This window comes from Babylonia areolata, chromosome 34 (genome assembly GCF_041734735.1).
Source record: "Babylonia areolata isolate BAREFJ2019XMU chromosome 34, ASM4173473v1, whole genome shotgun sequence".
NCBI lineage: Eukaryota > Metazoa > Mollusca > Gastropoda > Neogastropoda > Buccinidae > Babylonia > Babylonia areolata.
In genome coordinates, this window is record NC_134909.1 from 16,638,790 (window position 1) to 16,710,878 (window position 72,089).

General features: G+C 43.3%; 2 protein-coding genes and 2 non-coding genes across 4 annotated transcripts; 3 read left to right on the forward strand and 1 right to left on the reverse strand.

The window, feature by feature from the left end:
- The first annotated feature begins 11,476 nt into the window (after positions 1–11,476).
- On the forward strand, positions 11,477–44,321 carry LOC143277416 (uncharacterized). The gene is made up of 10 exons (XM_076582216.1): positions 11,477–11,584; positions 19,147–20,699; positions 22,412–24,731; positions 27,306–27,581; positions 30,510–30,701; positions 31,076–31,300; positions 33,568–33,784; positions 35,254–35,450; positions 37,437–37,574; positions 40,488–44,321. Exons 2-10 carry the CDS (start codon positions 19,225–19,227, stop codon positions 40,734–40,736), a joined length of 5,289 nt encoding a protein of 1,762 aa, XP_076438331.1. The 5' UTR covers positions 11,477–11,584; positions 19,147–19,224; the 3' UTR covers positions 40,737–44,321.
- Positions 44,322–44,800: 479 nt separating this feature from the next.
- LOC143277544 (large ribosomal subunit protein mL41-like) lies at positions 44,801–49,951 on the reverse strand. Its single transcript, XM_076582426.1, has 3 exons — positions 49,658–49,951; positions 47,739–47,839; positions 44,801–45,249 (listed from the first exon to the last, which is right to left on the reverse strand). Exons 1-3 carry the CDS (start codon positions 49,827–49,829, stop codon positions 45,073–45,075), a joined length of 450 nt encoding a protein of 149 aa, XP_076438541.1. The 5' UTR covers positions 49,830–49,951; the 3' UTR covers positions 44,801–45,072.
- Positions 49,952–57,878: 7,927 nt separating this feature from the next.
- LOC143277704 (5S ribosomal RNA) lies at positions 57,879–57,997 on the forward strand. Its single transcript, XR_013053773.1, has one exon. It is a non-coding gene; the product is annotated as a 5S ribosomal RNA (ribosomal RNA).
- An 11-nt stretch (positions 57,998–58,008) lies between these two features.
- On the forward strand, positions 58,009–58,081 carry Trnar-ucu (transfer RNA arginine (anticodon UCU)). Its single transcript has one exon. It is a non-coding gene; the product is annotated as a tRNA-Arg (tRNA).
- The last annotated feature ends 14,008 nt before the right edge of the window (positions 58,082–72,089 follow it).

Below are 72,089 nucleotides of genomic sequence, written 5' to 3' on the forward strand. Positions count from 1 at the left end.
GAGGGGTGCGTGTGTGTGGGTATTGGAGGGGTAGGCGATAGGTCGGGTGATGGGGTATAGTGGAAGGAGTTGGATATTTGATGATAAATGATAATTGTACAAAAAAAAAAAAAAGGAAACAAAAAAGACTGATTTTAAAACACACACATAATTTTTCTTCTTTTTTTTTTTTTTTTAATATGTTTTTTGGGTTGTTTTTTACAATCTCCTGCACACGTGTGTAATTACTAATGAATTTTTTGGTAGGATTATTGCATTGATTGGGCCTAGCGGAGAGGAGCTGGTATGTAGTGTGCATCCATGCATGTGTCGGCAGACACGCATGCGCTTATACGTGCGTGCAGACACATACGTTTGCACATGCTCAAATGCTACGGGCAGGCTAGTACCATGATGTTTGCATGTGTGTGTGTATGTGAGAGGAATTTTTTCAACGGTTTGTTCTAAAATTTTCTCCAATATCTTTCTTATGCTTTCGCTGTCACCATTCGTCTGTATCTGTGTACCTCCCTATACCAGCCCGCCCCCCCCACCCGCTCCCCCCCTGCTCCTGCCACCATCTTTTTACTTTTTGATATATGTGTGTGTGACTGAGTTGTGGGTGGGGTGGGAGGGGGTGTTGATCACAGATCTCTATGATGAGTTTTGAACCTTTTGATTCTTCATGTGGTGTATACATGTGCGTTAACACAGCTTGTTACGAGGTTTGAGAGAAAATGAGCACCATCATTGTGTTTTTAAAAAATTGTGGGCGTGCACGTGTGTTAGAATGAAAGAGAGAGAGTGTGGTTTTGTGTTTGTCTGACAGAGTGTGTGTGAGAGTGAGGTTTTCCTTCCTTTTTAATTCAACGTCTTTTCACTTTGAGTGATAGTAGTCATATAATGGGAGTGTGTGAGTGAGTGAAGCGGGAGAGGGAGGGAAAGGGTATAAGCATATCTGAAAGAAATGCGTTTCTACGATGCTTTCAGAAAGGCTTGAGCCGAGATGCTGATCAGTGTGTGTGGGCTGACCGTATGGGATGAGACTGTCAGTGTCATGGATGAATCAGGTGATAGGTGCGTGAGAGAAAGACAGTGAGAGAGAGAACAGCGTCATCAGCGCATCGGTTAGTGTGGTGTTTGGGCTGGAGCAGCCCATGCTGGCTCGGTGTATCTCTGTAGATCTGTCCTTTTCATTGCTGTTACAGTAATTACTACTCTTAGTTCTGTCTCCCCTCGTCATCACCTGTCTCTCTCTGTACCCTCCCTTCAGTCTGCCCCACCAGATCGTTTTTGTTGTCATCGTTAAAAAAAGAAAGAAAAAAAGTGAAGAACTGTGGCATTATTTTCATGCATTAGTTTTGTCGGGGGGGAATCTGCATCGTACTGCATTATACATGTCCAGCATTTATGGGTTGTTTTTTTGGGTTTTTTTTTGTTTTTTAAAGTGTTAGGTCCACAGTTCTTTAAGATATGTTTTCGGTATTTACTTCTTTTTTTTTTGATGACTGTATTACTAGCGTTTGGTTTTTGAACAACACGGTGACAACACTTGATTGATAGTTATTTGTGCTGCACTCACACTCCCCACTTTGTGTGGATCTGTGTATTCTGCTCTGCCTGAAAGGTGGAGTTTTTTTTGGTTGTTTTTTTATTCTCTCTCTTGTTTTTATTCCTTTTTTTTGGAACAATTGAGGTCAGAGGTGTGAATCCAAAACGTGTGGCGTAAAACTGTACAAAGTGGACGGAACTTGTTAAGCTGATGGTATGATGATCATTCCCCCAACTTCCCGATTTCAAATGTCCGCCATTAGGAAAAAGGGACAAGGCAGTCAGCACCGGTTAGTTGGAAGCTGGTGGTTATGGTGTGACATCATTGGACGATCGAAGCTGGCAGTAGGTGAAGGGTCACATGTGGAGGAAAGGCAACAACAACAAAAAACACACAAAAATAAGGACATTGACTTTGAACAACAAGGAGAGAGGTGGCCATAACGGCCCGATCGGTTAGACCAAGGGTTAGGAGTGGCAAGGGACTGAGTGGGTGTTGAACCGTGGTGGACTGGTCCATCTGTCAGTCTGTCTGTCTGTCCATGGGCTGTCTGGGCCAGTGTGTGTGCAGTCAGGCCTGCTTGGGGTGTCACACAAGATGTTCTTTGTGGTCAGTTTTATTGGCGTTTCTTAAAAAGATAGCTTTGGTGGTCATGCGTGTATGTATATTCCGTGCTTCAGTGCGTTTTGCATCAGCTGTCCCGTCTTGAATGGATGCTTTTAGTTGGTGACTTAGGTTTGATTTGTGTGTGTGCGCATTTTGCTTGCATGTGTACGTGTGTTTGCATGTGTGAAAATTAATATGGCAACAGTTATTTTGGCCAATCCAACAGCATGATGAGGGCTGACATGCATATAAATTTTATTGATGGGGGTGGGTGGGAAGGGGGTTAAAAGCAGTGTTGGACTCTTTTTAGACTTCCGAGTACAGGACAGCGTTGACCCAGGTTTTATTGCGAAGGAGAAAAGACCCTGGTCGTGTGCGGGCTTTGTTAGCACTCCACATAGTAAATGAGATACATTCATGTAGCACTCATCGTTGGCTGGTGCCTGTAGTGTTCTCATCACAGTTTCTGAACCTGTTGCTGTTGTGTTGTCAGTCGCCAGACAGCAGTACCTGGGTGATCAAAAAGGATGAAGTGATCAGGGGCATGGGATGAATCTTGGAGAAGGCGGTGGTGGTGGTACTGTTTTCTGGAAAATGATGCTTGCTTTTCATCACTGACTGGAGATTCCTGGGGTAGAGACTGTTACTGTTGTGGCAGTTTTTTTTGGATTGGATCAGTTTGTTGTTCAGTCAGTGGGGAGGGGGATTGGGCCTTTGGCATTTCTCAGGATGAGTGGTGTGTAGAGTAGTAGCAAAGTGATGAGAGTGTTAAACAAAGTTGTTCCACCCAACTGTGTGTGTTCTTGCCTTTTTATTTATTTATTTATTTTAAATGATGACATTCAGATATGAAAATTAATGCTTGAACTGGATATCCGTCTGCCATCACCCTGTGTGATGATGGGGCATTTAGTCAAAATTCCTTCTCCGCCGCAAGCCGCTAGTTTTTCCCTGCAGATTTGGCATTGGAGGGATGATCAAGCTTGCAGACTTTTCACTTCCACCCTAGCCTGCAGGAGTGAGTGTGTGTAAAAGAGAGGGAGAGAGATGACACACAGGTAAACCACACAGATCTGTGAACAAATCTGTCTGAAGTGTGCTGTCCGCTCTTGTCAGGGGAATGAGAGTTACTGTTGTGAATTGTACTGTACAAATTTCTCGGGAGTGACGACGGAGAATTTGTGTCTGAAAGTGTGTGGAACTAGGGTATGTATATACGTCTGGCTGTAAGAGGTTGAAAGTAAGAGTAGGACATGTGTCTGTGTCTTGTGTGTGTTGTACGACAACTCCAAGGATTGGCTCAGGCCTCTTCGTGTCTAGAGAGCTGGGCTAAGACTTGGCTTGATGTTTGCACTGCGCTTTTGTCATGAATGCGAGCTGCGCGTCCGTCAGCTTTGTGGGAATGGCCGGTGCGGCTCGACTGTTGAACGTTGTCTCTGCCTCGGCCTGTTCACTCCGTACTGTACCTCAGTAGAAATCACACAGTTTGGCTCTTGCTTCTCATCTCCTTCTCCTACTTCCTCTCCTCCCTCCTCCTCCTCCTCCTTCCCCCAGCACCACCCCCTTCCCACGGCCCCCATGTACAGTCACTCTGTCCCTCTCTCCGCTGGGGATGTGTGTAGACTAGTTCGTAGTGTTATTTATTTGTGGCTGGAAATGTGTACAGCTTGGACAGGTGGGGATGATTTTTTTTGTGTGTGTGATTTAAAAAAAATATATATTATTTCTCTCACTCTCTCTCTCTCTCACTCTCATAATGAGAGACGTAATGTGTCCACCATTTGAAAAAAAAAGAGTGTGTTTTGTGCATGTGTGTGTGCGTGAAAGAAACGAGTTGAACACATGGGCCAGAATCAGAGCACAAGAAGCATGACTTGTAGCATTTTTTTCCTTCTTCTTTCATTTTTTGTTGTTGTGTTTTTTTAAACATACTTCAGTTGGAATTTTAAAAGATTTTATGTGTTTTTAGATTTTAAGCCGATGACATGATGAGTGAGGATGCCTGTCTTTATTTGGGGGGGGAGGGGTCTTTTTTTCCTTCTTCTTGTTGTTGTATGGAATGAAGTTTATCCCCGCTCCATGCAGGTTTCTGACTGGCCACTAAATTGACGTTGTGGTAATGTGAATCTGTGGACTTTTATGTGTGGACTGTTGTGTACATATCTGTACTTAAATTGGTTTTGTATGCAGTATGTGTTTGTGTATCTTGAGAGAGACAGAGAGAGAAAGAAAGCATGTGTTTGTGTGTGTGTGCTGTTTTGAGCGAGTGAACTTGTATAAAAACACAAAGCTTACAGTTCTATGAATCAACTTTGAATCGTAACCCAGACACTGATGACTGTCTTGAGTTTCCCTGAGGACAAATTTGAGCTGTCTTGAGGACAAATGTACTTTTTGTTATTGCTCATAATCTACTATTCCACCTCTTCAGGTTACTGTTTAAAAAAAAAAAAAATGGAAAAGCAACCAACTATAAAACAGCAGGCAAACTAGATACTAGTTATTTTTGGTGTTTTTTAATTTTATTTGATTGAGGTGAACATTGAGTTCTACCAGTGCTGCTCTGCTGTGAAGAGAAACCGGCAGTGTGCTGTCAATCATTCATCATGAACTGGACACAGAAGAGAGGGTCCTCAGTCTGGTTGAGCCTGTGAAGTCCAGTTGTATGGATCTATTCTGTGGAGTTTTGGCCAGAGTTGAAAGATCAGCATCCTTAAATTAATTTGTGAATTCATTGATTAACAGGCACAGTAGCGAGCCTCAGCAGCAGTATGTGTTTTCAGCAGAGGGGGTGGTCGGTGTGTGTGTGCAAGACTGGGTGTTGGCAGTTTGATGGAAGGAATGGGGTTGGTTTTGTTTTTGTTTTATTTTGTTTGTATTTTATATTATTTTTTCCTCGGTGATGGTTTATGAAGAAAAAAAAAAGTTGTTTTGCCAGTTTTCTGGGGATACAGAGCAGGAGCAGGGGTGGGATGTCGGGTGTAAAAAATAATGAGTCTTGTTAAAATAAAAATAAATGAAGAAATGAAAACTTTTTTTTTTTTTTAAGTTCTTGTCAATTTTGTTTCCAGTTTGATAAGGGATGGTAATGAGAAGAACGTTGATGATAGGGTGAGAGAAAGAGGGACGTATGCAGACAGGTATGGGTCAAAAGGGTATGCCAGTGGTGGTGGTAGTGTGGAGTGACAGAGTGGAACATCTGTACCAACCTCCTCTATTCAGAAGGGGGTAAGTATGAACTTGAGGTCACAATCACTGGGAGGGAGGGGTGGGGGGGGGGTGTAAGTAAGGGGATGAAAGGGCATGACTGCCTGGACTTGATTTTGAAAAAAAAAAAAAAAGAAGTGAATTTGCATGTATTGCTGATTATGTTTGGTGTGGACCTGAAGATATAAAGTGTCCAGTGGTGGTGAGGGCGATGGGTGTGAGTGTAGCCATGCTTTTCTTTATTGTGTATCATGTGTTCTTTTTGTCTCTTGCGATTTTAATACTTTTTTAACTGGTAGATATGTGGTAGGTGTGAGTGTGTTTGAGAGAGAGTGAAACACTGGGGCAAAAAAAAAAAATTGTCTTGTGTTTGTGTGTGTGCAGCATTTTGAATTAACGTCACTTTTTTTTCTTTTTTTTTTCTTCTTTTTTCCAAGCAGATTTTTTTGTTGTTATATCATCTGTGTGCTCTGTTCTCCTGCCTGTTTCAAGATCATTGTAGTTTATTCTCTGTGTGTGTCTGTGGTGAAAGGGGGTGGGGGAGTTTGCTTTTGCACACGAGTAGCTGATTCTTTTGGTTTCATATGTTTTATTTGTGGGTTTGGAGGTCTGCATGATAACATGTTGGGCCTGTCCTCCACCCACCCTCTCCCTCTCTCTTTCTCACCCACTGTCTTACCAAGTCATGTTTTAAAATTTTATCCTCTGAACTTGATACATACAGAGAATGTGTTACTGTTAACTCTGTGGGAGAAAGAGAGAGAGAAAGATATACTGTGTGAGGATCAGCTTGTTGGTTGTCCAAGTGTTGTGTTGTGCAAGATTGAGCGGAAGACTGCACGCGTGTCCTGCATGAGCTGTTCTTGAGGGAGAAAGACAGCATACAGTGTAAATATATTCACATTCTTAAAAGAAAAAATGGTCAGGTGTAAGGTGGGGTGGGGGGGGCGGGAGGAGAGGAACGTTTTGGACTGTATTTGATGCCAACATTTCCAGCCTTGCCCCCGTCACTCCCTGGCCCCCCAAGCCCCCACCCCCTTTCCCCTCCTGACAAGGGCTGTCTGTCATGTTAAGCGTCAGGGACTCGGTCGGACCTCAGCTTCCCAGGACAGGTTGTTGTTTTTTTTGGTGTTTTTTTTTTTTTTTTTTTTTTTTTTTTTTTTTTTACAGGACAGTTGAAGGGCGACGGATGTCCGTGTGATCATTTTGCATATCCTGTCGTAAATGTCGAATGATCTTAGTGTTAATGAACAGTTTATTACGAGTTTTCCTAGCATGAGTGCAGTGTGCAGCGATTAGATAAAGGTTTTGACAAGTGTAAATGCAGCTGCTGTAACAGGGTATATTCTCCACTGTGCTATGGTCAGTTGACTCAAGAGTGTTTATTTTTTTTGCCAGTAGCTGTTGCCATCGAAAGCACAGCCATTGTGGGATGAGGTGTTGGACGTTGGTAGACAATGATCTGAAATAACAAGCATTGGTGGTTGTGGTGTGATGTGATCTATGTGCTGTCATCCAAACTTCTCTCCAAGCAACACAATTTTGTATGATGTCTGAGATGTGAAAGAAAAGTCAGCAGGGACGCTAGTAATTCATTCTGCATAACTGGTGTCATACAAACCGAGGGTTGCAGGTAACAGTTTTGATTTTTTTTTTTTTTTTTTTTTTTTTTTAAGGCATTATTTTCTCCCAGTTATTTCTGAAAAGCTGTTCTCTCTTCATAATTGTGTCAGTTCCTCTTGCTGGGAATGGAAAGTTCCCATCAGTGCTCACTGATTTTAAAAGATGTTAAAGTTGATGTGAGATTCTGGTAGGGAGAGTGGTGCGGTGCCACAATCAGGTACTTACCTACCAGGGCCTGTTTTATGAAGACAAGCGACCACAACTCCCCACCCCCCCACCCCCCACCCTTCCATTAAATCTTCTTTTTGTGCATTGTTTCTAGTAAGTTTATCATGATAGTGCCAGCGGAGCTGTCTTGTAGACTGAGCCCAGGCTTGGATCTCGCCATCTTTTCTCCGTTCCACTAGCGTGGACTGAAACTTCCAGCCGCTGGCAAGTTGTCCTGGTGATGGTTGAGGTTCTGACCGCTGCGAAAAGTCCGGGGGTGGGTGGGTGGGGGGTGACGGGTCAGGGTTGTCTGTTTTGTCTTATCGCCCCCTCCCCCTCCCCCCAGAGATAACATTGACAGAATGAAAACAAACGAAGTCATCCATTTCTCTCTTGGACGTGTGTCCGCTGTAGATGACATGTAGGTGTACTTGTGTTCTGTGTATGTAACAGTGTACATTACAAAACAGTCAATAAACACTAAGTTCACAGTGACTTGTGTGGGTTGTTTGGTTACTGTCCTGTGTGAGAGAGAGAGAGATGCTCTCTTTTCATACATTTCTACTCGCATTCCCTATCTTTCTGTCACAGATAGATAGAGGTGCTCATTTTTAATACCTTTCAGCTCGCATTTCTTATCTTTCTTTCACTTCTCAGACGATGTGGAATTAAGCTCAAAGAAATTGAAACGTGTGTAAACACACGGAGTCGTTCTCGGATTCCGCAGGTAGTAGTGGAACCTTTTTTTTTCTTTTAGATATATATATATATATATATATATATATATATTGTTTGTGGCTTTAAATAAAACATTTTCGTGCTTTAGGGATGACGTGAAATGCATGGTACGAGGCGTCTTTTTTCTTTCTTTTTTTTTTATCACGTGTAAATTATGTGGACCTGCAATGTATTCTAGTATTCCATTTTGACAACAGCGGACCCAACGCACGGATTTCACTTTTTGGCAATACAAAACCATGTTTATTTCTTTTCTTTTCCCCCCAAAAAACACACACAAAATAATATAATGATAATAACTCTTGGGCCTCAGCGAATCCCAAATGAATGATAATATTAAGCATGTAGAGATTCCCTTTTGATCCCCAATCTATGTTTCATAACCGAATCAAGATTGTATTAACAATATGAAAATGTGTCACCAACCGACAAAACATTACAAGCGATTTGTTACATCATCATCATCACGGGGGAAAACAACAACAAAACCCCCCAGATTTTTCAGGGTTTTTCAAAAATTATTATTAAATGGAAAAAAAACGAAGAAGACAAATGGACGCTGACCGAACAGCCAATCCCCTCCCCTTCAAAAAGAATAAAAGGGACCCGGGGTGCAACTGGACAGACCGACTAGAAGGCCTTCCTGTCCAAAAACCCATCTGCCAGGGCAGACTAAGAGTTCTAGAAAAGCTCGAACCCGAACCCTGAATGCTTCTCTCGGAAGCATTGTAACCGCACGAGCGGCACAGACCATACTGCCACGCGGCCACAACAGCCTACACACACACACACACACATCCAGACGCGTGCTCGCGCTTGCACACTCTCTGAATGGTCACCAGTGTACCGTTTTCCTTTCGCCAGAAAAGATGGATCCATGCAGTCTTCCTCGGTAACAACGAAAAAAAGGAAAAGACTGACTCGACCGTGACAAGGTTAAGCTGGGTCTTGTAATGTCCGTGAGCGGCCAGAGCAGACTCAAAAGTTTTTTCATGACAGTTGTCTTCGTAACTAAGTATTATTCTTCGTATCAGCCTCCCTTGAATACAAGCAAGAATTCCCAGAGCTGTTTACAGACCTATGGAGAATGAAGAATGTCAAAACAATTAGACTGCAAGAAAAAAATGCTCAACTATTTGCAATCTCAACACCCCGCAGACTACCCCTTCCCATGAAAGAAAAAGTTCAAGAAGAACTGAAGAAATTGGAGGAACAGGATATCATCCGCCCAGTGGAGCCACCCACGGACAAGTGCGCACCAATCGTAGCAGTACCAAAACCAAATGGGAAAGTGCGACTGTGCATCGACTTCACAAAGCTCAATGAGAGTGTAAGTCGAGAGAACTTTCCACTACCCACAACGGATGAACTGTTAGCCCAACAGGATGGTGCCACAGTGTTCACTAAACTGGACTGCAACAGTGGATTTCACCACATACCACTTCACCCAGACAGTCAGGAGCTAACTAACTACCTTCATTACACCGTTCGGGCGATAACGTTACAAACGTCTGCCGTTTGCTATCAGCTCAGGACCAGAGGTTTTTTGACAGAGAGATGGATGACACGCATCCTCGAAGGAATACCTGGAGTCATCTGCGACATCGACGATGCACACACACACACACACACACACACACTTTCACTTACTCGACTCACATGCGTACACAGTAACTCCCCCTCCTCCCACTCGATTTTTGTCCTACCCTCGTCTAATACCACTTACAGTGAAAAGACGTTAAACTAAAGAACGAACAACACACACACACACACACACACACACACACACACACACACACACACATTCTGGGGAGTATCGGGCCGGGGGAGTATCAGTCGTCCCGGGGGAGTATTGACACGCTCCCGAGGGAGTCGATTGGGGGGGGGGCGGCGGGGGGCGGAGCCGGGGAAAGTGATGGGGGATTTCTAAAACCGGGATGGCAGCGGGATATGTGGAAGGTGGCAAAATGGTTAAAACGCTCAGCTGCCAATACACAGAGTCCGCGAGGGTGTGGGTTCGAACTGAATCCCGCCGCTCTCCGTCGCCCTTTCTGCCAAGTTTGACTGGAAAATCAAACTGAGCTGTCTAGTCTTTCAGATGAGACGATAAACCGAGGTCCCGTGTGTAGCACGCACTTGGCGCACTGCGGAAAGAGAACCCATGGCAACGAGAGTGTCGTCATCTGGCAAAATATCACCTTCACCTATCCCGTAGTCTTGGGGCGCCACAGGTGATCTGGCAACCAGCATCCTCCAATCCTCTCGGTTTTCTTACCTCCTGATTGTATCGCTCAAAGTGGGAAAGGATGCTTGCAAGGACTGGAAAGAAAAATGCGGGCGCCACTGCAATAAAGAGTCCAACGAAAGAGGACTGAGGCTCCTGGAGTTCGCCAGTTACAACGACCTCAAACTGATGAACACGTTTGGTCCACACAAGGCATCCAGGAGATGGACATGGCACAGCCCAGGAGGTGAACACCACAACCAGATAGACTATATCATGGTTAAACGACGCTTCCAGTCAAGTGTGAACATCTCCAAAACACCGGGGCCGATATTGGGAGCGACCAAGACCTTGTGATGATGGCCCTCAGGCTACATCTGAAGAAGATCAGAAAGCAAGGCCACACAAGGCAAAATATATTATGTATTAAAAAAAACACAAAACAACCAAACAAGAAAAAACAACAACCTTGATCCACTCTGATAGGTACACAAATTTTAATATATAAACATGCACTAAAGGTCTGACAAGCGCGTTGGGTTATGCCGTGTTGTCAGGTATCTGCCCAGCAGATGTGGCGTAGCGTATATGGGTTTGTGCGAACGCAGTGACGCCTCCTTGAGAACTGAAACTGAAACTGGTCAGTTGAGTACAGCCAGCCGGGAGGATTTCGGTTGCTGGGAGGTGCCGGCCGGGGAGTCGGGTAAGTATAGGGGATGGGGTTGTGTATAATAATTTGTTGTTCCGCCGGGATTAATTCGGAAGACCGTTTACGGCTTATATCCTTCGCGTTAATTAAGAAGGTGAAATCAATTCAGTAAGCGCCCTGGACGAAATACATAAAAATCAATAATAAATCTATTCAGGACATATAACCCGGCAGATATGTTCAGAAAATATAGTTCTATGTGTTGTGTAAAGTGATTTATGATACAATTTGTGATGGATGGTTTGATTCAGACAGTTGGCTTTGTCGTTAAACTCAATCCGTTCTGGTCGTTCTGGCCACCTCGGAAAACCCATCATGTGGCAAGGCGGATAACTGCCTTATAATTATCAGCTACTGTTATGAGTGGTTGTCTTTCTTGGCCTTTTTTTGCTAGGCGTTATCGTAAACAAAATACTTTGTGTGTGAAGATGGATGTACAAAAAGGGCTGAAAACAAACTCCGCGAACATGTATACTTTCGATATGCTGTAGTAATCTAAGTTTAGTAATTTTCAAATTCAATCGTGCAGATCTTGAATGATATAATGTTTTCGATGACTACCCTTCTACCCTTCAATGTTCTGCGACCATAGCAACTACCAAAATAGCGAACTGAATTGTGGGAAGTACTTCCGCTGAAAGGAATTTTGACAGTGCAAGGCTTCGATGGAAAGATCGTTGTGTTGTGATACAGTGCTGGTCAACTGAAAGTCGCTCTTCCTCCCAGATTTTCCATGAGGGTAAGCATATCTTGGATTCTCGCTTCAGTAGTTTTAGGGATGGTAAACTCCACTCTTTCCTATATTTATTTAACGCACTGCACACGAATGCCAAAGAACTCCAGATCTCCTTAAAACTAATCAAGGACCTGTGTTCGATCTGTCGCTGCAGATACTTATGCCGGCACCAGCTATGAAAGTTCAACGAAGGTGTTTCTAAAATCATCGGCAAATTAGGCGTAGAACCTTGATCAAATTATACCAAGCTGTTTTTACGAAATATATAATAATGATAATAATAAAAGGACTTTGTGATGTAAAACTGAAAGCTTCTGCTTCCTTTTGTTTGTCTTCTTCAAGCTCAGTTGCCACAATAAACACGCTGATTTGTTCCCAACTTTTACTTGGAGAGATGTTGTATTTCCCACTGGTGATGGCTTGAAAAAGAATGAACCAGCCTAAATGCTTCATTTTTGTTATAGCTTGTTTTGTCCATACTCAAGTACTACTACAACTATTACTACTGTTATCGACTGAACGGTAAATAGGGTCCAGACCTGCTTATTATGGCCTGGTTTGGTCCATGTCACCAAGAGAGAGAGAGAGAGAGAGAGAGTACCAATGACAACGACAGTGATAAGTTTGAGTATTTTTTAGGATAATAGGTAAGCATGGTGAATATTGTTGTTGTTTTGTTGGTTCTTCTTCTCTTCTTCTTCTGCATTCACTCCTATGCACACGAGTGGGCTTTTACGTGTATGACCGTTTTTACCCCGCCATGTAGGCAGCCATACTCCGTTTTCGGGGGTGTGCATGCTGGGTATGTTCTTGTTTCCATAACCCACCGAACGCTGACATGGATTACAGGATCTTTAACGTGCATATTTGATCTTCTGCTTGCATATACACACGAAGGGGGTTCAGGCACTAGCAGGTCTGCACATATGTTGACCTGGGAGATCGTAAAAATCTCCACCCTTTACCCAACAGGCGCCGTCACCGTGATTCGAACCCGGGACCCTCAGATTGACAGTCCAACGCTTTAACCACTCGGCTATTGCGCCCGTCGTTTTGTCGGTTCTACCCAGGTAGGCAGCCTGTTGTACAAATGACTCTGTATTTGTAAAGCTCTTAAAGTTAAGACTCTGACTGAAGATAGGCATGATTAAAGTATCAATATCATCATCATCATTAGCTTTAGTACAGAAGAGAGACATACAGACAAGCAGTGAAGGCAATCCTAGACTCAAATTGATGGACACACAGTCAGAGAGAAACCTGAGTAAATGTTTTCAAGGTAAATAGATTAAAAACGAATTGCCCTAGAGGATATCAAGAGATATAAAGTAGCGATGGATGTGTGAAATTAGAATTAAAAGAAAAAAAAAAGACAGCAACAAAACAACAATGCAAGAAATAGAGAGGGAAAACTGAAAAGGTAGCAAACACATCAGCACTGTCCAGACTGACAGCTATGGGAAGAACAGCAACATCTTTATGAAATGCATAATCAGACTACTGTGTGGGCAGTGGTAGATTTTCCATCATCCTGTAAGCATGCATGGATCCTGATCCACTAGATTTGGGAAAAAAAATAAAAAAAAAATAATTCAGTCCTTGGGGATGAGTTGTTATGGCAAGATATTCAACATATGAATAAAATGAAACAAAATTCATTTTCACCACAGTAATGAGATAAGCAAAAATGCTTCTTTCTTCCACCCATATGGGGTTTAAGAGAGAGAGACTGAGATGAGACTGAGATGATTTATTTATTTAAGGCCACAGCCCCATATGAACAAGGGGTGATAACAAGATTTGTAAATGTCATCATAACTGTCAGTATTTATACAACTGATTTCACAGCTTCATAAAGAAAATAAACTAAGACAATTCTTATACTCTCTCTCTGAGTTTAACTCTCTCCATACGAACGGCGAAAGAGACGACGTTAACAATGTTTCACCCCAATTACCATCATCAAAATATTGCAAGCGGAAGGCTCTTATACTGAAGAGGTGAATGTTGACAAAGAATACCACAATTCTGACGACGGAAGCTAAAGGTTGGGTCATTGAGACACCCACTGGACATCGAGGGGTCTGTGTAGAGGAGAAGAGAGGACTGGCCGTACTGAGTGAGTTAAAAGCTCTATGCAGATACCATCCCAGGTTTGGAATAGTACTATCATCAATAGATGCCATCAATAAACGTATTCTAAACAAACATGGATATTCATAATGCTTCTTTGGGATATGTTTCAAATGGAGGTCATTCAGGGCAGGACACTTCAACACAAAATGAACTTTGTCTTCAGTTGTTTCCCTGCACAAAGGACACAGTATTACTGAATTACATACATTTTTTATAACAATACTGATGTGTATTGATTAAGGAGACAGACAGAGAGACAGATAGATAGAGAGAGAGAGATTCTTATTTTCCAAGGTTTAAGAGATAAGTACTGGTGTGCTTTTTCTCTGTCCATTCCTCACCCAGAGTATTTGTATTTGTATTTCTTTTTATCACAACAGATTTCTGTGTGTGAAATTCGGGCTGCTCTCCCCAGGGAGAGCGTGTCGCTACACTACAGCACCACTCTTTTTTTTTTTTGTATTTTTTCCTGCGTGCAGTTTTATTTGTTTTTCTTATCGAAGTGGATTTTTCTACAGAATTTTGCCAGGAACAACCCTTTTGTTGCCGTGGGTTCTTTTACGTGCGCTAAGTGCATGCTGCACACGGGACCTCGGTTTATCGTCTCATCCGAATGACTAGTGTCCAGACCACCACTCAAGGCCTAGTGGAGGGGGAGAAAATATCGGCGGCTGAGCTGTGATTTGAACCAGCGTGTTCAGATTTTCTCGCTTCCTAGGCGGATGCATTACCTCCAGGCCATCACTCACTAGAGTAGGCCCCCACACAAAATGTTAAAGGCATAAATTTATAAATGGACAGAGACGAAAAAGAAAAAAAAGAAAAAAAGAAAAAAACCCAAACATGAATGAGAGAGAGATGAGTCACATTCTTTATTATCCCAATGTTAAAAGATAAGAGCTTGTGTGTGTGTGTGTGTGTGTGTGTGTGTGTTTTCTTTCTTTCTTTCTTACGTTCTTCACTTTAAGTGATATTAGATGGGGGTGGGTTGGGGGGTTTGTGGGCAATGTAGTATGTGTATGCGTGTGCGTTGGGGGTTGGGGGGTGATGAAAAGTGATGATGGGATGACTGAGACAGGGAAGGAGACATAAAAAGCGTCAGATGTTAAAAGGAAGAGCTGCGAAAGATTGAACTGACTGAGAGTAAAGTAGAACAATTGTGTGTGTGTGTGTGTGTGTGTGTGTGTGTGTGTGTCTCTGTGCCTCTGTGTGTGTGTTTGTATGTTTGTTTATGTGTGTGTGTGTGTGTGTGCTTGTGCCTCTGTGTGTGTTCTGTGTGTGTTTGTGTGTGTGTGGGAGCGCGCGCGCGTGTGTGTTGCTTTAACATCCAGTCCCTGTGCTGAACCATAGAAGAATTACAGTGGCAAGAAGGAATTTCGTTAATGTTTTTTAGCCTCAATCTCGGACTCTCAGTCAATTGAATTATAAAATGCCTCTACCTCTTTGGTGTTCAAGTCTGGTTTGGGGTCTGAAGGCTTATGTTACCAGTTTGTGGGACTGTCACACTTGGCCACACACACTCTCTCTCTCTCTCTCTCTCTTTCTCTCTCTCTGTCTCTGTCTGTGTGTCTGTCTTTCCATCTCTCAATCAGTCTGTCATCTAGGCATCATCTCTTCCCTCTCTCTCTTTTGTATACTGCCAGGTCTTTTTTTTTTCCCCCCTTGTCTTTTTTGATTGTTGTTAGTTTTTACACTGATTGATATTTCTGTATTTGTATCCATATCTATATTTTATATATATATATATATATATATATATATATATATATATATATATATATATATATATCTGTTTACACCTGCCTCTCTCTCTCCCTTTCCTCCCTCCCTCCCACATTCCTACCCTTTTCCTTCCTCCCTATTTCTCTCACTCTCATTTGCCCCCCAACCCCACCCCCCCACTCACTTTCTCCCTCCTTCCTCCCAATCCCCCCACCACCACCCCTCCACCTTTCCCTGACTTCCCCCCAACCGAGGGTCACTGGGTACTGGGTTTTTGGTTATTTCCTCAGTTTAATCTTTTCACCAGTTACTCAGCTTTCTTTTTTCTTTCTTTCTTTCTGGTTCACTGGTGGGGGGCGGGGGGGCTAGGGTAGGCTAGGTGACATTCAATGAGCTTGCACTGTCAGTGCAGACTACTACTACCCAGTCAGGTCTTGGAGTGGTTCCAGGTGAGGTGGTGGTGGTGGTGGTGGTGGTTTCCAGTAATGCTGGGGGATTAATTGTGGCGGCTGGCTTGCTGGGCTGGGAGCTGTGGTCGGTAGTGTGATAGTGATAGGGTGGTGTAAACAAGGTTTGGTGATTTGCCGGACACTGTGGTGTTTGTGTTAAGGGACTGTTCATGAAAGCGGTGTGATAGGGTGATAAATAAACTTAAGTTGGTGATTTGCAGGATGCTGTGGTGTTTGTGTTAAGGGACTGTTCATGAAAGCGGTGTGATAGGATGATAAATAAACTTATGTTGGTGATTTGCAGGATACTGTGGTGTTTGTGTTAAGGGACTGTTCATGAAAGTGTGGGATAGGGTGATAAATAAACTTAAGTTGGTGATTCGCAGGATACTGTGGTGTTTGTGTTAAGGGACTGTTCATGAAAGCGGTGTGATAGGGTGATAAATAAACTTAAGTTGGTGATTTGCCAGGATACTGTTGTGTGTGTGTCTGTTAAGTCTAGAGGGTGTTCAACAAAGAGTGTGGTGGTGGTGGTGATGAGAGTTTTTTTAGCCAAGGTTTTGTTTCTGAGGTATGTATGTATGTATGTATATTACTATATATATACACACACACACACACACACACACACACACACACACACACACACACACACACACACACACACACACACACACACACACACCCACCACCACCACCACCACCCTCACACATACACACACTCTGTCTCTCTCTCACACACACACACTCGCACATACACACACAAACCTAAACAACCACAATAGTGATGGAGTCAACATCATTATCGTTGCTTGTAGTCCAGTAGACCGCACAGGGCACACAACGCAACACAGCACAGCACAGCACAGCACAGCACAGCACAGCACAGCACAGCACGGCGCAACATAACACACAACACAACACAACAATATAACAACAACACAACACAGCAACAACAACACACCGCCATAAGACACCAGGGCGCACAACACAACACAACACAACACAACACACCACAACAACAACACACAACACAACACAACACACAACACAACACAACACAACACAACACAACACAGCACAGCACAGCACAGCACAGCACAGCACACCACAACACAACACACCACAACAACACAACACACCATAACACAACACAACAACAACACAACACAGCACACCACAGCACAACACACCACAACAACAACACAACACACCACAACACAACACAACAACAACAACAACACCAACACCACACCACACCACACCACACCACACCACCATAAGACAGCAGCTCGGCTCCAGCTTATTGGACAGCTTCCAGAAATAACAGACCTTCCCACCTTCAATACAATATTGACCAGCGTCAGGGAGGTAGGGGGTAGGGGGTGTAACTGTAAGTGTCAACAGCAGAGTTTGCCTTGTCAGGGCACCTGTCATTAATTCATCATCACCCATACACATGCACCATGTCAGCGGCTTCTGAATGGCGTCTGTGGCCGCGGCAGTGAATGGCGTCTGTGGCCACGGTGTAGCCATGTTTTTTGTGTGCCGTCAGAAAAGAAGAATGTGCAAATGGATTATTGAAGACAGCCTCTGAAAGCGTTTTGTGTGTGTGTGTGTGTTGTTGTTGTTGTTGTTGTTTTGTTATGTTTTTGTGTTTATGTAAGCTTGAGACTTTATGAAAAGGGGAGGGAAACATGGTTAATCTTTTAGTTTTATAGTAGAGGTACTTTTTTTTTCATATATATATATTACTGATACCACCAAGAGGAAGGGCCCACTTCTGTAAAAGAGTGCGTCAAAAAAAGCGTGCGTCAAGCATGCTGGAATTATGTGTTGGAAACGTATGAACAGTCATGAAAGCACGCATAGAGACACACAGACACAGATACACATACATGTGCAAATGGATTATTGAAGACAGCCCCTGAAAGCGTTTTTGTGTGTGTGTGTGTGTGTGTGTGTGTGTGTGTGTGTTGTTTTTGTTGTTTTGTTATGTTTTTTGTGTTTATGTAAGCTTGAGACTTTATGACAAGGGGAGGGAAACATGGTTAATCTTTTAGTTTTATAGTAGAGGTACGGGTTTTTAAAAAATTTTATATTACTGATGCCGTCAAGGGGAAGGGCCCACTTCTGTAAAAGTGTGCGTCAAAAAGTGTGTGTCAAGCATGCTGGAATTATGTGTTGGAAACGTATGAACAGTCATGAAAGCACGCATAGAGACACACAGACACAGATACACATACATGTACAAATGGATTATTGAAGACAGCCCGGCCTGAAAGCATTTTTGTGTGTGTGTGTGTTGTTGTTGTTTTGTTATGTTTTTGTGTTTATGTAAGCTTGAGACTTTATGAAAAGGAGAGGGAAACATGGTTAATCTTTTAGTTTTATAGTAGACGTACGGGTTTTTAAAAAAATTTTTTATATTATTGATACTGCCAAGGGGAAGGGCCCACCTCTGTAAAAGTGTGCGTCAAAAAGCGTGCGTCAAGCATGCTGGAATTATGTGTTGGAAACGTATGAACAGTCATGAACGCATGCAGAGAGACACACAGACACAGATACACATACATGCAGTGGAGTGATGGCCTAGAGGTAACGCGTCCGCCTTGGAAGCGAGAGAATCTGAGCGCGCTGGTTCGAATCACGGCTCAGCCGCCGATATTTTCTCCCCCTCCACTAGACCTTCAGTGGTAGTCTGGACGCTAGTCATTCGGCTGAGACATTAAACCGAGGTCCCATGTGCAGCATACACTTAGCGCACGTAAAAGAACCCACAGCAACAAAAGGGTTGTTCCTGGCAAAATTCTGTGGAAAAATCCACTTCGGTAGGAAAAACAAATAAAACTGCACACAGGAAAAAATACAAAAAAAAAAAAAAATGGGTGGCGCTGTAGTGTAGCGACGCTCTCTCCCTGTGGAGAGCAGCCCAAATTTCACACAGAGAAATCTGTTGTGACAAAAAGAGAAATACAATACAATACAATACAATACAATACACACACACGCACACGCACACGCACACACGCACACACACACCATCAAAATCAACATGGTTATGCTCATAATCAACATGATCATAACCTGATGATTATTTATGCCCATGAACTGTCAACCATCATTGTGGTTATTATCAGGCTAATTTTCGAGGGATGTATTGTAACCAAATTATGCATCCCAATTATCAATACTAACAACAGTGTTAATCATCAAGCAGCAGATCAATCATGAAACGAATGTTTCTGCGGTGAACAGGTTGGACCATGAGGCCTGACATGGTGGACTCGTCAGCCAAGCTTGACCTTCACCCTGCATGACCTTGACCTGCATACCATGAGCGGCCGTGAGGCACCGGAAGCAGATCGTTCCAAATCCGGCGGCACTGTGCACACCACCAACCCTGCCTTACTGGCACTGCTGCGAGAAAACTCAGCAGCCAGTCAGAAGTCGCCATCACCTGGCCCCCTCGCTTCACCCCTCCCTGCAGAGCAGCAGTTTCGGAACCCTGGGGCTGACCCTGAGGAGGACGCAGGACTAAAAACCGTTTCTGAAGCCAGCAGCCAACCCCAACCTGCTCCTGTCGCCAGGTCTGTCTCCCAAACCATCATCAGGGGAGAGCACCCCTCTGAGATCGACAACAGACCAGGGGAGACACCTGTCAGTCACTTTTTCCCCCCCAGCGAAACCGACTCCGCCAGCTCGGAGCTCGCCCGCTTGGTGGGAAGCCCGTCTCGGAAGTCCTTCCTCCTCTCGGCGCCCATTTCAGAGGCCGGGACGAATGAGGAGAGAGAGGACATCAACGAGGGAGACGACGATGACGATGAGGATGGAGACGACGGTGACACACCAGCTGCTGCCAGCCCTGACCTGACCGACGAGCAGAGCAGAGTTTCCAAAGCCGACCGCCCCCCTCCTCTACCTCCTCCTCCTCCAGCTGTCGCCGCCACCGCCACCGCTTCTGCCGGTGGGACAGCGAGTGGCACCACCCCTCTGACCTCCGACCCTCTTCGTCAGGGTCCCACTGCCCCGTCCCCGGACCTGGGCCACCCAGAGCACCGACGCTTCGTCACGCCCTACACCTCCCGCCGCCTGAAGGACCGCCCCGTCAGCCGCAGTTCTGCCCTCAGCACCGCGCTCCGTGAGGAGGACAGTCATCATCCCGGCACCACCAGGGCGGCGCTGAACGTGCCCAAGGACCAGGCGTGGAGCGCCAAGCAGGCCGCCAGACTGAGAGCCGCTAGAGAAGACCCGGGAGGGCCTGCTGTCTCTCAGGACATCAGGAAAGCGGAGGCGGACTCCAAGGAGGAATCGGACCCACCCCCTGTGGATTCGTTGGACTTTGCCGCCGCGGCGAACAGGACCGTCGCCCCTAACGCCCGGCACTCACCGTCACCTGAGCAAGACTCTGAGGAAGAAGAAGAAGACGACGACGACGACAGACAGTCGGCCCTCCCAGTTCCTGTCGACGAAGGAACCAGCGATTTACCGACACCCAGACCGCTGTCTTCGGCAGCGAACCAGCCCTCGCTTCGCGGCGCTCAGACCCCTCAGCGGCCCGGGTCGGCCCAGACCGTCACCGTGGTGACCCGCGGAGGTCCGGGGACAGAGGCGCTGCCTCTGTCAGTGGGGAGTGGTGGTGGTGGTGGTGGGCCCTCTGTCGGCGCCTCCCCCCAGGCTGCCAGCAGCGGCGCTGCCTCCATTCTGAAGAAGGGCAGGGACGGGAGGGCGCCTTCCGGGGAGGCGGCGGCCGTTCACCGGGTGTACGTGGACTCGCCCACCTTCACGCGGGAGGAGGAGGAGGAATACAGGTAAGAGAGAGAGAGAGGAGGAGGAAGAGACATAAAAAAAAAACCCAACATTTTTCCTGATTTTAGGGGTCGGGGGGTGGGGGGGTGGGAGGGTGCGGGGGAGTTTTTGTTGTTGATCGTTAGTGCTCTGGGCCCTTGTGTTTCTGCAGTAGGGTAGTACAGTATATGTATATGGATTATCGTTATTGATATGTTTGTTTTCTTGCTGATTTGGTGGAAATTTTGTTTGATTATTTGTTTGTTTGTGTTTTTGTGTTTTCTTTGTGTGGTGCTGATCCTTGGTACTACTGTCTTCAGATTCCTGTTGTTGTTGTTTTACATTTTATTTTACTTATTGGCATGTTTGTGTCTTTCTACCTGTGGATCTATATATATCTGCTTATCCATCTCTGTCTCTGTGTTCCCCTCTCTCTCTCTCTCTCTATCTCTCTTTCTCACCGATTCAGTTGTCAATGTCATTGTAATGTATATGCATGTGAGTGTGTCAGTGGTAAACTTTAACAAATTAGTTTTCTCATTGTCAGCACCCAATATCTGAATATGGACTAGATATAGAAGAAAACAGTGATTTTTTTTTTTTTTTAATGTATATTATGCTCCAAAATGCATTTGATGATTTTGTCATCATTCATCTTCTTCTTCTGCGTTCACTCGTATGTACACGAGTGGGCTTTTACGTGTATGACCGTTTTTACCCCGCCATGTAGGCAGCCATACTCCGTTTTCGGGGGTGTGCATGCTGGGTATGTTCTTGTTTCCATAACCCACCAAACGCTGACATGGATTACAGGATCTTTAACGTGCGTATTTGATCTTCTGCTTGCATATACACACGAAGGGGGTTCAGGCACTAAGCAGGTCTGCACATAATTATGTTGACCTGGGAGATGGTAAAAATCTCCACCCTTTACCCACCAGGCGCCGTCATCGTGATTCGAACCCGGGACTCTCAGATTGACAGTCCAACGCTTTAACCACTCGGCTATTGTGCCCGTCATCATCATTCATCAAATCTGGAAACTCCACAAGAAGTATATAGAAAGTTTGAGACTTTGATTGATCATGGAATGATCTTCGTTCATGGGCTGCAACTCCCATATTCACTCGTATGTACATGAGTGGGCTGTTACGTGTATGACCGTTTTTACCCCGCCATGTAGGCAGCCGTACTCCATTTTCGGGGGTATGTTATGATGAGAAGTAGTTTTTAAATCAGCAGAAATCAAATGTCAGCAATGAAGGCTTCACCTCTTGTTTAAAGGTTGCTCATAATAGAGTTATAAAACTATATAACTGTATAATATAAACAAAAAGAAACTTTGAATTTGTTGTTGTTTTTTGGATATGTGAAATCATTATTTCTATGGCAATAGCAGTATTGTGGATAAAAAAAACAACAACAACAAACAAACATGAGCTGTATTTATGATGAACGTTACCAAATGTCAAAGTGTCAGCATCAGACTTGTTTGTGTTTTTTTAATTGTTGATAAGTCACTGTGTGTGTGAGGGTGAGTGTGCACGTGCGTGCGTGTGTGTGTGTCTGTTTGTGTGTGCGTGTGTTTGTGTTTTACTGTGTGTGCGTGCGTGCGTGTTTGCGCGTGCATGAGTGTGCGTGTGTGCATGCGTGTGCTTGTGTGTTCATTTTCAATTTTCAGTTTTCACTTTTCCTCTCACGTTTCTCTCCCCTTCCTCCTCCTCCTCCCCCACAGGTTTGTCAGTTCACGCGTCGACAACCATGACGAGGATGACCCCCCTCCGGGACACCCAACCTACCGCGGTCTGGACCAGCAGGCTTTGAGCCGAGCGGAAAACACCGCTGCTGCAGGCTCACGATCAAACAGCCGCCCCTTCAAGCAGGTACGCTACCACCACCACGACAACAACGACAGCAGTCGTTACGAAGACAGGGACAAGATCCAGGACGCAGAGGAGGAGGCGGAGGAGGAGGAACCTGCTGCCAAGCCGAAGCAGTTCGTGCTGAAGAAATCCAGAAGCGGGTCCTCCAATGAGGATCATCGAGGTTCAGCACCACCACCACCTGTGAGGAGCTTGGCGCTGCCCTCGGGGCTGCCCTTGGACCCCACGGAGGAGGAGGAGCTGGAAAAGGAGCGCAGCTACCAGCAGGAGCTGAGGGGCCGGGTGGAGTCGCTGCAGCGCACGGCCGAGGACACAGTCATCCCCCGCCTGACCCTGGGGCCCCTGGAGAGCGAGGACTTCCGTGACTCCCTCGACTTCCCCGAGGACGTGGAGCTGGACAGTGAGCGTGAGCTGCCCCGGGACTCCCTCGACTACCTCCACCAGCAGCAGCAGCAGCAGCAGCATCATCATAATCAGCAGCAGCAACAGCGTCTGCAGCACGCCATGCGGGACACACGCTGGGAGGACCCCCCCACACCTCCCCCTCAGCCTCCTCTTCCTGTGGCCCACCAGGGGAGGCGTTTCCAGCAGGACTATGCCGACCCCCGAGGCAGCGGCGGGGGTTATGGAGGAGGAGGTCCTTCGCAGGGCTATGCAGGGGACCCCAGTCGACAGGGGTACCCGTCGGAAGGATACGGTGCGGCCGCCGATGATGATGATGGTGATGATCCAAGGTGGCGGCAGCCGCCGCAGCAGCAGCAGAGGTACACCGGTGAGCCGAGGCAAGGGATGAGACAGGGGTATGGGGCTCCTCAGAGACAGGGGTATGCTGGCCCACAAGGACAGGGGTATGGAGATCCACAGAGACAGGGATATGGAGATCCACAGAGACAGGGATATGGAGATCCACAGAGACAGGGATATGGAGATGGGGATCCACAGAGACAGGGATACAGGGATCCTCAGAGACAGGGATATGGAGATGGGGATCCTCAGAGACAGGGATACAGGGATCCTCAGAGACAGGGATATGGAGATGGGGATCCTCAGAGACAGGGATACGGGGATCCACAGAGACAGGGATATGGAGATGGGGATCCTCAGAGACAGGGATATGGAGATCCTCAGAGACAGGGATACGGTGATCCTCAGAGACAGGGATACGGGGATCCTCCTCCAATGCAGGGATACGGGCCTCCTCAGAGGCAGGGTTACAGACCACCCCCTGAAGAAGACCAAGGGTACGGAGGCCCCCCCCAACGACAGGACTACCCACAGGGATACAACGCCCGTCCTCCTCACCCACAGGGACACGCCACCAAAGCAGAGCGAGGGAACCGCCCCAGGCCCCACGGCGACGGTTATGATGCGGCCGACCCAGCGATGGAGGCCTACAGTCAGAATCCGAGGGAAGGCCGGCCGGCGTACCGAGGTGGCCCGCAGATGCTGGGCTACGGGGACTTCCAGAGCGATGAGGGTTTCCCGGACGCCCGGAGGAACAACGCTTACGCAGCCGCCCCCAGCCATGCTGGTGGGTACTACTACGATGACGATGACGTCAACGTCGCCAACGCCAACGGCCGGCACCCACAGTACAGGGGAGGGTCTCCTCGCAGGCAGAACGGCAACAACGCCTACCATCACCATCACCAGCAGCCAGAAAACGCTCGCCGTCACAACCCCCCACCCCCGCACTCCTTGCAGCAGGGAGGGTACTACGCTCAGGAAACTGAGCCCCCTCCTCAGGGGGACGGCAGGGGCAGGCACCAACCGCCACCGCCCCCACCACGTCAGCCGTTCGGTCAGGAAACAAAGCCGCAAGGTTTCCCCCAGGGGTACTACCGTGAAGAGAGCAACAACCCCCCACGTCCGCAGCAAGGCTACGCCAACGCCTCGCCACAGGACGGCTTCTATTTGACGGAGCCTCGAAGCTACCCTCAAGAAGCTGCTGCTGCTGCTGCCCCTGCCCCTCCGCCACCCAGACAGGCCTACGACAGTTCAGACTTTGGCCACCAGAGTGTGCACGCTTCCGACATGGGCAGGAAGGACGGTGGTGACGACAGTGATCGCTACCGGATCGAAGATGCTGCTGCCACATCATCACAGAACTCAACGGCACGAGAGATCCGACTGCCGACCAAGCCGGAGCGGGATTACGTGGCTCAGAACAAGGTAAGCAACTCTGCAGGACGAGTGGAGAGTTGTGTGTGGCCTAGTGGTCTGCCTGGGAGACGAGAGAATCTAAGCGCGCTGCTGGTTCCAACCCCACACTCGCACAGTATTTTCTCTCCCCCTCTACTAGACCTTCAGTGGTGGTGGTTCAAGATGACAGTCATGTGGATGAGGATGAAAATCTGAGCTATCGTGTGCAGTTGCAGTTAGCGCATGTAAAAGAGCCCACGGTAACAAAAGGGTAGTCCCTGACAAAATTCTGTAGAAAAGTCTTACTTGTTAGGGGAAGAAGTTCACTTTGAAGCAGAAAAATTAGGGTGGCGCTCTAAGAGTAGTGTTGCACTCTCCCTGGTGAGACCAGCCCACATTTCATACAGAAAGATCCATGGTGACAAAAGAGTGATACAATACAATACAATACAATACAGTACAATACCATAGAATGCAATGCAATGCTTAATGCAATGCAACACAGCACAACACAACACAGTACAGAATGGATGATACAGCCTCATTACTAGAAACTTTTTTTGTTTTTTTGCATCAAATAAAGATGTGGTACAACTTTAAAAAAAAGTTAAAAGAACATCTGTTTTGCCTAGATAATGTGTCTTCTGTCAAATTTGTCATCTGTCATGCCTCATTCAGGGTCAAATTGTTTTATGACATGCCATTGGTTGATAACCAAAGATTACTTCTTCTTCTTCTTCTTCTTCTTCTTCGTTTGCGGGCTACAACTCCCACGTTCACTCGCATATACACGAGTGGGCTTTTACGTGTATGACCGTTTTTACCCTGCCATGTAGGCAGCCATACTCCGCTTTCGGGGGTATGCATGCTGGGTATGTTCTTGTTTCCATAACCCACCGAACACTGACATGGATTACAGGATCTTTAACGTGCGTATTTGATCTTCTGCTTGCGTATACACACGAAGGGGGTTCAGGCACTAGCAAGTCTGCACATATGTTGACCTGGGAGATCGGAAAAATCTCCACCCTTTACCCACCAGGCGCCGTCACCGTGATTCGAACCCAGGACCCTCAGATTGACAGTCCAACGCTTTAACCAGTTGGCTATTGCGCCCGTCTACCAAAGATTACAACTCCAGACTCTTTCAGTTGTGTACTTGCTTATCGTTTATTTGTCGAATCCAAAAGAGATTTTGAGATCAGAACACAGTGTGAATAGATCATGCTATTAACGATACAAGAATATTATACTGATTGTATGGCATTGTTTATTCATGAACATTCATGTAAATGCAGATCTTCCTTCTCCAGAATCTGGAAATGAATGCTGATGCTTTTTGATTTTATTTGTGCGTGCATGTGTGTGTGTGTGTGTGTGTGTGTGTGTATCTGTTTGTTTCCTTTTTAGTGAATATGTATTTAAGGCCTTGTTACGTGTGTGTGTGTGTGTGTGTGTGTGTGTGTGTGTGTGCGTGCATGCGCATGCACACGCTTACAGATATGCATTATAGATATATGTGCAGGGCCATATTTTTGTGTAAATCTATGGAGAAAAACGTTCTTGATATGTTTTGTCTGCCTTTTTTTTTTTTTTTTTTTTTTTTTACCTTTGGAAAAGTCAGCCTCATTGTTGTTTCATTATGAGTCCAAAAAACCATCAAGGCAACCATGTGTTTGTTCTGTATTTGTCTGTGTATTCTGTGTAGCATATTCAGGATTAAAAAGCCATGCCAGTCTTGAATAAAAGCTAATTTGTGTTTGCACATTTCTTCTGCCATTGCTGCTGTGTGCATATACACACAGTGGAGTGATGGCCCAGAGGTAACATGTCCGCCTAGGAAGCAAGAGAATCTGAGTGGTGAGCGCGCTGGTTTGAATCACGGCTCAGTCGCCAATATTTTCTCCCCCTCCACTAGACCTTGAGAGGTGGTCTGGATGCTAGTCATTTGGATGAGATGATAAACCAAGGTCCCGTGTGCAGCATGCACTTAGCGCACGTAAAACAACCCACAGCAGTAAAAGGGTTGTCTCTGGCAAAATTCAGCAGAAAAATCCACTTTGATAGAAAAAAACAAATAAAACTGCATGCAGGAAAATTTTTTTTAAAAGGGTGGTGCTCTCAGTGTAGCGACGCGCTCTCCCTGGGGAGAGCAGCCCAGATTTCACACAGACAAATCTGTTGTGACAAAAAAAGAGAAATACAAATACAGATACAAATATACATGTGAAATGATCGATATAAGGACTAGCACGGAACTCCCTTTTCAAGGAAGTGTTTTGGATTTGTTCCAGTGTACCTTTTATTTATCTGTGCGCTAGCTGAATCGGTAGCACAAGCAGCATTGGCTTGAAGTTGTGAACCTTGTGCATGAAGAGAAGTTATCACTCTTTATTGTTTGTATAATTCATTGGCTCTCCAAGCCCCATTGTTCTTTCATTTTGAATATAAATGTTCGTTAAAAAAAGTTTCAAAAGATACAGGTCAGCTATGTATGAAGAAAAGTTACCACTCCTTGTTGTTTGCAAACCATTGACTCTCCCAGCCCCATTGTTCCTTCATTCTGAATTTAAAAAAAAAAAAAAAAAAAAATTCAAAATACAGGTCAGCTATGGGCGCCCGCAGAGGCACTCCTACCGGAAGCTGCACACGCTGAAGAAGGAGGAGGAGGAGAGGCTCAACCACGTCTTCATTCAGCCCAAGGCCAAGGGAGGCCACAACAACAGCAGCAGCCTGAAGGGAAGCCGCAACAGCTCCCCGTCACGCTTACACCCTGCCATCGCCGAGAACCCCCGGGAGGGGGAGGAGCTTGAGGGGGAGGAGGACCAGGGCGCTGAGGAGCTGTGGGCCCAGCGGTCTGCCACATTGGCGCGCGCCAAGGTATGTCCGTCCACCCCCCCCCCGGCTGGGTGTGTGTCGTGCGTGAGCAAGTGAGTCGAATGAGTGAATAATGCACGTTAAAAGATCCTGTAACCCATGTCGGCGTTCGGTGGGTTATGGAAATAAGAACATACCCAGCATGCACACCCCCCGAAAACATGCCGAGCATGGCGGGGTAAAAACGGTCATACACTTAAAAGCCCACTCGTGTACATACGAGTAGAAATTGGGAGTTGCAGCCCATGAACGAAGAAGAAGAAGAATGAATGAATGAATGAATGATATGGATACTTATACAACACCCATCCTCAGTCAGAGACCAAGCTGTAGTCTGAGCGCTTTACAAACACAGAGTCATTGATATGGATACTTTTTTTTTTTTTTTTTCTTGCTGCCCCATCATCTGCACCGTTTCAGTGGCATTACTCCCACGCCGCTCATTTAGATTCCCCCATACACGGCCACACACGGGTTCGTCCGTCGCAGTTCCAGCGTCAGCAGTCCACAGGGAACCATCGATGTTAGGTCACCAGGAGGCCACACACCAGAGGAGACCCTGCACTGCTGCTGAGTCACTTCGGTGGTGTTCAGTGGTGCCTGTTCTGTTTTAACGTACTTAGGACACCACCTACTAAGCCCCCTACTAACGACAATAATGGCTTAGTCGCGGAGCCAGACTGAGTGAGCGTCCCTCCCAGAGTGGAGACCACCACCACGTCCCTCAAACAACAGCCCCCCCTTGATATGGATACTTAATACAGCAATTATCCTCGGTCAGAGACCAATATCGAAGCACTTTACAAACACAGAGTCATTGATTGATATTGATATAGATGCTTATTAGACAGTGCCTAACCTCGGTCTGAGACCAAGCTCTAAGCGCTTTACAAACAAGGAGTCATTGATATGGATACTTATTTAGCGCCTATCCTCGTTCAGAGACCAAGCTCTAAGCGCTTTTAGAAACAGGGAGTCATTTTGCACAGCAGGCTGCCTGCCTTGGGGTAGAGCAGACTGATGGCTGCCATCATTCATTATCTGTGTCATTCACACTATACACACTCTCACACAGGCATGTAACATTTTATGTGTATGACCGTTTTGTTTATTTACCCTGCCCATGTAGGCAGCTGTGCTCTGTTTTCAGGAGGGGGTCAGGGCAGGAGGGTGCGGGGGGGAGGGAGGGGTTGGGGGGGGGAGCGTGGGAGGAGGGGTTGTATGCTGGGTATGTTCTTGTTTCCGTGACCCACCGAACACTGACATGGATTACAGGATCTTTCATTTGCGTTATTTGATCTTCTGTGTGCCGTATACACATGGAGGGGGTTCCGGCACTAAGCAGGTCTGCACAAGTGTTGACCTTGAAGATTGGAAGAATCTCCCACCATTTACCCACCACGCGCTTTTTTTTAAATTTTTTACCAAGATTCAAACTTGGGACCCTCAGATTGAAAGTCCAACACTTTAACCACTCGGCTATTGCGCCCAATCAGTTTTCAGTTTCTTTTTAACTCTCTCCATACGAACGGCGAAAGAGACGACGTTAACAGCGTTTCACCCTAATTACCATCATCAAAATATTGCAAGTGGAAGGCTCTTATACTGAAGAGGTGAATGTTGACAAAGAATACCACAATTCTGACGACGGAAGCTAAAGGTTGGGTCATTGAGACACCCACTGGACATCCGAGGGGTGTGTGTAGAGGAGAAGAGAGGACTGGCCGTACTGAGTGAGTTAAGGAGGTGTCACTGCGTTCGGAAAAATCCATATATATATATATATATATATATATATATGTATACATACTCTACCACCACACCTATTGTTATATTTGTGTACCTGTAAGAGTGGATTTCTTCTACAGAATTTTGCCAGAGGACGACACTCTTGTTGCCATGGGTTCTTTTGTCAGTGTGCCAAGTGCTTGCAGCACACAGAACCTTGGTTTATCTCTTTTTTTCTTTAAAAAAAAAAATATTATTTATTTATTTATTTATTTATGTATGCTTATAGTTGACTTCATCAAGTTTTTGCGCATTATACATATTATTATTAGTAGTAGTAGTTGGGGGTTTTTTGTGTGTATTTATCTATTATTATTCGCCTTTTTTTTCTTTCTTCTTTTTTTTTTTTTTTTCTCAAGGCCTGACTAAGCGTGCGTTGGGTTACCGCTGCTGGTCAGGCATCTGCTTGGGCAGATGTGGTGTAGCGTATAATTATGGATTTGTCCGAATGCAGTGAGCTACTGAAACAGAAACTGAAAACTGAAACTTCCGAATGACTAGACGCTCAGTTTTTGATTTTCCAGCAGTCAAACTTGGGAGAGAGGGTAAGAGTGGGATTCAAACCCACACCCCTCACGGCCTCTGTATTGGCTAGATGAGCATCTTGACCACTTTGGCCACCTTCCTCCTGAGCGAGTGAGTTTCAGTTTCAGTTTCAGTAGCTCTAGGAGGCGTCACTGCGTTCCGGACAAATCCATATACGCTACACCACATCTGCCCAAGCGGATGGATGCCTGACCAGCAGCGTAACCCAACGCACTTTAGTCAGGCCTTGAGAAAGGAAAAAAAAAAAAAAGAAGAGAAAATGGGTGAATAAATAATAGATAAATACATAAAAAAGAGAACTACTACTAATAATAATAATATGTATGAGGCGCAAAAACTTGATGAAGTCAACTATAAGCATACATAAATAAAAAAATTAATTAAAATTTTTAAAAAATAAAATAAAATAAAATAAAATGAGCGAGTGAAACACGTGCAAGTGCACACGTTGTGCTTGTGTGTGTGCATGTGCGTGCGTAAATGTTTTTAAAGAAAGTTTGTTTTTTTCTCTTCTTCTTCTTCTTCTTTTTCTTCTTTTTCTTATCATCATGATCATCGTCATCGTCGTCATCATGGTCATCATTCAACCGTGCGCAGAAGGGGAAGAAGAAGGCGGGCTCGAACCACCCCCCCGCGCTGAGTCGGACCAACACCAGCAGCCGAGTCCCCGGCACCAAGGGCGTCAGCAGTGCACCCCCATCCACCCAGCCCCCCCACTCCTACAACACCCACACCATGCTGCAAGTCGCTCAGCACCCCACCCCCATGGGACCAATGGCTGCTCAGCAGGTTGGTTCTGTTTTACAGCTGTTGTTTTGTTTACCGTAAATTTCGGTCTATTGAGCGCACTGGTATATATATAAGATGCACCCACTAAATTTTGGAAAAAATTGAACTTTATACATACATAAGCCGCACTGGCTTATAAGCCGCACTTATTTCCAGTACCGGAACACATACTGATATTACAGAAAAGCTGAGCTCTGACCCGTTTATTTTTATTGACCAAGACTTTTTCTGCCTGCAGCAATATGTAGAGGTGGATTGAGGTGGGGACTTGAGTGCCAATGATTTTCCATTCATCTACTTACAACAACAACAACAGCAACAACAAAGATAACATTTTTTCCTTTTATTTTTCCTTTTTTTATTTTTTATTACAGGGATCACCAATGGAGTTATCCCCCACGCAGCACCAGGTGGCGCTGCCGCCTGTGGTCCAGCAGCTGGTGACGGAGGACGGGCAGAGGATCAGCGTGGACGTCAACCTCAGGCTCATCTCCCCTCCTGTGGGGTCAGAGGTGGAAGGGGGCGTGGCCGCCACTCAGCAGCCAATGGGGAAGCAGCGTATGACAGGTCTGCAGTATCCATCGGGCGCTGGTCGGCAGGTTTGTGTGGCCACTGTTTCTTTCTTTTAAAAAAAAAAAAAAAAAGAGAGAAAAATTTTTTTTTGGTCATTCTCTTTTTTTTTGGTCATTCTCACAAAAAGCATTAACTCATTCTGCTCCAGGTACAAGTTAACTTGTACCATGATTACTTCCCCCTGTGGACCAGGTACGAGTATTCTCGTTACCAACACACTATTCTAATTTGGTTTATTCTTGCTTGGTACAGTTGGCATTCTAAACTGAACCGTTTACAGATACCAGAAGCATGAAAACAAAGTTTTGTTTGACCGATTGAATCAACAATTCTCCATCTCAAACTAGGAGGCAAAATTGCACTGGTTCTTAGTGCTGTAGCCTTGTGGGCTAGTTGGCCTTTTGGGAACCATCCCAACGCCGACTGTCCTAAAACCCTCTTGGCCGAGAGAGTGGGGGATGTAACTTGGGCAAGACACTCTCCACTATAATCCAATTCTAGCCCAATTCCAGCAGTTGCCTCCTCTGCTGTTCTGATGGTCATAGTCGGACACGACTGACTATCATATATATATAGCCATTTCAATTTCTTGTATAAGAGCTGGTCTGCAATATCCATTGGACATGACAGGGGCTGGTTTGATTATGTTTGTGGCTGCTTTTCCTTTCTTTAAAAAAACAAATAAATAAAAATCTCACAAAAAGCGTTTGCATATTACGTATAGCCGTTTCAGTTTTATAAGACATGATCAACGAAAAAGAAAGAAAAAGAAAAAAAGATGTGAACACACTGACATACACAGAGAGGAGGGAGAAGGAAAGAGCAATAACAATGTTTTGGATGAATACAAACATACATCCATGCATACATACAATGATAAAGGATTTAGTAGCAGAATTAAATAGGTTGTTGGTTGTTTTTTTTTTTTTTTTTTAGATTGAAACAGTTATCGTACACAATATAAACAGACCATGCGATGATTTAAAAAAAAAAAAAATGTATACCGCACTATACTGGGTTGTATTTTGACTTAAGATCATAGGTGCATGCATAGGTGTGTCAGTATCTGTTGTTTTTTTTTTGTATTGTTTCTTTTTGTGTGTGTGTGGGGTAGGGGGGTGTGGGGGTGGATATTTGGATGTGGGTATGTGTATAGATGTGCATGTACACAGCCGTAGTATATGTCAAGATATGTAAAAGTGTTCATGATATGTTTGACTGCTTTTTTGTTGTTGTATTTTGTGTCTTTGTTGTTGTTGTTGTTGTTGTTGTCATTATCTTTGTAAAATTTTGAATAAAAAGTAAAATAAAATGATTTTTAAAAATCATAAAGGATAGGTAGAGGACATGCATGTGTCAACTGAGCTAAACAAGTAAACAAATGGAAAGTAACAAACAAAAGGAAAAAAAAAACCTGACACATTTCAGACAGGCAGACTGACAGGTAAAAAAAAAAGATGATTTCACTGAAAAGAGCAACAACAACAAAAAAGTTCTTCAGTAAAAACAAAACAAAAAACAACCCCCCCCCCCTTGCCCCAACCCCTCCCCCCCCCTCACTCCCCCCCTCCCCACCCTCCTCCAAAAAAAAAAAAAAAATCCCCAACAACCATATATTTCTAAATGCATGATTATGTCAGCCAGTATTTTATCAGGTTTGGTTTGCCATGACCACTGTGTGCATTTTTGTTATACACACACACACACACACACACATATATATATATATATGATAGTCATGTCCGACTATGACCATCAGAACAGCAGAGGAGGCAACTGCTGTTCCGACTATTTGGGCTAGAATTTGATTATAGTGGAGAGTGTCTTGCCCAAGTTACATCCCCACTCTCTCGGCCAAGAGGGTTTTAGGACAGTCGGCGTTGGGATGGTTCCCAAAGGCCAGCTAGCCCACAAGGCTGCAGCACTAAGAGCCAGTGCAGTTTTGCCTCCTAGTTTGAGAGTCATAGTCCTTCACAAAAGACTAAGCTGTAAATGGTATCCCATTGACTGGAGAAGCCATTGATAATACAGCTCTCACTTTGCTGTTGGCCCAAATGTAAATTTACGTCAATCTGTGATATAAGCCGATATATATATATATATATATATATATATATATATATATATATATATATATATATATATATATATATATATCTTGTATGCCAAATTTTACTGTCACACTTGCAGTCTGTACGATATCACTACAGACCTCACCTACACTTAAATTTCTCTTGCTGAGAGAACAAACAACAAAGTTATTCTTGATTCCGATTCTGATTGCTGTCCTCAGCAGTCGTACGATCCTCCCCAGGACGAATTGGACTACCGACACGGCGGCCGGTACTCCGCTGACGACGTGCTGAGCACCAAAAACCTGGACGGTAGGTTGGTGGCGGCAGGGGGTCGAGCGGAGAGCGACGCCAGGGAGGGCAGCGTGCACAACGGAGCTGGCGGGTACACCACCAACCCTTACAAGAAAATTCCTCCCATCCCTACCAGTTCTGAAGGTGAGAGTGTGTGCTGGGGGTCGGGTGGGGGGTTGGTGGGGGCGGGGGGGTTGGAAGAGGAGGAGGTTCTTTCTTCTAACGCATTCTTCTTCTTCTTTGTTCATGGGCTGAGACGGGCGCAATAGCCAAGTGGTTGAAGCGTTGGACTGTCGGTCTGAGGGTCCCGGGTTCGAATCACGGTGACGGCGCCTGGTGGGTAAAGGGTGGAGATTTTTACGATCTCCCAGGTCAACATATGTGCAGACCTGCTTAGTGCCTGAACCCCCTTCGTGTGTATATGCAAGCAGAAGATCAAATGCGCACGTTAAAGATCCTGTAATCCATGTCAGCGTTCGGTGGGTTATGGAAACAAGAACATACCCAGCATGCACATCCCCGAAAACAGAGTATGGCTGCCTACATGGCGGGGTAAAAACAGTCATACACGTATAAGCCCACTCGTGTGAATACGAGTGAATGCAGAAGAAGAAGAAGTTCATGGGCTGCAACTTTCACGTTCGCTTGTATGTACACGAGTGGGCTTTTTTACATGTATGTGACCGTTTTTAACCCTGCCTTGTAGGAAGCCATACTCCGTTTTCCCTGGGGAGTTTGCAGCCTTGTCAGGCTCCCATGCCACATTGGTGAGGAGAGAGAAAAAAAAAAATCAGTAAAAATACTGTTTTTCCCTCTAAATTAAAATTTGGACCCATCCAGAAGTACTGTAGAAGTTACGTTTCCCTTTCTTTGCGGTTTATGTATGTTGTGTAGAAACGTGAAAACTGTTTTAATTAGACTGGATTTCGATGCCACAGCAATGCTCACGTGCATGGCTCAAGGTAGTTAATTTAACATCTTTACACTACAAGTCATGTTAAATGACTCAGAGATGGAAATCTTTCCGTATTTATACAGAAAACCGTTTTGGGTTTGTTTTTTTGTTTTGGAGAGACCCACAGGTCGTTCTACTTGAATTGCATCAAATCCATTGAGAAACTCCTAAAGGTGTACTATTGTGCATAGTCTTGTAAAAAAAAAGAAAAAACTCAATGAGAATGAGTTGATCCTTTCCATCATTCATATTAATGAGGAGAATACTCTGAAACCATGCGAGGAGAGACCAGCATTTGCCTCTATGCGAAGTGACTGTGGGATTGGAACCAGTGCGCTGTCGATTGTCCTAGGCGGACGCATTATCTCTAAGTATCCACCGCATCATTCATTCGAAGAAAACAAAACCAACCTTTTTTTTAATTTCTATTTTTATTTTTATTTTTATTTATTTATTTTTTTTTTCCCTTGTACACAAGGTTATATTTTGACTTTTCACGACATCAGTGTGATTCAACATTCACATAGCAAAACATTTGGTCCATCAATGATCATCGAAAAAAAACAACAACATTAATTTGTTGAGATACAAGGGTTATTTTTCAATATGATAATACTTATTTTTATTTTTTTTTTGGTCTTCTTCTTCTCCCCCTTAGCACCACGGTCGGCGCCGGCAGTGCAGTCGGAGGGCAGCTACATGCAGACGTACCTGCGGGAGAAGGAGAAAAGCCAGAAGGCAGCCCAGCGGCCGTGGTACCGGGTGTACGGGCTCGACGACTACAAGCGCATGCAGAAGGAGGTGCGCCTGGGCACCCTGGGCCCGGACCTGGAGAACGACGTGTACAGGGAGAGGGTGAGTGGAGGGTTGTGGGGGGGTCGGGGGTGGGCTGGGGGGGGGGGGGGGTAGGTGGGGGCCCTTGGCCCTTTTACCAAGCTACAGCAGACGACGTTTTCCCTCCTAACCCCTGCACAGAATGTGTGACGTCACTCCGCTTACATCATTTTGTCCTCGCCAGACCACCTGCTGACGGCTCGACCAGTGTCGCATCGCGGTACGTCATTGGCTGAGAAGAAACTTGTGTTTCTGTTCCACCGTAATTAAATGGAGTGCAAAAATATAATGAATCACTGACTTAAAACTCTGCTTCCTTACGGCGAAGGGGAGGTTACCTACTTCCGGGAGGTTATCTGCCGTAGCTACTTTCGTTTTCTCCGCATAGGCGGATAGTAGTTTGCACAGGACAGGAATGTCGGACCCCTGCCGGAGTCTGCACCAGTGGGTCACGGTTAAGTATGTTACTTAAACGTAATTTTAGGAAGAAAATTTCCTTACCTTATGGCAAGAGCTTTATGTACAAAGTTCACAACATTCATCACTTCTTCTTCTTCTTCTTCTGCGTTCACTCGTATGCACACGAGTGGGCTTCTACGTGTATGACCGTTTTTACCCCGCAATGTAGGCAGCCATACTCCGTTTTCAGGGGTGTGCATGCTGGGTATGTTCTTGTTTCCATAACCCACCGAACGCTGACATGGATTACAGGATCTTTAGCGTGCGTATTTGATCTACTGCTTGCATATACACACGAAGGGGGTTCAGGCACTAGCAGGTCTGCACATATGTTGACCTGGAGGATCGTAAAAATCTCCACCCTTTACCCACCAGGCGCCATCACCGTGATTCGAACCCGGGACCCTCAGATTGACAGTCCAACGCTTTAACCACTTGGCTATTGCGCCCGTCATTCATCACTAATGGTTTGTTTTCGGCAGCCATCAGTGATGCAGATTTTAAACATAGACAGATGTCTGTGATATTTACAGGGAATTAAGTCATTCCTGGGTTCACTGTATTTTGGGCATTCTAGCAGGAAATGCTTCTCTGTTTCAGGGGCAGCAATACACAATGGGCAAGAATAATCTTTTACATTTGCACGATTTCTAAATTGCAGAATAAAAGGTGACACTCAAATTCTGAATTTGGCAAAACTTTTTTCTCATATATATTATCTACAAAACGTAAGTGGGGGGGGGGGAGAGGGTGAGTGTGGGTTTCTTCTAAGACAAATACATGTTCTGTGGAAACTGGTCAGTGAGCTTTTTAAAGACCAGTTGGCTTGTTCTTGGACACTCACCAAGAATGTGATAGACATTTACTTCTTTTCCACATAAACACTGTATATTTTTGCAATAAGGCATTTAAACAAATTGATAAATTAAACATATAATCAGTCTTGACTGGGAGACAGATAGATTATTCAAGAAAGCCTTGGGGGTTGCTCGCTGTAACTGCCTTTATACAGCGGCGGTAATATTGGCAGTCTGAATCTTTTCGCCTATTTTTTAGAAGTCGACCGAGCGAAACTTTCTCACTACATCTGTGACATTCTTGTAGATCTAAAGGTCTTCTGAGAAGGATTGAGCCTTCACAATTGCGCGCTGCCTTTCTGGCAGCCTGATCTGCCCGCTCATTTGAAGAAATCCCACAGTGTGAAGGCACCCAAATGAAAGTTACACGTGTGTGTGTGTGTGTGTGTGTGTGTGTGTGTGTGTGTGTGCTACTGTTTGGATGTTTCCCCCACCCATACCACCCTCCCAGTCACTGGCATTGATCAGCTGGGGGGGGGGGGGAACTATTTGTTGTTATCATCATTATTATTATTGCTTCTTTTTTTTTTTCTTTTTTTTTAAATTTATTTTTTTTGTCACTGTCATCATTACATCTTATCAAGACATTAAAAAAAAAAAAAAAGTATATTATAATGTTAATATTCTTAGTCTTCCCGTTCTTCTTGTAATTGTTGTTGTTTATCGTATGAGTCTCTGTGATGCTCTGCAGAGAGAGAAGATGCAGAGGCAGCTGGAGTACGCCAAGTCGGTGAAGGACAAAAACAGTCGGGATCTGACGTCGAAGAAACCGCCAGCGTTCCCAAGACCCAAGGAATCGGCAGACGACGTGCTGAACAAGCGGAAACTGGTAAGTCTTCGTCTTCTTCTTCTTCTTCTTCATTCATGGGCTGCAACTCCCACATTCACGTGTAGTGCTTTTACGTGTATGACCGTTTTTACCTCGCCATGTAGGCCGCCATACTCCCATTTTCGGAGGTGTGCATGCTGGGTATGTTCTTGTTTCCATAACCCACCGAATGCTGACATGGATTACTGGATGTTTAACGCGCTTGCCGTATGCACACGAAGGGGGTTCAGGCACCAACAGGTCTGCACATATGTGTTGACCTGAGAGTTTGGAAAAATCTCCCTCCACCCTTTACCCACTGGGTGCTATATACACATCTAATGATCGACAGGAAACAAACACTTTCTAAATTCATGTATTACATAGCATAACGAACAAATACACATCTAATGATCGACAGGAAACAAACACTTTCTAAATTCATGTATTACATAGCATAACGAACAAATACCCATCTAATGATCGACAGAGAACAAACACTTTCTAAATTCATGTATTACATAGCATAACGAACAAATACACACCTAATGATCGACAGAGAACAAACACTTTCTAAATTCATGTATTACATAGCATAACGAACAAATACACACCTAATGATCGACAGGAAACAAACACTTTCTAAATTCATGTATTACATAGCATAACGAACAAATACACATCTAATGATCGACAGGAAACAAACACTTTCTAAATTCATGTATTACATAGCATAACGAACAAATACACACCTAATGATCGACAGAAAACAAACACTTTCTAAATTCATGTATTACATAGCATAACGAACAAATACACATCTAATGATCGACAGAAAACAAACACTTTCTACATTCATGTATTACATAGCATAACGAACAAATACACATCTAATGATCGACAGGAAACAAACACTTTCTAAATTCATGTATTACATAGCATAACGAACAAATACACATCTAATGATCGACAGGAAACAAAGACTTTCTAAATTCATGTATTACATAGCATAATGAACAAATACACACCTAATGATCGACAGAAAACAAACACTTTCTAAATTCATGTATTACATAGCATAACGAACAAATACACACCTAATGATCGACAGAGAACAAACACTTTCTAAATTCATGTATTACATAGTATAACGAACAAATACACACCTAATGATCGACAGGAAACAAACACTTTCTAAATTCATGTATTACATAGCATAACGAACAAATACACATCTAATGATTGACAGAAAACAAACACTTTCTAAATTCATGTATTACATAGCATAACGAACAAATACACATCTAATGATCGACAGAGAACAAACACTTTCTAAATTCATGTATTACATAGCATAACGAACAAATACACATCTAATATCGACAGAAAACAAACACTTTCTAAATTCATGTATTACATAGCATAACGAACAAATACACATCTAATGATCGACAGAGAACAAACACTTTCTAAATTCATGTATTACATAGCATAACGAACAAATACACATCTAATATCGACAGAAAACAAACACTTTCTAAATTCCTGTATTACATAGCATAACGAACAAATACACATCTAATGATCGACAGAGAACAAACACTTTCTAAATTCATGTATTACATAGCATAACGAACAAATACACACCTAATGATCGACAGGAAACAAACACTGACAAGAACTAGGAACAGCAACACCACAATCAACATCGAAAAACAAAACAAAACAAAAAAAGAAAAAAGAAAAACAGAAAACTCGGCGTAAAAGACTGATCATTGCTTGGGAACAGGTTTCACCACGTACTGGATGTACACATATATACAGCTGGAAAAAATATCAAGGTAGAAAATGTCAGGTACATATACATCAACACCATGACGATGATGATGATGATGATAAGAATAAGAATAACTTTTTCTTCTTTTTTTTTTACCCGGACTTTCTTGGGTCGACCACCTGTTTTATTTTGTATATAAATTCATTATGTCAATTAAAAAAAACAAAAAAAACAAACCGTAACAAAATAAAAGCAACAAAAAGAGTACAGTGAACATAAGCAATTACACAATCAAATAAAAAAAAACCCCGTGACAATAATAATCAAAAGCAATACCCTGCATTCCATACCTATGTCATTGTTGTTGTTTTTCCCCCCACTTACATATAGATTTTTTTTTTTCTTTTTCCCTTTTTTTCCCTTTTCTTTAAGGGTGTCTGTTCATCTGGATGAGACAATGTACGCATGTCCCATGTGCAGCACGCACTTGGTGCACTGAAAAAGAACCCACGTCAACATAAGAGTCTTGTCCTCTGGCAAACGACCCGGCAAGTAAAATCCACTCTGATAGACACACAAAATACCTGACTCGATGCCTGACTAGCTCATCAGGGTATGCTGCTGGTCAGGGACGGGCGCAATAGCCGAATGGTTAAAGCGTTGGACTTTCAATCTGAGGGTCCCGGGTTCGAATCACGGTGACGGCGCCTGGTGGGTAAAGGGTGGAGATTTTTACGATCTCCCAGGTCAACATATGTGCAGACCTGCTTAGTGCCTGAACCTCCTTCGTGTGTATACGCAAGCAAAAGATCAAATACGCACGTTAAAGATCCTGTAATCCCTGTCAGCGTTCGGTGGGTTATGGAAACAAGTACATACCCAGCATGCACACCCCTGAAAGCGGAGTATGGCTGCCTGCATGGCGGGGTAAAAACGGTCATGCACGTAAAAGCCCACTCGTGTATATACGAGTGAATGTGGGAGTTGCAGCCCACGAACAAAGAAGAAGAAGAAGGAGAAGGAGCTGCTGGTCAGGCATCAGCCTTGCATATGTGGTGTTTCGTGAATAAATTTTTCAGAACGTAGTGACGCCTTCTTGAGAAACTGAAAACTGTTAAACTGATATCAACACCTGTGCCATGTCTGTCCGACGACAGGCCATGGAATACGCCAAGAACGTCCCCAAACCACAAGTCAAGCCCCGGCCGAACCCTTACAATAACTATGAGCTGGCCTCGCAGTTGTCCCCCATCGCCAAGCCTTCCAAGACCTCCCAGCAGCGGCCGCCATCTCCGCAAGAGCCCTCGGTGGAAGTCCTTGACCTCGAGAAGCTGCACGAGCGTCACGAGCAAGATAAGCGCAACGCAGAGCTCATCCGGCAGAAAGCGCAGGGGGTCTCGTCGTAGGCAGCGCTTGGCTGTGGAGTTGTATGTGTGTTTTTTTTGTGTGTGTTTTTTTTTTCACAGTTGTGCGTGTTGAGTATGTGTTCAAATGTGTGTGAATGTGCATACATGTGTGTTGATGGGGTGCATATACAGTGTTTGACAAGGATTACTGCTTTTTACCTGTAATGTAACTGCCTGATTGTGTACATACATTCTTTGTATGTATGGCTGGTTTTTCCGTGTGTGTTCGTACATGCCTGTATGTGGGCATACATTTTTTTGTTTGCTTGTGTGCCTGAGCACATAGCCTTTATTTTTGTTATAACATCACTAGTTTTATGCTCAACACGCCAAACGCCATGATTATTAGTGGTTTGATTTTTGTGAAACAAATTGTATATTTGTTATTATGTATCGTTCACACCTTGTTTGTTTGCTGGAATTTTTTTTGTTCACAAATGGTTATATATTTAAAAACGTACAAAATTGTGAAATGATGTAAGGTGTGTGTGTGTGTTCTCAGAGAATGTGTGTTTATGTGTGTGCTTGTGTGAGAAGATGTGTGTTTCACAGTTAACATCTTTTCATTGAAAGCGGTACACGAAACAAGAAGCCAGCAAAAGGTGCATGTGTGTGTGTACGAGTGCTCATACTATTGGCATGATATGTTTTCGAAGTGTATGTATGCTGTGAATGCAGGGGAGTATTGGCTTGGACAGAGTTAAGTATTGGTGTCTGATGTTATTTTCAGAGCTTTGCACATGTCAGTGTAGGCGCGCACACATTGACACACACAAACACACACACACACACACACACACATGCATGTTTGCATGAGGGTTGACTGAAGAGAAGATATACCTTTATGAAGACAAGAATGTAAATCAGTATTTCATCTCTTTGGTTGTCAATGGGGACCAGAGAAAATATAATTTTATGAAGACAAGAATGTAAATCAGTATTTCATCTCTTTGGTTGTCAATGGGGACCAGAGAAAATATAATTTTATGAAGACAAGAATGTAAATCCGTATTTCATCTCTTTGATTGTCAACGGGGACTGTGCCTCTTTGTTGTTATTGTACATTGAATATTCTGTTGCAGCTGTCATTTTGTTTTTGTTGGTTTTTGGTAAAAAGTTTCTTTCACTCCAAAATGACACTTAAGAAAAATTATTGTTGTTTTTTTTGTTTCAATGAATCTTCAGACAAAAAGAAAGACTGATCTTAATGTTCTCTTGGCATTATAACTGGAGCAGAATATCTGTTTTGATAATGATACTGTGTACAGCACTGAATCTTGTGCAAAGACAAATCAAAGCACTTACTCACCACTCACACACAAGCAAAACTGATTCAAATGGATGGGAGACAAAATTTGTGGATAGAAACTGGACTGGAGAGAGGGAGTGGAGGGAATAGTTGTTCTGGAAAGAGGCAAAATAAAACTTACTGAACCTGCATCAGAATTTGCTTCATCAAAACAATTTCCACGTTCCTACATTATTACACATAAACCACTAGCAAAGGGTATTAACTTCTACAGTACTTCCAGCTGTGTTGACATATGTCAGTTTGAATGGAAAACCGGTTGATTTTAGTATTTGAAGGGAAAACCGGTTGATTTCAGTATATTTTCTGCATTTTTCTGCACTGACAGGGAAGCCTGCCGAGACTGTCAACTCCTAACAGTTGAACGGGTTAACACCAGACTTAACGTGCTGAGTGCAGAGATTTGACCAAGCAAACGAGGGTGCTCATTCTTAGTGGCCAGTTGTGGAGGGTTTGAATCTGGGAACGCAGAAACAGAGAGCATCTGAAAAGCTGATCGTAGAGAGTGAGATGGGGTGTAGAGGTGAAGGCAGCCACAGAGATAGGAAGGGGCAGATTCGTTTAAGCATTTAGGACAGTTTGTTTCTTTCTGCATTTAGGACAGTTTGTTTCCGCATTTAGGACAGTTTTTGTTTCATATTACTTGTGCTTCTTGGAGTGAAATGATGTTTATCGGCAACTTGATTGATCACTGCTTGAGATAAATAGTGCCTCTTGCTGTGCTGAGGATTTTTTTTTTCTCAAAGCGTGTAATGTAGTTTTATTCACTGCCTAAGTAGATTTATTTACAGAAAACCTTTTCGATTGTTTTTAGCTTTAAGCAGCAGTGCATGTCAAGCGCTTGCAAACTTTCCCAAATCTTCCCTGTATGGGTGCATTGTATCAGATAGACCATGGACTTAAGTTGTATTGTTTGTGTGCATATCACCAGGAAAACAACTGGCATACTTTGAGTGAATAGATAGATGTGCAGTATACAAATGTTTATTGTTGTAATATCTTCATGATGGCAGATTGTCATTGAATCTGTGTGCGGAATAGCTGTGATATGAATTGAACTAAAGTATTATTTCTGTAGATGGGAGCAATGGTCTTGTGGTCCACGTCATGTGTTGTAAAATATTGAAAGCCATTTGTCTGTTAGTTGAAACTCATGCTCTGTACATTCCATTGCCGTCCATGTTCATTGATCTCTGAAACGCTGCTCTGTGTGTGTGTGTGTGTGTGTGTGTGTGTATATATATATATATATATACATACATACACACACACACAACACATTCCTTGCATTTTTAGCTTCTATCCGTCCAGGACAGGAATTTTTCTTTTTTTATTTTATTTTATTTTTAATACAATGGACTGTGATACAAATTTAACATTCTGGGACCTCTTTCATTTTCTTTTTTGTTTGTTGTTTGTTGGATTTTTGTTCTCTCTCTCTCTCTCCCTGTTTTCTTCTGCTTCTCTTTTCGTCAATGGAAGAAGCAGAATTCAATTCAACTTCCAAGACTGAAGTTTTGAGAACGGACCTGCCAGAGTGGTGTAAACTGGAAGCAGTGTAGGCGTAGAACAGAGCTGGTCTTTTTTATTCATCCTGATATTGTTATACATCTGTGTGTGTGTGTGTGTGTGTGTGACTGTATTTTATATGTGTTTAACTGAGTCTGTGTGTGTGTGTGTAAAAGAGACCGAACAGAGCAGATTTCATCTTGTCACTACTGTTTATTCATAAGTATTATTATTTCTCTTAAGGGTGGCGGGGGTTGTTTGTCTGCACTTATACATCAATTAGCAAGTATCTGAGAACGCTCATCCATTGGTACTTATGTTTCAACATAGTTCATTCCATCCAGTTCCACAGTACTTTTTGTTTTTTCTGAAGGTAAGGTCACATAGGTATATGTATGCAAATTTTCTTCTTTTTGTTGTTGTTGTTGAAGCCGCTTTGCAATGACATGTGGGTTGAACTGTAGACAGTGAACACCTGCTTTATACTTGTGACGTAAGCTACAGTCCCACAAACAATTTTTTTTACTGTGTGGAAATTGAATGGGTTCTTCTTTTCTTTTTTTAAAATTAAACTTTGTTCTCTCCCCACCACCCTACACACTCACTTTACATCGATGTGAAATAAACTGAAATAGTGCTCACTTGAGTTAAAGGTGACTTCTAAAAATATATTATTTGTTAATGAAATTCTTTGTTGACAGGGTGTTTTAAAGGAGTGGGTGGGGGTGGGGGTGAATTTATGTAATAAAGGTTTCTTGCCAAGTGCTTTTTTTTTCTTTCTGTGTGTGTGTGTGTGTGTGTGTGTGTGTGCGCGCGCACATGTGTGACATTAACCTGTCACAATTTATATTATTGGTTGTATGAGGTTTCTGAACTGTGGAAAACTGAGACTGCAAATTCTGAAAGAGTTCACAAGCTTTGAGGAGCACCTTTCGTTTGTTTGTCTGATCTGTGTCTGTCTGTCTCTGTGTTTGTCAGTTTCTATGCATATCTGTGCCTGTACAAATCCATGTCTACACACACACACACTCACTCACACACACACACTCGAGGTACAAATCCATGTCTACACACACACACTCACTCACACACACACACTCGTCAAAAAGCCTTTACAGAAATCCAAATAATATGAACAATTCCCACCCTTCCAATTATACTAAAGACACCCCCTCCCTCTCTCTCTCTCACACAGAAAGTAAAGACAAAACTAGCCTTTCAATTGAAAATTCATGACATTTATTATATGACCTGGGTTATCTTCCAAAATTCAGACTCTCTTGCACCCACATATACTTCCACACACACACACACACACACAGAGCATTATCGCATCACATATAACGCACACTTTACTGCTGCTTCTGACTTTTTAAAAACCACTGCAACATACATTATGTAAACGCATTCCAATGTTCTCACATCTGAAAGTATCCCCACCCCCCAACCCCCATAAAATAAGAAAAAATGAGAGTAAACAAAACAAACAAACCTCCCCCCTCCCTCCCCCACACCTAACTATCTCTTTTCATCATCGCCTGTGTACAGTCTCACAAATTCTCCATCTTTCACAACCACTTTGCCATCCTTGACGTCTCTGGTGATCTCGGTGGCGTAGGTGGCTTGGAACAAGTCGCGGGCCGTCATCTTGCTCTGGTGGATATCTTTCACTTTGTACGACACGTACGGCTTCAACTGCAACACCACACAGAGAATGGGTTAAGACCCTTATCTGCCAATACAGTGTTGTCCATCAGGGTCTAGGTTCAATTTCCCTCTCTCTCAACCCTTTCCCCCAAAAAATTCGACTGGAAAATCAAACCCAGCATCTAGTCATTCGGATGAGACGATAAACTGAGGCGCTGTATGTATGCAGCACGCACTTGACGCACTGGAAAAGAAACCATGGCAACAAATGTGTTGTCCTCTGGCATAGTTCAATTCAGTTCAGTTTCAGTAGCTCAAGGAGGCGTCACTGCGTTCGGACAAATCCATATACGCTACACCACATCTGCCAAGCAGATGCCTGACCAGCAGCGTAACCCAACGCGCTTAGTCAGGCCTTGAGGAAAAAAAAAAGGAAAAAAAAAAGAACTACTACTACTAATAATAATATGTATAAGGCGCAAAAAGTTGATGAAGTCAACTATAAGCGTACAAAATAAAGTAAAATAAAATAAAATAAAATAATAAAATAAATAATAATTCTGTAGGATATATTTGCTCAGGTAGGTAGAGAAATAAATGCATGCGCTCAAGGCCTGACTGGTGCACTGACCGCCGCCTTGAGAAACCACACACAGTATCAGTAGCTCAAGGAGGCGTCACTGCGTTCGGTCAAATCCATATACGCTACACCACATCTGCCAAGCAGATGCCTGACCAGCAGCATAACCCAATGTGCTTAGTCAGGCCTTGAGAAAAAAAAACAAAAAAAAAAAAAAAAAAAAAAAAAAACAATAATAAAATAAAATAAATAAAGTAAAAAAACCAAAAAAAACCCAAAAAAAAAACTAAAAATAAAAAAAATAAAATAAAAGAGATAAATACATTAAAATACTACTACTACTAATAATAATATTTAAAAGGCGCAACATCTTGATTAAGTCAACTCTAGGCGCGTGCGCGCACACACACAGAGATGATAAATAAGCAAATAAATGTAAAACATACACATACATACTTAAACACATACATACACATTTGTTCACACATACTTAAACACAACATAATGCAGGGTCCATCCCCCCCACTACCCTCTCAAAAAAAAAAAAAAAAAAAAAAAAGACCACAACAATTCCTTACTTTTTCAAGACCTTTTCCAGGCCAGACTTAAAATTTTTTTCACACACACACACACACAAAACTGCAACATCACTGACAAAACAGACTGGTGGATATCCTGGTATCAATGTTACAATTTTCACCATCTTGTGTTTGCACATTCCTTGAATGCATTACTCAGCTCTTTGTTGAATGTTACTGGTCAAAGGGGTTTATCAAAATTCCAAGACTTTTTCAAACTCTTCGGAAGGGCAAAATATTTTTTTTCCAAGACATTACCCTACAATCGGCTTCGGATCCACTCTGTTTACGCATACCCAGATTCAAACACTCGACTGTTGGCCGCCATTCTTTCTCTGTCTCTGGACCTTGCGACTGGAATGAACTTCCTCTTTCGCTTCGTCAAGTCTCCACACTCAGCTCTTTCAAGTCTGGCCTTAAAACCTTCCTCTTCCCAAAATAGCCTCCCTTGCCTGCCCTTCCTTGTCTTTAGTTTCTACAGTTTTAGAGTTACACATGCGTGTGAATGACTGGTGCGAAAGCGCTTTGATTTGTCTCTGCACAAGATTCAGCGCTATATAAATACCATTATTATTATTATTATTATTATTACCAGCCCCGTAAACTGTTCTTTTGTTTTTACAAGACTTTTCCGGTCTTCCAAAAGACCATAAGCATACAAACTCTGATAACAAATATACAAAGTTTCAATCTGTGGCACAAGCAAAGACAAGTTTTTACCAGAACTATAAGAACGCATACAGCATGAAGATTCAAAACACAGTACACAAGTTTTTGGTTGGTGTGGTGTGTGTGTGGTGTGTGTGTGTGTGTGTGTGTGTGTGTGTGTGTGTTATACGCACACGTGTGGTTGTGCATGCGTCTGTCCATCAATATGGACCAAAGGGAGATCAATCTTACCTTGATTCATAAACAGTAATTTCATAATCATTAAAAGGTTTCAGCTTTTCCTACATACTACAACAACAACAACAAAAGAAAAGAGGTCCAATCACCTTTTACTGCCACCAGCCGCCTCAGGGCAATGACTATCCACTGTGTCAAGGGCTCTGCATAGGAAGGTGGAGACCAATCCTTTCTTTATGCCATTTTAACCTTCCGCAACCAAAGTCAGGTACCCATTCACACCTGGGTGGCATGAGCAAAATCAGAGAAAGCACCTTCCCCCCCTCCTCCCCCTGAGGACACAAGACCAGGCTCCTGAACACCCATCCCTAGTGAGCACTGGGTCTGCCATAATACTATGTGTGACAGTGTATGCCAAGAGAAAAATCAAGAAGTGTTCTGATATATTCACAATACTGTACTGCAACTCAGTGTATCCCAGCTATATTACCTTTTAAAGGAAAAAAACAACAACACAGAAGTTAATTACTTACAGGGAAACCAGTGAGATCTGGAACAACAAAGTTTGGAATCATCTCAGGGACGTTTCGAAAGGCACCTTTTTTCTTGTCATAGAAGCCAGTTGGTTGCACATCTGAAATTATATTACATGAAGGGGGAAATGCATTAGTGGGTGTTTGCAATTAAGACTTAGCATTACTACTTACTGAGTTATTCCTTATTTAAATGATTTTCATACATGTCAAAGCTGACAGATTCATACAATGGATAACTAACACATGAGTTTTAGCTTTTCAAATCAAAATAAAGTGGTAAACATTTCAGCTCTCTCCATTCCTCTTCTTCTCTCTCTAACAAGCAGGCATACATGATACAAAAATCATACCAAAGTAAAACACACACACACACACACACGGCAGAAACACACACAAACACACATACACACACACTGTGCACAAATATACACACAGACACACACTCTGACATGCAGTCTCATTCACATACATGAGCTTAAGCACATACATACACACATATATATATATATATATACACTCCAGACAAATTTACTTTTAGTGTAATCTGAATCACAAGAACTGTCTTTCTCAAATATTTTAAACTTTTATTTAACCTCACTCTGCTCCAGGTGCAAGATGAATCGTACCATGACTACTTCCCCTGTGGAGCAGGTGCAAGTATTCTCACACCAACACACTATTCTAATGTTGTTTATTCACGCTTGGTACAGTTGGTGTTCTAAACTGAACCACTGATGGATTCCTGAAGCGTGAAAATGAAGCTTTGTTCAACCATTCTCCATCAATTTTAGCCCTTTTATTGGACCCCCCCCCCCCCCTTTTTTTTTTTTTTTTTTTTTTTACTGAAGTGGTCTTATGTGGTGCTGGTCCAGGGGAGTTGTAGCAGGCATGTTATTGTGGGGTAGAATGAGTTAGCTTTTCCATTTCATCAGTCTTTTTCCTGCTCTCTGATATGTTTTAGTCTGATGGGAATAAGTGTGCAGATCTATGCATGTGTACACGTGCATACATAATTATATAGATGTATGTCCTGTTTGTTCCTGAAAGTGTGTGTGTGTGTGTGTGTGTGTGTGTGTGTGCTTGTAAGTTGTATACATGTACATTTTATCATTAAAGAATCAACAGAACTTTGGAGAGAGGGGGGGGGAGGCGTGAGGGGTAGACAGACAGACAGACACTGAGACAGAGAAATAGAGATATATCCTCAGCATCCAACAGTCCTCCAACTACAACTACTCCCTCTGTAATACCCCGCTTCAACACGTTTCCTCCAACCCATACCTCGGCATCATCTTTTCCAATGACCTGAAGTGGGGCACCCACATTGCCAACATCTCGAAGAAAGCAAACAACACCCTAGGCTTTCTCCGCAGAAACTTGCCCTTCTTTCCTCAACACTGCAAGAAAAACACATATCTAGCCCTCATCCGCCCACTCTTGGAGTATGGATGCATCATCTGGTCCCCATACCTACAGCAAGATATAAACCAACTAGAAAAAATCCAACGCCTCTCAGCTAGGTTTATTACTGGCGATTACACCACAAGAACCCAATCACATCAGGAACAATTCAGGATCCTTTGTAGTAGGCAGATCTCAGACTGCGCAGTTCAGAAACACCTTTATTGGCACTGTTCGTGACTGGAAAAAGCACGGCTCTCAGGACACCAGTAATACTAGGCTGCGCACTCCCCCCCCCCCCCCCCCCCCCCCACCGTTGCGTTTATGTCATAAGTGGCTATAGCAACGTATTCTACAGATACAGATAGAGAGAAATGGTGTGTTGTAGGTTGGCACTCACAGAAATAACGCTCAAACAACACAGAACCTGCAGTAAACTCTACATGAGGCAAAACGCTTCTCGTGCAATCTCTTATCTCACTCTAACTCTAAAAGAAGCGACAATTTACACTTACTGTGAACAGCCAAATGTTTTTCCATCATCTCACTCCCTCCTTTTCGAAACTGTGACCCGTGTTTCCCTGTCACTGGAAACCGTTTGTCAAACGGTTCTCGACTTCTTCGTCCAGCAACACACGCCGTGGTGCTAAAACTACGAGCCGGATGGGCCAGTCTTTGCGACCACATCACTGGAATATTGGAAGTTAAAGAACTTTCGCAAATAAAATAACTGAAGTGACGGACACCTACTTTCGTCTGCTGCAAACTGGCGTGCAAGGTCGCCGTGAATTTGACCGGAAGAGAAATTCCAAGCGCCGGAAATACACCGAAAACACCCGATTAAAAAACCACAACAACACAACTGACATTATGTGGATACATTTTTTTTTGCTTTCAGATATGTGACTGGTCATAATTCTTGATAGTCTGAACTGAAGATACTTTTGTCACCCGAATAAAGAACAAGTTTTCTTCTCATTCAGCACACGTTTTCATTCGGTCACATTCACCGCTGCTAAGACGCAGCAAGTAAACAACATGGCGCTGAAAACGGTGGATCTGACGCAGCAGCCTCATCGCGCCATATTTTTGGGCTGCTCTCAGGAAGAAGTGAGCTATGCCAAGACCTTCTGGCAATCACTTCAGCTTCTGCCACCTATGGAGTCTCGTTTAGTGTCCAGTGACATCAAGCAGAGGCTCAGAAAGGCACCTCCATCACGATCAATGAGTGAGTGTGTGACTATGACGGAAGAGTTTGACACATACAGTGATTTCCAACATTTCGTAACGCATAGTGACAGCTCAGAAGGGGAAACACCATTTGAAAGCAAATCTCTGAATAGGCCAGGCTCTCTAAGAACACAAACATCGTTTGTTCCTAATTTTGGAGAGTCTGGTGACGAAGTAGACATGGCCACTTCAGATTCAAAAGGGAGAGTGAGGAATTATGAAGAACCAAGCCATGGGAGGAAAATTTCTCTGAGTGCTCCTGGATTGCCAGGGGATGGGAGTCAGGGAACTGGAAACAGACCGTGGGTCTTTGGTGCTGGAGGGCGAGAGTTTTGGTCACAGTGGCCAGTACAGGAAGGGGCAGAGGGTGACAGTTACTGGGCCAGAACTATCGAACCCTTCAGCGGGGAAGATCTATGCCGAAGAAAAGGATTCATTAACTGGGGGGAACAAGTTTTTCTGTCAAAACAACCTGCTATTGCAGTAGAGTGTGGGGGTGAGGAACTGCAAAGAGGGAGACAGAGCAACAGTTCCACACAGAATAGCGATGCCAAACAGCAGCATGCTCCGAAAAGCACTCCACATCAGAACAAGAAAAGACAGCGAGTGGTTGGGTCACAGCAAGTCACCTCACTCTTTAAGAGCAATAACATTCAGCCTGAAAGCATGTACCAGTCCCTGTTTAACCCCAGCAACATTATGAAACAGTACTTGCAGCCAGTTCTGAGGGTAGTGCCCGATAAATTCAGAAAGTTCATTGGCCCAAGCAGAAGAGATGACGTCTCCAGTGCTACAACCAGATCAGAAAAAGAAACCACAACATTCTCCAGCGAAGCAACCAGATCAGAAAAAGAAACCACAACATTCTCCAGCGAAGCAACCAGATCAGAAAAAGACACTACAACATCAGGACTGGGCTCTGAACGACTTAACTTCCCTGTGCAAAGTCCACAAGGGAAGAAGGATAAATCAAAAACAAAAACCCAATCATCATCTTTGAAATCTTCCAAAGAGCATAGCAGAAAATCTGAGGCATCTGTGATGTCTGGCATTGATGTTAAGAAGAAAAAATTGATTGGTGTACCCCGTGATGCTGGCACTCCTACTGTCTACACTCGACCAAGCAAGGATCTTGTCTACTGGACACTTGGAGACAGTTAGCTTGCAAAATATACACTTAAAAAAAAACTTTTATCATTGAAGGACCATTTACAAACTGTTGTTTCTGCACATAAAAAAAAAATCATACAAACTTAAACAATGAATAATGAATAAGTAATTGGAACCAATGAAGCAATAAAACCATAATACTCTTCCACTATGTAATGTACACCACATTACAGCATAACTCTGATATATATATATATATATATATATATATATATATATATATATATATAAAATTCCCCACATGCATGCGTTTGCCCACAATGCATGTGAATCATTTTCTTACGGATGGGTTTGGTTGCTGTTCATGCAAAATAGTATCATTTCAATGGATGATTTGTTTTGAGATGAACTGCTGACACACTGTAATGCACTGTTCAGAAGACTAGTAGAACAAATTTTTAGTTGCATACATTATCGATCCATATTTGGTTCAAGTAAGAGGCTTACTCTTTGTGTGTGCATTGACATTAATTATGTAACACTGTGCTATAAAACAGAATGTTGAATAGAGTTCATTAAAACAAAATGTTACTGCACTCTCTCTCTCTCTCTCTCTCTCTCTCTCTCTCTCTCCCCCTCTGTCACTGAATATTATAGTTTAATTCCTTCCATTCTTAAAATGGTTCTAAAAGATTTTTCTGTTCTTTTCTTTTCTTCGAGTGTCAATGTATCTATGCATGTTACCACAGTGAAGCTTAAGGTACTATAGTATATGGTTGTTTTATCTATTTGCTCATTTGTTTATTTATAAGTTAAAAAAAAAAAAATCTTCAGATCCAGATAAACCCAAGTGCAGATTGTTTATCAATGTTTTTGAATAAACAGGGAAGACTTCCTTCCCTTTTTATTTATAATTTGTGTGTGTGTTTGTCTGACTGGATTTTTTTTCCCCAGTGTTTCTTTTTGTTGAAAATGTGTATATGTCTGGTTTTTTTGTTGTTTTTGTTGTTGTCGTTGTTGTTAAAAGTGTATGTGTTTGTCTTTTTGTTGTTGTTGTTGTTGTTGTTAAAAGTATGTTTGTGTGTTTGCATTTTCTTAAAAATGGTGTGCATGTGTGTTTCCTTTCTTTCTTATTTTAGCGTGTGTATGTATGTGTGTTTCTTTTTCTTTTTTTGGTTTTTAAGTGTGTTTGAATGTTTACCTCTTTTTAAGAGTGTGTATGCGTGCTTCACTTTCTTTTTAAGTGTGTGTCTGATAGCGTTTGTCCTGTTTTGTTTTGTTTTATTGTTGTTGTTGTTGAATGTAAATTATTCCTTCCTCCAGTCACTGTCTGACACAGGCAAGTATACGGCATGTTTTAACTCGATTGTTCTGGTTGTTAGTTGTTACTGCTCACGTTAGAATTTTATGCCAGTTCATTGTAATGTTTTGTTAGAATTTCTTGCAAGTCCTTTCTTTGGGTTTTGTTTGTTTGTTTGTTTGTTTGCTTCTTTTTCTGTTTTGTTTTGTTTGTTAATTTGTTTCCAACCTGTCATCCCCAGCTTCCAAGGAATGTTTGATTCTCAACTTTTATCCGTGTTTTTGTCTACATTATTTCTATGTTTTTTGGCCTGGTTTTTCTCAGTTCACTTTTTTTGTTTTGTTTGTTTTGTTTTTACCTCCTGACCACAACCGCCTTGACTGTCTTCTTTGTTCTTCTGTCTTTATCTTTTCCTTTGTGTCATTCTCTGTCTGTCTGTCTGTCCTATTTGTCTGTCTCACACACACACACACACACACACACACACACACAAATATAGGCACACATGACTTGCTAACATCAGCATATGGACAAGTTTACAAATTATATATATATATATATATATATATATATATATATATGCAAAAACAAACATATGCTCATACATGTATGTATGAATGTATATTAAAAAAAAAAAAAAAAGAAGAAAAAAAGATGTTAGGTTTTTTGTTGTGCAAAAGTTGGACAGAAGCTTCTTGTTGGTTTATGTGGTCAGCATGGGCTTGGTTTTCATGACATGCTCATATTCTCCTGTTTTTTTCTTTCCACAGGTAATTATACGACAGGACGTCACACTGTGTCGCAAGGTCAGTTTTGATCCTTCTTGTCTGTCTGTCTGTGTGTGAGGAGCAAGGTGGCCGAAAGGTTAAGACGCCCATCTGCCAGTACCGTGTCTGTGAGGGTCTGGGTTCAAATCCCACTCTCGCTTGCCCTTTCTCCCAGTCTTCGACTGGAAAATCAAACTGAGCAACTAGTCGAAATTATACAAATAATGAGGCCAGGAGACGATATGATTAACAAATAGTAAAGAGTGGTAACTCTCTCCATTACACAAGGTACACAACTTCAAGTCAGTGATGCTTACGCTACCGATTCAGCTAGCACACAGGTAAATATACAGGCCCGGCGCTTCCTTTTTTGAGGAAGTGTCTGGGTTTGTTCCAATGTACCTTTTATTTACCTGTGTGGTAGATGAATCGGTAGCGTAAGCATCACTGACTTGAAGTTGTGTACCTTGTGTAATGGAGAGAGTTACCACTCTTTACTATTTGTTGAGCATCTAGTCATTAGGATGAGACAATAAACTGAGGTTCTGTGTACAGAACGTGCTTGGCGGCACAGGAAAAGAACCCATGGCAACAAAAGTGTTGTCCTCTAGCAAAAATTATGTACAGGAAATCCACTCTTGATAGGTTCACAACACATGCATGCACTCAAGGCCTGACGAGTGTGTTGGGTTACACTGCTGTCAGGCATCTGCCATGCAGATGCAGTGTAGTGTATTATATGCATCTGTCCGAATGCAGTGACGCCTCCTTGAGAAACTGAAGCTGTCTGTGTGAAACTGTCTCTTGCATCTCTCTCTCTCTCTCTCTCTCTCTCTCTCTCTCTCTCTTCCTCTTTATATGTCTGTATATGCCTCATTTTCTCTCAGCCTATGTATCTCTCTCAGTGTCTCTCTCTTTTTCTCTGTCTTTGTCTCTGTTGACTCTTGTGACCGAATGGATGAAACGTGTCTACGCATGTGTAAGGTTGTTGGTAATCTTTACATGGAAAAACACAAACGTGTGTGTGTGTGTGTGTGTGTGTGTGTGTGTGTGACTGATAATCATGCGACTGAGCGTATTTCATCTTTTTGAAAGGGGCTATGGCCTTTCTGAATAAATGTCTGAATCTGAATTTCTCTCTGTGTCTCGTGTCATCCTGTGTTAATGCAGACATTATGGCAGACAATCATGTCTTCTTTTGTTGTTCATTAATTCATTCATGCATTCTTACAGTCATCTTTACATGTTCAGACACTAATTCAAGTCACACACACACAGATATATATATATATATATATATATATATACATACAAGAGGATCGGTAAGGCAGCCATCCTTTATGGAGAGCTCGCCACAGGGCAGAGAAGCATCAGCTGCCCACAGCTGAGATACAAAGGCGTTTGCAAACGTGACGTGAAGGCACTTGAGTCCTGGGAGGGCCTTGCAGATGACCGCAACAGATGGAGAAGCGCTCTCAAGAATCAGCTACGGATTGGTGAGGACAAACTGTCAGCTGCTGCAGCAGAAAAGCGAGCTCGCAGAAAAGGGACGGCAGCCGACAGACCAGCATCAGCTTACACATGTGATCGCTGTGACAGAGACTGTCTCTCTTGCATCGGTCTCTACATGTAGTCACAGGCGATGCTGCTTGGTCCAAACAGACAGCCCAGTTAGACATTAGGTCGGATATACTCTGTCCATGGTCAGCCATGACCGAAGGAGTCCTACTACTACTACATATTATATATATATATATATATATATATATATATATATATATGTTTAATGCAGTTTTTTCCCCTATCAATATAAACTAATTTCCTTTCTGTCTTTGTCTCATTCCTTGTTTATCCCACACAAAGATGCAGAAAGACAAGTGGTGAAGGAATATAATCAATGAATAATTTATATGAATGAATGGATTGATGAATGAATGAATGAATGAATCAGCAAGTGATTGACTCAGTGAATAATGAATGAACAGATGATTGAACAAATGTCTTTAAAATGTTTGAAAAGACCCCCCCCCCAAAAAAAAAATCAATTTGAATTAAATGAAAAAAGATTTTAAAAACAAAAAGAAAAGCAACAAAGGGAGACAAATAAAAGACTGTGTCACTTCAGTGCTTTCCCTTATCCTCTCCCTTCCTGTGTATGTAGCTTTTTTTTGTGTGTGTTCTTTTCCCTCTTACCAGTCTGCATTCATGTCTTTTCCAAACAGCCTCTCATCTACGGGACTTCTTTGTGCGAGCCAAGACCATGGAGAACATCGAAGAGTACAGGAAGCTTCGGAAGTTTGCGTCTGCTCGGGACGAAGATCGGGAACTGCTCCACAAGCATCGAGCTTGGAGGATCAAGGTCAGAGGTCACACTACTTTTTAACGAGAGAGAGAGAGAGAGAGAGAGAGAGAGAGATCTTGCTGGCTAAAGATCTTGCTGACCAAAATGATGAATGAATTGAAGAGTGTCTTCGTTTCTTCTTCTACAACTACTACTATTGCCATGGTATGCTACTGCTAGTGCCCAGCTCCTACTACCACTGCTATGGATGTAACTATACCTTTACAATTGTACCCACTTCTACCAGTATGAAACACTACTATCACCAAATAATGCTACTGCTGCATCAAATTATAAAACCTCTTTCATAAGTAGTTCCTCGATCTCCTCCCTTTTCTTTCTGAAGCATCTTGAGCCTTCTGCCTCCATGTATTAACTTGAACTTGTGGAGTGATGGCCTGGAGGTAACGCGTCCGCCTGGGAAGCGAGAGAATCTGAGCATGCTGGTTTGAATCACAGCTCAGCCGCCGATATTTTCTCCCCCTCCACTAGACCTTGAGTGGTAGTCTGGACGCTAGTCATTCAGATGAGACGATAAACTGAGGTCCCTTGTGCAGCATGCACTTAGCGCACGTAAAAGAACCCACAGCAACAAAAGGGTTGTTCCTGGCAAAATTCTGTAGAAAAATCCACTTCGATAGGAAAAAACAAATAAAACTGCATGCAGGAAAAAAAAAGAAAAAAGGGTGGCACTGTAGTGTAGCGACGTGCTCTCCCCGGGGAGAGCAGCTCGAATTTCACACAGAGAATTCTGTTGTGTTAAAAGAAATACAAATACAAAATACAAATACAAATACATATCTTGAACAACAACAACAACAAAAAACACACACAAAAAAACAACATTTTTTTCCTCTTCATTCCAGAGGGAAGAAATCTCCAGGCGGGTCAACTCCAGCAGTGTGGGAAGCCAGCCCTGGTCCTCGGCCTCAGGGTTGTCTGCCTTGAGCAGAGACGGGCAGGACGTGGAAGACGAACTGTTGCTGGACGACAGATGGTCCACGGACGTCAGAGACGAAATCCTCAAGTTTGAGAAACTGAAAGGGAATGTAGATGCTGCTGATTCAGAGGAAGAGAAGTGATATTGATATATATGTGTACAATTTCTCTGTTATATATATATATATATATATATATATATATATATATATATATATATAAAAGGAAAGAAACGAAAAGATCAGGGAGTGGTGTCTGAAACACATGTTTGTCTTTGTGTTGGTCTGTTTGTCCACTTCTGTTTGTGCACTTTCTTTTTCTTTTCTTTTTTCTTTTTTGCACAATTCTTGGATCAATTTCTATGCAGCACAGATTCATGCCGATTCGAGCAGCCACTGGAAACTATTAAGTGCGTGACGGAAGGGTTGCCACATCAGAGAAAGAAATATCGTTCATACTCGTGCTTGATATTATATCAAAAGTAAACAAACAGTTGATATATGTACTGACACAAAATCATTGTAGGCAAAGTCAGTGTGCAGCATCCGTTCAGAAAATTGAACGCTTTGAAATTAATTAATCATGAGTGTGGATGGAATATACAGCAGCTTAATCAATCAACACATTAAAAAAAATCAAAGTTCTGAAAGGTGCAAGAGGAGAAAGGATATATGAAAGCTTTCTCAGATGATAAAGTTCACTGGTATTTAAAGATTCTCCAAATGTTTTTAACCAAAAACAAAACAAAAAGAATGAATAAATAATGGGTTTTTTTTTTCTTTGAAGTGGCATAGTTGCCACAAAAGAAGAAGAGTTGAAACATCAGGATAGTTTACAGATGACATCGCTGTGAACTGCAGAAAGTACTCAAGACTTACATAAAAAGCCTGTATCTTACGCTGTCGTTATCCGGTGACTGTTTTCCAGCGATGAGCACAAAATTTTGTCAGTTATTAGTTTTCAACACAGAGAAAAATAGATATCATGCTCAGGAGAATTTCATTTGTAAGTTAAAGAGTATAGACTCTGTGTACATTTCTAATTTGTCTCGCAACGGCCATACCACATTGAAAACACCGGTTCTCGTCCGATCAATGAAGTTAAGCAACGTCGGGCCCGGTTAGTACTTGGATGGGTGACCGCCTGGGAACACCGGGTGCTGTTGGCATTCCTTTAGCAGTACCCGTAGCGCGGTGGATAGCGCGCTGGACTTCTAATCCAGAGGTCGCGGGTTCGCATCCCGCCGGGGATGTTTTTTTCTTCTTTTTCTCAAGGCCTGACTAAGCGCGTTGGGTTACGCTGCTGGTCAGGTATCTGCTTGGCAGATGTGGTGTAGCGTATATGGATTTGTCCGAACGCAGTGACGCCTCCTTGAGCTACTGAAACTGAAACTCGCTCATGCAGTAAGCTGGCTGCTGATCAGTCTGATATGTTTCTTTATTTGTTCTGCAGACTATTTTGGTGACATCTCCTTTACTTGTGAATGCATCAGTTTATCAGTGTCATTGCCCATGAAATTGTTTCTCACATTGATTTTGGTGTGAGGAGAGAAATACGCTTACAGTTTATTACATAGAATCATGTTACTTTATTTCAGATAAGAGGTAAAGAAAATAGAAAAGGTTGAATGTCCTTTATCCTGATATTATGTATATAAATTATAATATCATTGTGCCTTTTGTTTTCATCAGAGCTGCTGATATGTTTTGCTATAACTGCCTAGGAACTTAGACTGTTAGAGACTGATGCGAATGAACTTAGACTGATGCGCATTTCCTTACTAACATTATTTACAGTGCATTTGATGTGTCAGTCAAAGACTGGGTCATCCCAAAGATATTTGCGGCAATGAAGTGTAGAATGTATCACTTGTCATATTGGTTTCCACACAGTCATCCTACTATGTAATGTTCATCGCATTCTTCACAGAAACATTCCTAAACACAATTTACAAGCATTGATATGCATACACGCACGTGCGTAGCACATGCGCGCATGCACACACACACATGCATGAGTACACACACACACACACCATAACTGCTGTTGTTTATTGATTAAGATGTATTTTGACAGATAACGCTTGGAAGTTCTATAATAACAGGGCGCTCCCAACGTTCCTGGAAGAATGTGGAAACAGAGTGTTACCTGTATTCTTGAGCAAGTAGAAATAATCAACAGAGCGGTTGATCATGTTACAAAATTACAGATCTCAATGTCAGTTATTCATTTGCAAACAAACAAAAACCAAAAAACCAAAAAAAACTGAACATGTTTTTGTGAGAAAGTCATGAAATGTATGAATATAGAAATGATTTAATTGACAAAATGAGTAATCATAATTCACAGATTCAGAAGTTTATCAAAATGTTGTCACTCCAGTTCTGTATAAACTATAATGTGTTGATGTTTGAATGGAGAGAAAAAAAAAAAACCCAACTGATCGTAGGAATGATTTTTATTGAGAAAATGAGTGAATACGGTTCACTCACTTGACAGTTGCTTGATGATACTTCTAAGTCTGCTTTAGATTTTGTTGGTGGTTGGAAAGTCAAGAGTATGACACATTAAGTGACTTAGACTGCAACTGCAGAACTTGATTTGATTCCGTACATTTACATGGGTTTGGTTTTTAATGAAAGAAATATTTGTATACATAAAAAAAAAGAACTGTAAAATGCTTTTGTGGCAGTGTGTGTGTGTGTGTGTGTGTGTGTGTGTGTGTGTGCGTGTGCTTTGTTTGCATCTCTGTTTTTGTCTGTCTGTCTGTCTTTCTTTCTTTTGATTTAGTTGTGTCTCTTCTGATCTCTTCTTTTCGCTTTTCCCCTGTCTTTTTCTTATACCTCTGCCTGTCTGTCTCTCTTTGTTGACTGACATATTGACATACTGACTTCCAGTCTGTCTCAATCTGTATGATACTGATATTTTGGCATTCGCCACAGAATCGATACTGACTTCCAGTCTGTCTCAATCTGTATGATATTGATATTTTGGCATTCGCCATAGAATCGATACTGACTTCCAGTCTGTCTCAATCTGTATGATACTGATATTTTGGCATTCGCCACAGAATCGATGGTGAAGTAAAACGTAGGCATTGATGTATATTATTGACAGTATAAACGTCACAGTATGTCATACTGACCTGATGATGCCCTATGGGTGAAAACGAGAGTGAAAGGGAAAAAATAGGACAGTCTTTTTTTTTTTTTTTTTTTTTTTTTTTTGTTTCATATTTTATCCCAGGACCTACCCCAATGGAAAGTATTTTCATGGATTGGTTTCTGCTGTTCCAGTATTTACCTTGTGTTATCATTTAATCAAATTCTATCTGTTTGTCTATCTATCTATCTATCTATCTATCTATCTATCTATCTATCTATCTATCTATCTATCTATCTATCTATCTATCTATATGTCTGTCCTTCTATCTAGCCTAAGCATTAACTCACTCAGTCCTCTCTTCTCCTCTACACAGACCCCTCGGATGTCCAGTGGGTGTCTGAATGACCCAACCTTTAGCTTCCGTCGTCAGAATTGTGGTATTCTTTGTCAACATTCACCTCTTCAGTATAAGAGCGTTCCGCTTGCAATATTTTGATGATGGTAATTGGGGTGAAACGCTGTTAACGTCGTATCTTTCGCCGTTCGTATGGAAAGAGTTAATGAACTGTCTCAAGGTATACAGACTGTGAGTACATGAAGAGACCCTCTCCCCCTCACGCTCCTCCATCCCCCAACATTTCTTACCTCCTCCATTCAGACCCCCGCTCAGTTTCACCTGAATCTGTTCCATCCTTTGATGGGCACAGTAGCCGACATGGGAATAGGTGGCAGAATGGTTAACCCTTTCACCGCCATGAGTCACATTTCGGCACCAGCTAGGTAAAGCACCCATGTCATTGAAATGCAACCAGATGATGGGCCTTTTGTGCATTAACCTAATGCTCTTAATTTTCAGTGGTAGGATTGGCCATTTTTTTTCTACACATCACAGGGGGAATCCCCAGCTATTCTTAGACACCATCTTTTCTGTGGTTCCTGCACAAGGTTAATTTGCACTCTAAACTGACTGGCGGTGAAAGGGTTAAGACGCTCACCTGCCAATACAGAGTCCGTGAGGGTCTGTTTTTTTGTTTGTTTTTTTTGCTGCCCCATCATCTGCACCATTTCAGTGGCATTACTCCCACGACGCTCATTTAGATTCCCCCGTACACGGCCACACCCTGGTTCGTCCATCACAGTTCCAGCGTCGGCAGTCCGCAGGGAACCATCGATGTTAGGTCGCCAGGAGGCCACACACCAGAGGAGACCCTGCACTGCTGCTGAGTCACTTCGGTGGTGTTCAGTGGTGCCTGTTCTGATTCAACGTACTTTGGACACCGGCCACCTACTAAGCCCCCTACTAACGACAATAATGGCTTAGTCGCGGAGCCAAACTGAGTGAGCGTCCCTCCCAGAGTGGATACTGTCACCACGTCCCGCAAACAACAGCCCCCCCATGAATCTGCCGACACTGAAGACACTGACAGGACTCACCCCAAGGAGTTATGTAATTCCATCCTCACCCTTTATCCCAAGTTTAACTGGAAAAATCAAACTGAGCGTGTAGTCGTTCAGATGAAATGACAAACCGAGGTCCCGTGTGCAGCATGCACTTGGTGTAGTGAAATAAGAACCCATGACAACTTAAGTGTGGTCCTCTGGCAAAATTCTGTAAAAGTCTTCTCGGATTGGTACACAAATGCACGCACTCAAGCCGTGACTAAGCATGTTGAGTTACGTTACGCTGCCGCTGGCCAGGCACCTATCTAGTCTGTATGGATCACTTCAGCCCTTGTTGCCCTGAGTGCCAGAGTGGAGAAAGTGGTGATACAATGGGTACCAGCACACTGTGGCATCAGAGGCAACGAAAAAGCGGACATTCTGGCAAAAGACGATGCACAGAAGGAGCAGGCCAACAAACTGGTGTCATACGATGAAATCAAGACAATCATCAAGGCACAGCAAGGAATAAAGTGCCGCCTCCAGCACCTCAGAAGACAGATACCATTTGCTGGAACGACGGGAACAGGTTAAGATCTTCCGCCTGAGGACTGGACACAACCGCCTGCTCCACCACTGACATGCACATAAAATTTGGCATTGGACAGAGTGGAGAGTGCCCTTGTGGTGAGGGACCAATGACAACCGACCACATCCTTCAAGACTGTAGGACGAAAGCAGCATCCAGGAGGAAGTACTGGCCAACACCGACAGCAATGGAAGCCAAACTGTACGGCACCCTGGAGGAGCTGCGACGGACGGCAGCCTTCATCGAGGACACTGGGCTGCTCATCTAATGGGAGGCGAGCGAGGAAGAAGAAGAAGAAGTCTGTATGGATTTGTCCGAACGCAGTGACACTCCTTGAGAAACTGAAACTGCGGCAGACGAATGGTTTGATCACTGGACTTTTAATCCTTGGATCCTGGGTTTGATCCTAGGTCCTGTGGAGATACTCCACCAAAACACCACTCATTTCAGAAACAAATGACATACTATTCACAAAAATCGAAATAACCACTTCACTCAAATAACTAAATAAGTTGTCACCTATTCAGCAATTCAACAACACAGGAAAATGATAAGAATTTTTTTTTAACTTAATCCAGAAAATTTATCTTCTTCCGCGTACATAAGGTAATTTCAATTCACACAAGCATTTTGATCAGAATGTTAGGCCACCAAAATATAGCTCAGATAAGCAAAAACCAAGGTGAGGACAGACACCGTCAACGACTTCCTGTTTGCTGATGACTGCGCTCTCAACGCTGCCTCCGAAGCAGACATGCAACACAGCGTCGACAAGTTCTCTGCTGCCTGTGACAACTTTGGCCTCACAATCAGCACAAAGACTGAAGACTGAGGTGATGCACCAGCCAGCTCCAGGAAAGCCTTACATTGAACCAAACATCTTCATCAACAGGCAACGACTGAACGCGGTGGACAAGTTCACATACCTGGGCAGTACACTCTCTCGCACAGTTGTCATCGACGACGAGGTGAATGCCAGACTCGCCAAAGCCCGGCCAGCGCTGCCTTCGGCAGACTCCATAAGAACGTTTGGAACAGGAGAGGCATCACCCTGGAGACGAAGCTCAAAGTATATAAGGCCATAGTTCTCACCACACTGCTCTATGGATGTGAATCATGGACGGTCTACAAACTCCACGCCAAAAACCTGAATCACTTCCACACCACCAACCTCAGAAAACTTCTCGGCATAAAGTGGCAAGAAAAGATCCCTGACACATAGGTGCTCACTCGTGCAAACTTGCCCAGCATCTACACCATCTTGATGCAGGCCCAGCTGCGCTGGGCAGTCCATGTAGTTCGCATGCCAGACCACCGGCTCCCCAAGAAACTGTTGTACGGCGAACTCCAACATGGCAAGTGCTCCCATGAAGGCCAAAAGTAGCGCTTCAAAGACACTCTGAAAGCTTCTATGAAGGCCTTCAACATCAGCCACGAAACGCTGAATGCAATGGACAGACCAAAGTCGCGTTCAGCTGTCCACAAAGGCGCCAAATCCTATGAGCCCAACAGAATCGCTGCAGCAGAGCAACGCAGACAGGCCAGGAAAAGCAGTGCCAGCAAGTCCCCGACAGCCGCCACCAGCCCCTGTCCACACTGCGTCAGAACCTTCCGGGCGCGGATTGGCCTGACCAGTCATCTGCGCACCCACAGAGCCCAACCCACCCACCCTCAGGATGACTAGATGGTCCTCGTCGATCCTGACGGACGAACCACGTGTGTGTGTGTGTGTGTGTGTGTGTGTGTGTGTGCGTGCGTGCGCGTGCGTGCGTGCATGTGTTTGTGAGGGTACAGTGCTCTGGTACGCGTGTGCATGTTAGTATGTCCGAACAGAATTCTATGTTAGAAAATAAGAAATATCTTAATGCTTATGCAATTTTGTTTTTAGTGCAGTCGATATTTAATGTCAGCGTGTGTGTGTCTGTGGGTCTGTGTGTGTGTGTGTGTGTGTGTGTGTGTCTGTAAGGGAGGGACATCTCTCTCTCTCTCTCTATATATATATATATATATATATACTGATATGTATGTGTGTGTGTGCGTGTGCGTGTGTGTGTGTGTGTGTGTGTGCTTGTGTGTGTACATACATTTGTGCGTGTGTTTGTACGTGTGTGTCAGTGTATGTCTACGTCTGTGTACGTGTCTGTGTGAGTGTATAATTTGCTTTGTACCTGTATCGATAAAACAATGGTTATATGCACACACACACACACACACACACACACACACACACACACACACACACACACGCACGCACGCACGCACGCACGCACGCACGCACACAAGTGCAACCTACCTCACCGTCGCTCACAACACACACACACACACACACACACACACACACACACACACACACACTTTTGTTGTTGTTTGTTTGTTTTTGTTTGTAAATTCTGGGGTCATGAGATGCATTGCTGTTGGGCAAAATGTACAGGCGAAAGATCATAAACGAACAGAACGCTACAAATTTAACTTCCTGTATCGAGACAAGGGTGATTGATTATTATGTTCATCTGAGTGAAACTCGTGTTTGCAAAATAGCCTAATGGGCTCGTGCTTGTCTCGACCTCGTTTCCATGATTTTTAGAACACGGTGTGTGTGTGTGTGTGTGTGTGTGTGTGTGTGTGTGTTGGGACTCATGTACGTTTATGTCTATTTGACCGTGCTTTCATATCTGTGTGTATGTGTGTGTGTGTGCGTGTCACGGTGTTGGGGCTCATGTACGTTTATGTGTATTTGACTGTGCTTTCATTATCTGTGAAACTGCATGTTTGGTGCATATCTGTTATGCATATGTGTGCAATGTGTGAAGTAATGTGTGTCTGAATTTTTTTTTTTTTTTTTTTTTTTTACATTTATTTGCTTATTTATCATCATTGTTGTCTTTTTTATTTATTTATTTAATTTATTTATTTATTTATTATATTATTATTATTTAGTTAGTTATATATTTATTTATTTATTTATTTTATTTTATTTTATTTTTTGTACGCTTACAGTTGACTTCATCAAGTTTTTGCGTTTTTATACATATTATTATTATTAGTAGTAGTTCTTTGTTTTAATGTATTTATTTATTTTATTTTATTTTATTTTGTTTTTTTTTTCCCTCAAAGCCTGACTAAGCTGCTGGTCAGGCATCTACTTGGCAGATGTGGTGTAGCGTATATGGATTTGTCGGAACGCAGTGACGCCTCTTTGAGCTACTGAAACTGAAACTGAAACACGGTGATGCGTATACGGTTTGGTCCAGTGTTTGTTGTTCGTTGTTCTGTTTTTGTTTTGGTGTGTGTGTGTGTGTGTGTGTGTGTGTGTGTGTGTGTGTGTGTGTGTGTGGTTGGTTTCTTCATGCACCGATTTAGACTTGTATTTGTATTTCTTTTTATCACAAACAGATTTCTCTGTGTGAAATTCGGGCTGCTCTCCCCAGGGAGAGCGCGTCGCTATATTACAGCGCCACCCATTTTTGTTGTTGTATTTTTTCCTGCGTGCAGTTTTATTTGTTTTTCCTATCGAGTTGGATTTTTCTACAAAATTTTGCCAGGAACAACCCTTTTGTTGCCGTGAGTTCTTTTACGTGCGCTAAGTGCATGCTGCACACGGGACCTTGGTTTATCGTCTCATGCGATTGACTAGCGTCCAGACCACCACTCAAGGTCTAATGGAGGGGGAGAAAATATCGGCGGCTGAGCCGTGACTCGAACCAGAGCGCTCTGATTCTCTCGCTTCCTAGGCGGACGCGATACCTCTAGGCCATCACTCCACTTTGTTTACTATATATACATACATGTGTGTGTGTGTGTGTGTGTGTGTGTGTGTGTGTGTGTGTGTGTCTGTGTGTGTGTGTGTGTGTGTGTGTGTGTGTGTGTGTGTGTGTGTGTGTGTGTGTGTGTGTGTGTGTGTGTGTGGCCAAGTTATGTGGATGTTTGGTGAGATTTCACCCCCTGTGATAAATGAACGAAGTGACTTATGACATCAAACTCAAGTCCCAGACTGCGCAAGGAATATGCCGGCCATGCACGTTGAAAATCTGAACGAACAACCCGGAGAGAATAGCATGGATTGAAGGCGAAGACAAGGAAAATAGGGGGAGGGGTGAGGGTGGGGTAGGGAGGAGAAATAGCTATGGGCTAATATAGTTACGTAGCCTACATGGGTGATCAAGTTCGTTACGGCTGCCGCCGTGAGTGACAACAGTGTACAAAGGGGGACCATAAGCACGACACTAGTCACACACACACACACACACACACACACACACACACACACACACACACACACACACACACACACACACACACACACACACACACACTTCGTTCAGTCAGTTATAGGGGGTGAAATCTCACCAAACATCCACATAACCACAAATTCATTCGCTTCCAGATCTTGAACGGCTTCTGGTCGCCCGGAGCTTCCGTCAACGGTCTGCAGGGTGGATAGGAGTATCTGTCCATTCAGGTATACCCGAAAGATCCCCTGTACCTATACGTTCCTGAGGCCTCTCTTCGACTGAGTGTAGAGACTGAAGGAAGAGTTCCGTTTTTCCCCAACTGGAACTGGAAAGGGCCCCCACCCACCCACCCCCACCCCGACCCCCACCCCCCGCGGTCTCTTTCAACAGTTTCCCTCCCTCCTGTCTCTTCACTGGTCAGACCGGTGTGGCATCCGGACTTGTCAACCGGTCCCTGCCAGCACAGTAGATCTACCCGTCGTTTCACCAGCTGCTGAGGTAAGCAGATGTATAAAAACTGCTTGGGGAGCTAGGTTCGAACCCAAAAGCTATTTTGTCGTTTTCATATCGGTTATTGATAATACTTAAGTTATCTGAGTTATTTCTTCATTTTAGTATTATTAGTTGGTTCATTTTCGCGGTAGGCCGGCGGTTCTCGTATCCTCATGTAATACAGACACAGATACAGAATACTTTATTATCTCAAGAATGGTGGATGCTACAAAAACAATATACGGTATAAACACGCAAAAGGAATGAAATGCTGAAATGTCAAATTGATGTGGGACCCCACAATCATAAACACCCAGTGATTATGTATTTTGGTGGCCTAACATTCATGATAAAAATGCTTGTGTGAATTGGAACCTCACGTAAGTGGAAGAAGATTAAATTTTCTGGATATGTAAAAACATTTTTTGTACTTTTCTGTGTTGTTGTTGACTTGCTGAACAGGCGCAGCAACTTTACTGGTTATTTTGAGTGAAGTGGTTATTTCGATTTGTGTGTATAGTATATCATTGTTTCTTAAATGAGCAGTGTTTTGGTGGAATATCTCCCTCGCATTGGAACTGAATATTAATTTATACCTTCTCAGACATGGGACTGGCATTATGATTGGGTAATTGTTTTATTGGACTGATGAGTATCATTGAATCGTAAAATTATTCATAATACTTGTCATAAGGAAACTGGGCAAACAGTGTACAAGTATCGAATAATGGCTGGTTAGTGCTGTAACGGGAATTTCTGGTGTCATTGTTTGTATGACTTGTAAGTCTATGGGTGCGAGTGCAGTTTCGTTGACTTTCAGTTCGTGCGTGTAGTCTGGAACAAATGGAATTGCGGTCTGTCCAGTTAATATTATTGAAAAAACGTTTTTTGTTTTTTGTTTGTTTGTTTGTTTTTTGTTGTTGTTGTTGTTGTTGTTGTTGTTGCAGTCAACAATAATGGTATGGTAGAATTCTGCCATTTGTAAGATTACCTAGAGGTGTTGCTGATTGTACATGAAAGGCTAAATAGTCCATAGATTGTCTACGAGGGGGAAAAAATTGTACGGTGTCAATGTGCTCAGTTTATAATTATTATTTGAATAAGAGTTGTATTTTGACAATTTCAACACACACACACACACACACACACACACACACACACACACACAAAGTAGTACAGTACAGCACATGCAAACATACACCAGCACGCACTTAAATACATGTAATTTGCAGTCACGTGAAATTCAAGTACATGTTTTCAATTAATCACACTTTTCCGCCATCACAATTTAGTGTTATTTTATAGGGATATATTACTGTTCTAGGCTTAAAGTAATTTTAATTGATTTTCCTGTTTTTATACAGGTCTGTTTTTTTTTTTTTTTTAAGTTTTGTTTTATTATTTCCACCATAAAAACAAATTCATGTTTTCAGAAAATCACAATTTAGTGTTATTTTATAGGGAGATATTGTTGTTATAGGCTTAATGTAATCTTAATTGATTGTCCTGTTTTTGATACAGGTCTGTTTTTCTTAATGATTTTCTTTTATCGTTTCCACCATAAAAACAAATACATGTTTTCAAAAAATCAGTGTTATTTTATACGGAGATATTATTGTTCTAGGCTTAATGTAATCTTAAATGATTGTCCTGTGTTTGTTACCGGTCTTTGTTCGTTTTTGTTTTGTTTTTGTGTTGTTGTTTTTGTGTGTGTGTGTGTGTGTGTGTTTTTGTTTTTGTTTTTTTGTTCTGGTGGGGGTTTTTTCCCCCCACCATTAGATACAGACTGTCAGTGATAGTCATTTTGGCCTTTGATAAAAACGAGAAATTTTTTTTTAAAATTAAGAGTTGTTGGAATTTGTTTCAAAATTGTTCTTTGCTTTTATCTGCCTTCACCCCATATATAATACCAAAAGCAATGTTGAAAGTCACTAACCAAGCATCAGGTGGATATTGCGGCAGCACACTGGGAAGACTTTTATCCTTACCTTTACCTTTTGTCCCGTGACCCACCGGATCATGGGGGTGGGGGGTGGGGGGGAGGGTGCGGGGGAGGGGGGGGGGGGTTGGGGGGGTGGGGGAGGGGGGGAGACACAAGGGATGCAGCGGACGTCACTCTCCTCCAGCCTGGTCTGCTCTCCGGGCCTCTGACACACCAGCTCTGGCATCTTCAGATGAGTCCAGGTCTTGACGTCATCTGCCCGGCTTCTCCTTGGCCTTCCGCCCTCGATGGTGCCCTGCAGGATGGTCTTGCACAGGGTGTTGTGGCGGGTCACGTGGCCAAACCAGGCCAGCTTCCTCCAACTTTTATCACCAACTGAAAAAAACAACAACAATAAAAAAATAAAAAAAATAAAAAAATAAAACAAACGTGGGGACCCCACAACAAGCATTATTAAGGGCCCATCCCCTGATCTAAAAATAGAGAACAGTGTGTCTATCCCCCCCAACAGAAAACCTGAAGTAGAGGACCACATGCCTGTTTCTTTACATCTGCTGCACATGTATCCGCTGAACAGGGTATTGATCGCATTAATGTCCACGATCGCCTTAATCTCCAACCTCCAGGTCCTAGAGAGGAGCGGCCTGCCCAGCATCGAAAGCCTGCTGATCCAGTGCCAGCTACGCTGGACAGGACACGTTGTCCGCATGACAGACAGCAGGATCCCGAAGATGCTTTTTTATGGCTGGCTGAAGGAAGGCCACTGTGAACTTGGAAGACCCTGCAAGCGCTTCAAGGACACCTTGAAGACAAACCTCAAAGCCTGTGACATAGACATCGCTTCCTGCGAAACTGATGCCCTTGACCGCTCTCGCTGGAGGATGCTGTGCTCTAGTGGCATAAAGACGTTTGAAAACAAGAGAACGTTGGCCATTAAGGAGAAGCGTGAGCGAAGGAAGCAGGGCTCAGCTTCTGGAGACGTTTTCCCTTGCAATACCTGTGGGAAGTGCTGCGCATCCAGAATCGTCCTCTTCTCCCATATGAGGACACACACCAACAGATAAGCCTGCCTGCCTACTCATCCGTCGGTCCGACGGGAGACTCCATCATCACTACGATATCATATGATGTTATATTGCATTTTGCATTTTGTGTCATGTTTATTGCATTGCATTGCTTTGCACTGTATTGAGCTCATTGTAGTGTAATGTAGTGAAATACATTCCAACATAAAAAAAACAGCACAAAGACACCGCAACTCACATTAGTGCAAAAAAATAATTACCAGAAATTACCATCTGTTACACTCGCTGAGAATGCAAACAGCAAACCAACAGGAGAGAAAAACAATAAACCCAGACAACTGTGTACAGTCACCACATGTTCCCAGATCGTGCGCACTGATGCTGCAAGGCACCCTCGAGCAATTATTGCTGCATCAGACAAGGCACCCTCGAGCAATTATTGCTGCATCAGACAATAAATGAATAATGAACGAAAGCTGTCAGTCATGATGGGTGTGAGTTTGAAGTTGGTGTTAGAGGTATCCATGATGGCGTCGCCGAAGCTGAACGAGTATTTGCAAAAAGCGCCAAAACCTACAATGTAGGCTCAGTATATATATATATATACAAGGCTGCGATCCATGCTGGGAGGTCCGACACCCAATGACACAGGCTGGACATTGGTCACTCGGCCACCAGCACTGCGTGAGCGGCGATCCTCGCTCGCGGGCAGCCCTGTCGCGAAGTTTTCTTTTGTTATACAAAGCTCGGTAGAAGAGAGAGCATTGCAAATACCCATAATGTGTAAGCCAATTGCACAATAGTGTAGAAATTATAATGTTGGTTGTTGGTGTTGTGGCGTCTGTAGCGGAGCATTGAGGGGGAGTGCGCACGTCCGCTTTAGTACGCGTTTGACAAATGGTGGAGATGTGGGGTACATTTTTTAGCAAGTTTGTGTTGGGATCTGTTAAGCTGGGTTAGAGCTTAGGTTAGGGGGACAGGTGGGTATGGTGTCGTGTTTTGTGTTATATGTGATTAACTGGTTCCATATCAGAGCAGTCATGAGGTACTTAGCATGTTTAATCTACGGTGATATTGCTCCATTGGCAAGTGTTCCAGGCAGCTGATCGTGGTCTACGTGCAAAGGGATTCAAGGTATGCATGTTTAGTTGCATTGTCAACAGATGGTAATCGTTGTTGTTGGCTATGAGTGCTCTATGGTTAACGTGTCAGTGGTCTGACGTGTTGTTTCGGGACGTGTTGCTGATTCAATTGATAATTGATAGCATTAGTTTAGTTGGGTTTAACACTTGAATCATGCCACGGCGTAAACAGCCTGTGAGGCAAGGTATGCCAGGCACTCCTGTGAAGTCTCTAGAGCAGACTGAAGATTTTTCACTTTGGGTCAGAGATGAGCTGGATAAATCAAAGGTGAGCGAGGAGGAGGTGAAGGGTGAGGTAGCAACAGAACAGCCAGTTTATTAGAAGTATGCTGCGGTCGCGACTAAATTAGGCTTAGCTGGAGAGGCCCTCTCCAGATTCTTAACTGATTCTGTGAAGGGAGAGAGGGAGGAACTTAGGCTCTAGCGCAGACGGGCGCAATAGCCGAGTGGTTAAAACGTTGGACTGTCAATCTGAGGGTCCCGGGTTTGAATCACGGTGACGGCGCCTGGTGGGTAAAGGGTGGAGATTTTTACGATCTCCCAGGTCAACATATGTGCAGACCTGCTAGTGCCTGAACCCCCTTCGTGAGTAAATGCAAGCAGAAGATCAAATACGCACATTAAAGATCCTGTAATCCATGTCAGCGTTCGGTGGGTTATGGAAACTAGAACATACCCAGCATGCACACCTCCGAAAGCGGAGTATGGCTGCCCACATGGCGGGGTAAAAACGGTCATGCCCGTAAAAGCCCACTCGTGTACATGCGAGTGAACGTGGGAGTTGCAGCCCACGAACGCAGAAGAAGGAAAAGGCTCTAGCACAAGGAAGAGGAAGAGTTTAGACTCAGAGAGAGGGAGGAACTTAGGCTTCAGCGCAAGGAAGAGGAAGAGCTTAGACTCAGAAGGGAGGAATTAGAACTGAGGGATCTGGAGAAAGATGGGGAGTTGAGGCTCAGGAAAAGGAGAGATGAGGAAGAGGTAGAGCTGAAGCGTTAAGAGAGGGAGGAGGATCAGGTATTCAAGAGGGAAGAGCTTAACTCACTCAGTACGGCCAGTCCTCTCTTCTCCTCTACACAGACCCCTCGGATGTCCAGTGGGTGTCTCAATGACCTAACCTTTAGCTTCCGTCGTCAGAATTGTGGTATTCTTTGTCAACATTTACCTCTTCAGTATAAGAGCCTTCCGATTGCAATATTTTGATGATGGTAATTGGGGTGAAACGCTGTTAACGTCGTCTCTTTCGTCGTTCGTATGGAGAGAGTTAAACTTCGGGGATGGGAGGTTGATGCAAGTGAGAATAGGAATATTCATTTAGATCCTCTGGGCGACAAGGACGATGCTGATGCTTATCTG

What these genes read in the sequence shown, in the direction of transcription:
- LOC143277544 (XM_076582426.1), bottom strand. Translation starts at nt 49,829, where the DNA reads ATGTGGTCGCAAAGACTGGCCCATCCGGCTCGTAGTTTTAGCACCACG. An exon ending in AAAACATTTGGCTGTTCACA is followed by an intron (nt 47,840 to 49,657) that starts GTAAGTGTAAAT and finishes ATATAATTTCAG; the next exon opens with ATGTGCAACCAACTGGCTTC. An exon ending in CAGATCTCACTGGTTTCCCT is followed by an intron (nt 45,250 to 47,738) that starts GTAAGTAATTAA and finishes GTGGTGTTGCAG; the next exon opens with TTGAAGCCGTACGTGTCGTA.
- LOC143277416 (XM_076582216.1), top strand. Translation starts at nt 19,225, where the DNA reads ATGAGCGGCCGTGAGGCACCGGAAGCAGATCGTTCCAAATCCGGCGGC. An exon ending in GACCAATGGCTGCTCAGCAG is followed by an intron (nt 30,702 to 31,075) that starts GTTGGTTCTGTT and finishes TTTTTATTACAG; the next exon opens with GGATCACCAATGGAGTTATC. An exon ending in CATCCCTACCAGTTCTGAAG is followed by an intron (nt 33,785 to 35,253) that starts GTGAGAGTGTGT and finishes TCTCCCCCTTAG; the next exon opens with CACCACGGTCGGCGCCGGCA.